The sequence below is a fragment of the Phyllobates terribilis genome, unplaced genomic scaffold (genome assembly GCF_046119375.1).
Source record: "Phyllobates terribilis strain yellow unplaced genomic scaffold, ASM4611937v1 Scaffold_1__5_contigs__length_1240528914, whole genome shotgun sequence".
NCBI lineage: Eukaryota > Metazoa > Chordata > Amphibia > Anura > Dendrobatidae > Phyllobates > Phyllobates terribilis.
The window spans coordinates 441,903,248-441,975,336 of record NW_027362761.1 but is presented as its reverse complement, the minus strand read 5'-3'; the positions used below and the strand labels follow the sequence as shown (position 1 = coordinate 441,975,336).

General features: G+C 44.8%; 1 pseudogene; it reads left to right on the top strand.

Annotated features, from left to right (window-relative positions):
• Window positions 1-32,264: 32,264 nt before the first annotated feature.
• On the top strand, window positions 32,265-37,767 carry LOC141267382 (uncharacterized; annotated as a pseudogene).
• The last annotated feature ends 34,322 nt before the right edge of the window (window positions 37,768-72,089 follow it).

The window sequence follows — 72,089 nt, the reverse complement described above, 5'->3', positions numbered from 1 at the left end:
AAGGATTAGCTTTGCTAGATTCAGCCAAATGCTGTGAAAAAAACTTGCACAGCACTGGCACAGACCTGCCTGGCAAAAACTGATAGGAACTGATGTAACTTAGTCCTGAAAAGGACTGCAATTACAATTAGTCTTTACTCCCACAACCTATCTATTTAAGAGCACAGACCAGCCTGATAAAAGTCATAGGAAATGCTGTAACCTAGTCCTTAAAAGGACTGCAATCACAACTATTCCCTACTCCCAAGCTATCTGTAGATTTGTGCGAAAATTGGCTTGAAATTAACAAGGTATAGCGCACACAGCAACAGCGGTGCCGTCTAACACGCAGCTGCAGCAGTGAGAAAATGGTGGCGACGGGGAAAATGGCTGGGTCTTATAGGGCAAGGACATGTGACATACACTGCCAATGACACATGCCCTTGCTTGTGTGAAAAAAAGCACTTCGCTCCGTGTGTGCGCTGCTGATAGGCTGACAGATTGCACCTCCCCACTGTACATGTGGGAAAGAGAAAAAAAAATGGAGATCTTCATTATTCCTGCAGAGATCCATCCCCTGCCCCTCCCCCCGCCCCGCTGTACACTCAAACTGCGTATTAACATTAATTTTCATCATTACTGAGAAAAAATCCAGTTATGATTTTGGTGCACGAACAGTTATCGAACATAACCTCGAACAGCCGAATTTTTCTCAAATCGTTCGTGTTCGCCGAACGGCTCGAACACCGCCCAAAACAGCTCGAATTTGAGATTGGAGAACAGTTCGAGTCAAACAACACTCATCTCTACTAGCTATCTTCCTGTGTTTTCCAGTCTGTTCCATGTGAACAGAGTCCTGTCCTGTCTGCCTGCACCTGTGGCTCTGCTCTGCTCTGCTCTGCTCCTCTTGCCCTCTGCACCTGCAGCTTAACTCTGCTCTGCTCTGCTTGTCCTGTGCGCCTGCGGTTCTGCTCTGCTCCGCTTGTCCTCTGTACCTGCGGCTCGCCTCCGCTCTGCTCCTCTTGCCCTCTGGACCTGCAGCTTAACTCTGCTCGCCTTGTCCTCCGCGCCTGCGGTTCCGCTCTGCTCTGCTCCGCTTGTCCTCCACGTCTACGGTTCTGCTCTGCCCTGCTCCGCTTGTCCTCCACGTTTGTTGTTCTGCTCTGCTCTGCTTGTCCTCCGCGTCTGCGGTTCTGCTCTGCTCTGCTCCGCTTGTCCTCCGCGTCTGCGGTTCTGCTCTGCATGTCCTCCGTGTCTGTGGTTCTGCTCTGCTCTGCTTGTCCTACGCACCTGCGGTTCTGCTCTGCTTCTCCACCGCACCTGCGGCTCTGTTCCTGTATCCCAGTCTCTACTGGTCCCTATTCAGCCTGCTTTCCTACCTGCCAGTATCGGTCTGTCTGCATACCAGCCATGCCTGCCAGTACCCACCTGTCTGCATACCAGCCATGCCTGCCAGTACCCACCTGTCTGCATACCATCCGTGCCTGCCAATACCCACCTGTCTGCATACCAGCCGTGCCTGCCTGTTCCTGCATTCCCCGGTGTGGGTCAACAGCTGTGACCGAGGTCTGACCTGGAGTAGCACCTGGGCCACCTCCCATGTCCCTCCTCGGACCATGGAGTCAATTAAGCCACCGTGTGTTCGTGGTCGGATCTGGCGAGGCCCCTAGTCATGCCCCTCCAGGCACTCCTCAGTTCGTGGCCCAGTGGGACCACTAACCACGCTCACGCCAGTCAGTCCGGGCGTGAGCTGAACAGTTTGCTCAGGCCATAGTCCCCGTTGAGTCCCACGGCCCTTTGCTCTCGGAGACATTTGAATCCTTGTCTGGCGAATACGTGCACCAAGGAAAAAAATCTTTCTCAAGCTGAGGTCCAGGCGATTTACGCACCAGCCCAAATGGAGCTATCAGCACTTGTTCCTGCGGATCCACCACGGTATTATGGGGATCCAAAACAAAGCCATGCGTTTGTGGTGCAATGCATGCTGCATTTCAAATTCTATGCTCACTATTTTCCCACAGATCAGGTTAAAGTAGCATTTCTGATGTCCTACCTAGCGGGTGATGCCTTGAATTGGATCACCCCCCTATGAGAAGCATGGGATCCTATCGTCTCTGACCTGCAGGCCTTCCTGGTGGCCTTTCTAATGGTCTTCGATGACCCTAACCCTGAAGCTTCTGCTAAAGCTTCCCTTCCCAATATCCTGGAGCAGTCCCGATGGGTGATGCATGTAGGTAGCCCACAAGTTCCTCAGCCTGCAGAGGCTGCTGGCCACGCAGAATCCACACAGGATGACAATGCTTCACAGAATACTTCTCTACCCAAGCTCAAGAGGCAGTCCAGACGGGCAAAGCGTACAGGTAAACCGTCATGTCAGGTTCTGTACTCCCAAATAGAGATGAGCGTTGTTCTACTCGAACTGTTCGCCAATCTCAAATTCGAGCTGTTTTGGGCGGTGTTCGAGCCGTTCGGCGAACACGAACGATTTGAGAAAAATTCGGCTGTTCGAGGTTATGTTCGATAACTGTTCATGCACCAAAATCATGACTGGATTTTTTCTCAGTAATGATGTAAATTAATGTTTATACGCAGTTTGAGTGTACAGCGGGGTGGGGGGAGGGGCAGGGGATGGATCTCTGCAGGAATAATGAAGATCTCCATTTTTTTTTTTCTTTCCCGCATTTACAGTGGGGAGGTGCAATCTATCAGCCTATCAGCAGCGCACACACGGAGCGAAGTGCTTTTTTCACACAAGCAAGGGCATGTGTCATTGGCAGTGTATGTCACATGTCCTTACCCTATAAGACCAAGCCATTTTCCCCGTCGCCACCATTTTCTTACTGCTGCAGCTGCGTGTTAGACGGCACCGCTGTTGCTGTGTGCGCTATACCTTGTTAATTTCAAGCCAATTTTCGCACAAATCTACAGATAGCTTGGGAGTAGGGAATAGTTGTGATTGCAGTCCTTTTAAGGACTAGGCTACAGCATTTCCTACGACTTTTATCAGGCAGGTCTGTGCTCTTAAATAGATAGATTGTGGGAGTAAAGACTAATTGTAATTGCAGTCCTTTTCAGGACTAGGTTACATCAGTTCCTATCAGTTTTTGCCAGGCAGGTCTGTGCCAGTGCTGTGCAAGTTTTCTTCACAGCATTTGGCTGAATCTAGCAAAGCTAATCCTTTTTGGCCTATTGCAGAGTGTGTTAGTCAGTGGAGTAGCCTATCTGTGTTGCAAGATATACCACCTGTGTATAGAATACCAATTTTTTTTACTGCACCTAGTGAAGTAAAATCTTTTGGGCATAGCATCATTCTATTAGTCCATCTATACTGACCTCCATCAGGTTGCAAATTGAATATAATTTTTTTCTGCATCTAGCTCTGAAAAAATATTTGGGCTTCTAGCAATGTGTGGGACTTGTTCTATTAGTCCATCTATACTGACCTCCATCAGGTTGCAAACTGAATATAATTTTTTTCTGCATCTAGCTCTGAAAAAATATTTGGCCTTCTAGCAGTGTGTGGGACTTTCTCTATTAGTCCATCTATACTGACCTCCATCAGGTTGCAAACTGAATATATTTTTTTTCTGCATCTACCTCTGAAAAAATATTGGGCTTCTAGCTGTGTGTGGGACTTGTTCTATTAATCCATCTATACAGACCTCCATCATGTTGCAAACTGAATATAATTTTTTTCTGCATCTACCTCTGAAAAAATATTTGGGCTTCTAGCAGTGTGTGGGACTTGTTCTATTAGTCCATTTATACTGACCTCCATCAGGTTGCAAACTGAATATATTTTTTTTCTGCATTTACCTCTGAAAAAATATTGGGCTTCTAGCTGTGTGTGGGACTTGTTCTATTGATCCATCTATACAGACCTCCATCAGGTTGCAAACTGAATATAATTTTTTTCTGCATCTACCTCTGAAAAAATATTTGGGCTTCTAGCTGTGTGTGGGACTTGTTCTACTAGTCCATCTATACTGACCTCCATCAGGTTGCAAATTAAAAATAATTTTTATCTGCATCCAGCTCTGAAAAAAATATTTGGCCTTCTAGCAGTGTGTGGGACTTTCTCTATTAGTACATCTATACTGACCGCCATCAGGTTGCAAATTAAAAATAATTTTTATCTGCATCCAGCTCTGAAAAAATATTTGGCCTTCTAGCAGTGTGTGGGACTTTCTCTATTAGTCCATCTATACTGACCTCCATCAGGTTGCAAATTAAAAATAATTTTTTGTCTGCATCTAGCTCTGAAAAAATATTTGGCCTTCTAGCAGTGTGTGGGACTTTCTCTATTAGTCCATCTATACTGACCTCCATCAGGTTGCAAACTGAATATATTTTTTTTCTGCATCTACCTCTGAAAAAATATTGGGCTTCTAGCTGTGTGTGGGACTTGTTCTATTAATCCATCTATACAGACCTCCATCAGGTTGCAAACTGAATATAATTTTTTTCTGCATCTACCTCTGAAAAAATATTTGGGCTTCTAGCTGTGTGTGGGACTTGTTCTATTAGTCCATCTATACTGACCTCCATCAGGTTGCAAACTGAAAATAATTTTTTGTCTGCATCTAGCTCTGAAAAAATATTTGGGCTTCTAGCTGTGTGTGGGACTTGTTCTATTAATCCATCTATACAGACCTCCATCAGGTTGCAAACTGAATATAATTTTTTTCTGCATCTACCTCTGAAAAAATATTTGGGCTTCTAGCTGTGTGTGGGACTTGTTCTATTAGTCCATCTATACTGACCTCCATCAGGTTGCAAACTGAAAATAATTTTTTGTCTGCATCTAGCTCTGAACAAATATTTGGGCTTCTAGCTGTGTGTGGGACTTGTTCTATTAGTCCATCTATACTGACCTCCATCAGGTTGCAAACTGAATATAATTTTTTTCTGCATCTAGCTCTGAAAAAATATTTGGCCTTCTAGCAGTGTGTGGGACTTTCTCTATTAGTCCATCTATACTGACCTCCATCAGGTTGCAAATTAAAAATAATTTTTTGTCTGCATCTAGCTCTGAAAAAATATTTGGCCTTCTAGCAGTGTGTGGGACTTTCTCTATAAGTCCATCTATACTGACCTCCATCAGGTTGCAAACTGAATATATTTTTTTTCTGCATCTACCTCTGAAAAAATATTTGGGCTTCTAGCTGTGTGTGGGACTTTCTCTATTAGTCCATCTATACTGACCTCCATCAGGTTGCAAATTGAATATAATTTTTTTCTGCATCTAACCCAGCCAATAGTTTTGGCCTAATACCACAGTTTGGCCACTCACCTCTGCTCGGTTCCCATCCATTGTTTTTTTGTGCAAACAACTCCAGAGTTGTGAATAAGTTAACCACCAAAATGAGTGGAAAAAGGCCTGCTGCTGGTGGAAAGGGGACTAGGCGTGTTGGGAAGGGGAAAAAAGGTTGTGTCCGTGGGGTAGGTGTTAAAGCAACAGTAACATCTGCAGAAGAAAGACCATCTTCCAGCCAAACTAAAATGTCTACTTCTTTTAGCGGACAATGTGATAAGATCCCCTTCTTACGGCCACGCCAATCGCTACAAATTCCAGATGAGGCACAAAAACAGCAGGTGCTTCAACGGATATCAAGTGCTCCTTTAAGTGGGCTCTCCTCCACATCAACTTCAACATCACAAATACTCCAGTCCTCAAAGGTGTCACCCCAATCGCACTTGCTTCCTCACAGCTCCCAAATCTCCAGCTGCCCGTCTGAGTATGAGGTAGAACAGATGGTTGAGTCTGCAGAGCTGTTTACTCATACTATAGCCTGGGAATCAGAAGTCGACTCCAGCGCTTCTGTGAATCCAGACGAGGAAATGATCTGCACTGATGCCCAGAATCTTTATGAATCGGATCCAGGACCAGACGCAGAAGGTTCTGACCATAATGTAGACCCTCATTCCCAAACTATAACTCCTGTTGGTGGAGACAATGAGGAAGACGATGATAAGACTCAAATACCTGATTGGAGCGACAACTTTAGTTTTTTGTCAGGGCAGGAACAGGTTGGCTCTGAGGACCACGGGTGTGATAACCCACAGGGTGATGATGATGAGGTTGGAGATCCCACTTACTGTCAACCCACAGTCAGCCAAGAGATGAGGTCAGCAGAGGAGGTGGAGGAAGATGCTAGTGACGACGAGGTCAGGTTGCGCCTTCCTGAACAGAGACGTAGTACTGTAAGCACGTCAACAACTGCATCCTCAAACACAACTCTGCCTCTCACCACAAGTCGTGGTGGCTCTTCAGGTCGCATGGGTGCTAAGCCTTGCATAGCCTGGGCATTTTTTCAGATCGATAAAGATGACCCAACTCGTGTTATCTGTAACATTTGTCAGCAAAAGCTAAGTAGAGGCCAAAAAATACATAGTTTGAGTACTTCATGCATGAACCGGCACATGGACATGAAGCATAAGTTGCAGTGGGAAGCTCAGTGTGCTACAATGCGGCCTAGCCGGCCGGGCCAACCACCGTCTGCCATATCTTGTGCATCCGCGGCCTCTTCATCCTCTGTGACTGGGGGGACAGCAGTCACACCTGTTTTGGGGCGCAGACCTGCCACCTCTTTACCCGCAACAGCCAGCGTGATTGGCAGGTCATCATTTTCTTTGGAGGTGGTAACACCAGCTGGTGTTGAGCGCTGTCCGACATCGATAGCACCACCTTTGGATCAAGGCAACCTAACATGTCCGCCTGCATCTTCCTCACAGACCGGCAGTTTGCCGGGGACACCCTTATCAACCCCGTCTAAGCACAATAGCCAGCCCTCGGTCCCTCAGATGTGGACAAGTAAAAGACCATTTCCTCCTAGCCATGAGAAAGCTAAGAGGTTGAATTTCACCATCTGCAAGCTCTTAGCTACAGAAATGCTGCCTTTCCGCCTGGTGGACACAGAGGATTTTCGAGACCTTATGTCCGTCGCAGTGCCCCAGTACCAGATGCCCAGTCGGCACTACTTCTCAAAGAAAGGTGTGCCTGCGCTCCACCAGCATGTCGCACACAACATCACCGCTTCTTTGAGAAACTCTGTGTGTGACAGGGTGCATTTCACCACAGACACTTGGACGAGTAGGCATGGACAGGGGCGTTACATGTCGCTGACTGGGCACTGGGTAACTATGGTGACAGCAGGACAAGGGGCTGCTGTCCAAGTCTTGCCGTCCCCACGAGTTGTGCGTCAATCCTCTTTATGTCAAAGTTCCTCCACTGCTTCTGCCTCCTCAACCTCCTCTCGGTCTTCCACCTGCACCCAAAGCCTGTCTGGTCATGCCACAAGCTTTCTAACTGCGCAGAAGGGATCCTGCACACCTCCTTACTATGCTGGCAGTAGGGCTCAACGTCATCAGGCGGTTTTTACTTTGAAATGTCTGGGAAATGTGAGTCACACAGCTGAGGAGTTGTGGTCAGCTCTGGAGAACCAATTTCATGAATGGTTGTCTCCACTGGACCTGAAACCAGGAAAGGCCGTGTGCGACAATGCTGCAAACCTGGGTGCGGCCCTTCGCTGGGGCAATGTCACACACGTGCCTTGTATGGCTCACGTGTTGAACCTGGTTGTCCAGCAATTTTTAGCCCACTCTCCCAGACTAGATGGCCTTCTGCAGAGGGCACGGTTGCTGTGTGCTCACTTCCGCCATTCGCATCCCGCAGCTCAGCGACTTACATCTCTACAGAAGTCGTTGGGCCTGCCACTTCACCTGCTAAAATGCGATGTGGCTACCCGGTGGAATTCAACTCTGCACATGTTGCAGCGACTGTGGCAGCACCGACAAGCCCTGGTGCAATACGTTCTGACATATAGCCTGGGCCAACGAGATCCGGAGGTGGGGCAAATCACGCTGGAGGAGTGGTCTCAGATCAGGGACCTGTATGCGGAAGGGCTAACATCTGCAAGGTCCAGACGGTCGGCAGCACCAAGGCGGCAGGCATGTGAGGGTGGGGGAGATGGTTTTACCAGGGCGCATGGTAGCAGCCAAACTAGTGAGGAAGGTGCAGGAGCCCAGGAAGAAGTGGAGGACGAACTGATGGAAGACTCATCAGATGAGGGAGATCTTGATCACATTTCTGTTGTGCGAGGTTGGGGGGAGAGGACAGAGGAAGGAAGCATGATTGTTACCTCGCCACCAACACAACAGGGACTTGGTGCTCCTGGATGCGCAACACACATGAGTGCCTTCTTGCTGCACTACCTGCAACATGACCCCCGAATTGTGAGAATTAGAAATAATCCTGACTACTGGGTTGTCACACTGTTAGATCCCCGGTACAAAAGTAAATTTGCAGAAATTATTCCTGCCATAGAAAGGGATGCACGCATGCAGGAGTATCAGCAGAGACTGTTGCAGAATCTTACATGTGCTTTTCCACAAAACACCAGTGGTGCACGTAGTGAATCTCACAGTTCCAACTTGCCAACCGTGGGACCGTCAAGTGTTCAGCACTCAAACCGTAACAGAAACACAGTATCTGCTGGTAACATCAATTTTGCGGAATCATTTCACCACTTTTTTAGCCCATCCTTTGCAAGGCCACAGGAGACAAGAAGTCTGACACATAGTCAACGCCTAGAGACGATGGTACAGGAGTATCTCCAAGTAAACATTGAAGCCATGACTGTGTCACTGGACCCTTGCTCTTTTTGTGCTTCCAATCTGGATAAATGGCCGGAGCTAGCCACTTACGCCTTGGAGATCTTGTCATGCCCCGCAGCCAGCGTTCTGTCTGAACGTGTGTTCAGCGCTGCTGGTGGTGTGCTGACAGATAAGCGCACGCGGCTCTCCACTGATAATGTAGACAGACTCACGTTCATAAAGATGAACAAATCATGGATCCGAAACGACTTTTTTACCCCTGTGTCATCCTGGGGAGAGTAAAAGCTTGATGATTGGTTAAAATCACCCTACCAACCGTTTTAAGCTTTCAAATTACTAATCCTGTTTATCTGTATCTTGACTGGAAAATAATTTGGGCTTTGTAGCAGTGTGCAGCACTGATCCTATTAGCCCATCTATACTAAGCTTCACCAGATTTAAAATTAATAATAATTTTTAGCTGCATCTAGCCCGGAAAATAATTTTGGGGCTCCGAGATGCGCAAGACACATAAGTGCCTTCTTGCTGCACTACCTGCAACATGACCCTCATATTGTCAGAATTCGAAGTAATCATGACTACTGGGTTGCCACACTCTTAGATCCCCCAAACTTTTCGATCAACCCTTTCATTTTAATAAAGACCAAAAAAATGGTCATTTTTGAAATTATAAGCATTAGCAGGTTATTACAAACTGAAATCAAACAGTTTTCAACTCAAAACTTTATTCTAGGTGATGTTACATTTTCACATAGGACCCCTTGTTCGAAAGGAGCTTCTGAACTCTCTCGTCCATTGAATTTGTCAGGTTTTGGATGGTTTCTGCTTCAATTGTTTTGCATGAGGACAGAATACCCTCCCAGAGCTGTTGCTTAGATGTGAACTGCCTCCCGCCATCATAGACACTCCTTTTGATGATGCTCCAGAGGTTCTGAATGGGGTAGAGGTCAGGGGAGCATGGGGGTCACACCATAAGTTTGTCCCCTTTTATGCCCATATCAGCCAGAGATGCAGATGTTTTATGTGCAGCATGAGATGGTGCATTATCATGCAAAAAAATAATCTTGCTGTGAAATACATGGTTCTTCTTCTTGAACCATGGCAGGAAGTGCTGTTTGAGAAAATCCACATACATTATGGAGTTCATCTTTAGCGCCTTCAGGGATCCTAAAGGGGCCGACAATCTCTCTCCCCATGATTCCAGCACAAAACATTACTCCACCTCCTCCTTGTTGGCGCTGTAGCCGTGTTTGCGTGGGGTGTCCATCAACCAGCCATCCTCCACTCCATCCATCTGGACCATCGAGCGCTGCATGGCACTCATCCGTGAACAAAACAGTTTTGAAATCAGTCTTCATGTAATGTTTGGCCCACTGGAGCCGTTTCTGCTTGTGTGAAGTGCATAGAGGAGGTCGACAGGATGGCATATGCACAGCTGCAAACCTCTGAAGGACCCTGCATCTTGTTGTTCGGGGGACGTTGGAGGCACCAGCAGCTTCAAAAACTTGTCTGCTGCTATGACAAGGCGTTTTTGCCGCTGCTCTTTTAACCTGACGTAATTGCCTGTAGGAAAGAGTCCTCAATTTGCCCTTATCAGCATGCACACGTGTGTACTGTGAATCAGCTACATACTTCTTGATTGCCAAGACACTTCATCCTGATCATCGCACAATGTTGATTGTAGTCATGCCTTGACCTAAACACTCCACAATTTGTTGCTTCTCAGCAGCCGACACATCCTTTTTCTTTCCCATTTTGGCAGAAAATGTAGGCTGCTTAATAATGTGAGACAGCCTTCTTAAGTAGTCTTGCCTTTCATTGGACACACCTGCCAAACTAATTAGCACAGGTGTCTGCAATTGCTTACAGTGATATAAAGAGCCCTGACACACATCACCATCAATGAGTTTAACTGACAAACAAACAAATTCTTCCCTTATCACTCCTAAACACTTTTTGCATAATAATTTGGAACACAGTGTACATGTGCTTTTCCACAAAACACCAGTGGTTCACGTAGTGAATCTTACAGTTCTAACTTGCCAACCGTGGTCTGTATGGAGTTGTTCAATAAAGGGCCCAAAATTAAGATAACATAGATGGGAGAGGTCTCTATGAATAGGAATTCCTAAGTATTTGATACCCTGTGAGGGCCAGGCAAGGGGAAATTTGGACTGGATGGAATCCTATATGGATTTGGGGAGGGAGACATCGAGGGCCTCAGACTTCGCTGCATTGATTTTAAAATTTGACCATGTAACAAAGTGATCTATTTCAGCCATAACAGCATGGATGGATATATGTGATTGAGTGATATATACTAGTACATCATCAGCAAATAGAGAGCACTTGTACTCGGTGCCTCCCACCTCAATCCACCTAATATTGGGGTTATGGCGAATTGATGAGAGCAGGTGCTCTCATCCAGACCACGTCTGCAGGTAACGGCTGCCCACGTCGTACTGTGCTCACCAGGTGAGGGGCTCAGACAACTCCCAGATAACTTTGGAGCGCTTCACAGGACCCCCTTTGTGTGTCCTTTGTCTGGCCTTTCTTACCAACCCTTCTGTCCGGCTGCCTCGGGCCTCCTCTTGGTAAACTTGGCGCCAGTTTCCCTGACCTTATGTGCTGCCCTCCTAGCGGGTGTAGCGAGGGGCTGCGCCACATAAAATTTCACAGCCTCCAGTTTCTAGCTGAGGGTCGTTTCCTGCCTCCACTAGTTTCGGGGACCGGTCTCCCCCTTTGGCCTGACCCCTCCATGCAGGTGGATTCGGGCGTGCGGTGGCGACTCGCCCGTCCGCACCCCTGGGATCCCTTCGCTCCTCGTTCCTGGAGCCTTCTCCGCTCCTCTTCCTTCCTTCTCCCTCTTCCAGGCCTGGGCCTCTGTTACTAAGCCCGCCTCCGGAGCAGAGCTCATGCAGAGCCCCTGCTCCCTGCCACTTCTGCTCAGACTTCTCTGCACTGAACTAAGATGGTGCCCACCTTTTATACTCCCTTCTCAATGCACCCAGGAACTGCTTCCTCCCTGCTCCTGCACTACAGGGTTCCCCTTCCTCAGTGTTCCCTCCCCCCACTCCAGCCAGTGACAGGGACTGTCGTGCCCATCTCAGGGGCATATTGGTCGCCCTGCCCCACGGCAATGTGGTGTAATGCATGCAGGTGTCGGGTCCTGATCCACACTCCATCCTTACCTGAGAGTGAGATATCACACCTCTGGGTGAGGTGCAATACCTCTGTAGCAACCGAGCCCTCAGGGTGCTACAGTTCCATTTATCTTCAGCCTAGGTGACGTATTGTGACACAGGGCCGTGATTTTGGCTATAAAAGGGTCCCCTAGACCCCTACCCCAAGCTTTTTAAGAGAATCATATATGGCGTGCCAGGAGACTCTATGGAATGCTTTCTCAGCATCCAACGAGAGTATCTAATTACAAATTTTTAACTGCATCTAGCCCAGGAAATACTTTGTGCCTAGCAGCAGTGTCTGCTAGTCAGCGGATTATCCCGGCTGTTAAGCAAGCTACACCACCTGTAGTTTGGACACTTAATTTTTTCAAAGGAAATGCTTCGGGACCACGGGATACTCAGTGAAGAGCATCAGGAGGCACCCCAAGGCATAGGGGCTGGGACTGGCAGTAGGATGCCTTGCGGTGGACAGCCGAGCTCGATCCTTATAAAAGCTTTTTAACTGCAGCAGCTTTAGTGGACGCTACTGGAGCTGGAATTACGCGGCTGCTGGCATGAGACTTGCCCTCCAATAGATCCTTGTAAATGGATTTAAAGTGTATTCATTCAAATTAGAGAGACAATTTAAATTAAAAAGCTTAGAGCTGCCTCCACCACAGGGGGGCTCGCTCAACCCACCAGCGGACAGGCACCAGTATTGGGAGAGGGGGGCTGGCCGTCAGGGTTCACCGCGGCTCTGGCACAAACCCGGCGACACGGAGGTGGCACGGGCAGGAGCGGACTGAACGTGTCGGCTTCTCACTTTTTGGATTTTAGAAGGGCATGACATGCCTATATCTGTGTCTCCCCCTCCTTTTACTCCTCCACCTCTTTTCTTTTCTCATGACTATATGTACTTGTCACTTTTCCATGTGTTAGTTGTGTCTTCTGAGCAGTTTGTCAGCTTTTGGACACCTTTGAAGATGTTTTCTATGTGTTTCTATGTGTTTTTGTTTGCCTGCCATTGGTTTTAACGGTGTTCGAAGGTGTTCGACGAACAGTTCGACGAACAGTTCGGCGAACACACGGGTGTTCGACGAACCGAACCGAACTCGAACACTACGGGGGTGGCTCAACACTACTCCCAAAGACCTCTTGTTCCCCAGCCTGTAGAGGCAGCTATCCGCACGGAATCCATGAAGGATGGCCATGTTCGTGGCAACGCAGAGGCCGGAACTCAGTCATAAAATCGAATTGCGGACCCGCTGCAGTTGTTTGGGACACCCTGACGGTCTTTGTCCAGCGAAGGTTGGAGAGTCCCAAGACATTAGGCCTGTAGGAGAGGCTTCCCTTGGCATTAGTGTTTCCTCTCCACAGATGACCATGACTGTCTCCGTGGCAAGTGAAGGCCTCAGATTAACCGGAAGTTTCGGGCTTAAAGCCTTGAAGAGTCGGTGTCTGATTACCGTCCGACAACTCCAGAATCCAGTTTGGGCATTGTCAACGGAAGTATGAGCCCTACTCAGAAACAGTCAAAATATGTTTGTACAAATTAAGCTCCAGGTTGGAGCATTACACATGAAGAAGTTCACATTCCAGGTGCCGACTGGTTTACCCACAGGTCGTCCAGAGCAGAGAGATCTTGTACCCGCTCTGGAGATCCTGCATGGTGTTTCCTGGGGGACTGCTGAGGTACAAGGGGTGTCCAATTCCCATACCTCATGAAAAAAAAGATGCGCACACAGTACTGAAGAGGTGCTGGCTAAAGGAGGTACAATCCAAGCAATCACTTATAGATAATAGCTGCACTCAAATTCTTGGTTGCAAAGAGTGATAATTTTATTATAATACAACACCACAGCATGGAAAAAAGGTGCTTAGTAGCGATACATGACGTTTCGACCTGGATAGGCCTTTTTCAAAAACATGGCTTAAAGAGAGAATTAAGATACATTAATAGGGTGTCATAGAAATTAAAGAAAAGTTTTATATTTATATATACAGTCATGGCCAAAAGTATTGAGAATGAGACAAATAGTAATTTTTCCAAAGTTTACTGCTTCATTTTTTGTAATGGCAATTTGCATATACTCCTGAATGTCAAAGAGTGATCAGCATAACAGCAATTACTGTACTTGCAAAGTCAATATTTGCCCAGAAAATGAACTTTAACCCCCAAAACACATTTCAACATCATTGCAGTCCTGCCTTAAAAGGAGCAGCTAACATTGTTTTAGTGATTGATCCAATAACACAGGTGTGGGTGTTGATGAGGACAGGGCTGGCGATCAATCAGTCATGATTAAGTAAGAATGACATCACTGGACACTTTAAAAGGAGGCTGGTTCTTGGTATCATTGTTTCTCTTCAGTTAACCATGGTTATCTCTAAAGAAACACGTGCAGCCATCATTACACTGCACAAAAATGGCCTAACAGGAAAGAGTATCGCAGCTACAAAGATTGCACCTCAGTCAACAATCTATCGCATCATCAAGAACTTCAAGGAGAGAGCTTCCATTGTTGTCAAAAAGGCTCCAGGGCGCCCAAGAAAGACCAGCAAGCGCCAGGACCGTATCTTAAAACTGTTTCAGCTGCGGGATCGGACTACCAGCAGTGCCGAGCTTGCTCTGGAATGGCAGCAGGCTGGTGTGAGTGCTTCTGCACGCACTGTGAGGCGGAGACTCTTTGAGCAAGGGCTGGATTCAAGGAGGGCAGCAAAGAAGCCACTTCTCTCCAGAAAAAACATCAGGGACCGACTGATATTCTGCAAAAGGTACAGGGAGTGGACTGCTGAGGACTGGGGCAAAGTCATTTTCTCTGATGAATCCCCTTTTCGATTGTTTGGGACATCTGGAAAACAGCTTATTCAGAGAAGAAGAGGTGAGCGCTACCACCAGTCTTGTCTCATGCCAACTGTAAAGCATCCTGAAACCATTCATGTGTGGGGTTGCTTCTCAGCCAAGGGAATCGGCTCACTCACAGTCTTGCCTAAAAACACAGCCATGAATAAAGAATGGTACCAGAATGTCCTCCAAGAGCAACTTCTCCCAACCGTCCAAGAGCAGTTTGGCGCCCAACAATGCCTTTTCCAGCATGATGGAGCACCTTTCCATAAAGCAAAGGTGATAACTAAATGGCTCATGGAACAAAACATAGAGATTTTGGGTCCATGGCCTGGAAACTCCCCAGATCTTAATCCCATTGAGAACTTGTGGTCAATCATCAAGAGACGGGTGGACAAACAAAAACCGACAAATTCTGGCAAAATGCAAGCATTGATTATGCAAGAATGGACTGCTATCAGTCAGGATTTGGTCCAAAAGTTGATTGAGAGCATGCCAGGGAGAATTACAGATGTCTTGAAGAAGAAGGGGCAACACTGCAAATATTGACTTACTGCATTAACTCATTCTAACTGTCAATATAACCTATTGGTACTGATAATATGATTGCAATTATATTTCTGTATGTGATATAAACATCAGACAAACACTAATAAAAACCAGAGGCCAGCAGATCATGTGAAAATATAATTTTGGTGTCATTCTCAATACTTTTGGCCATGACTGTATACAAATATACATAGTTACACCATTTGCAAGTAAATAATCATTTGAGAGTACACAGCCAGACGCATGTAGTAGTAGTAAAAAGGGTACCAGGGATAGGGAAAAGGGTAGGGGATCCCTATATGTCCCTAAATGAAATATATCACAATAGTAAAAATATGGGCACTCAATATCCAAACATACTAACCTATATACTGCATCCAAAGGGGATAAAGCTTAGTGGATAAATGGAAATACTGGCTTGGAAAAGGCCTGGAGAAATAAGAAATCAAAAATAAGAGATCACTGTTGAAGCACCAGTGGGATCTATAGGAGGCTCAATAATGCAGGGGATGAGAGGTATTGTGTTAGAGTACCAGTTGGAACTATAGGAGGATCACTAGTATAAGAGATGGGAAAGACTATACCTTGTTGGTGGTGTGGTAGTATAAACTTGCGTTCCTGCTGCTTCTCTGGTGTGTGGGAGGCATTGGTTGCAGTGGAGGCTTGGAACGCAGGGAAGACTGAGAGGACCTAAAATGTAGGGGTTAAAGGGCGAAGTGGGTCTAAAATGGAGTGGCTGTAGGGTGGACACCTTAATTGAGGCCATAGAGCTCAAAGAGAAGAAAGGGGCACTTGCGCAACTTAGCAGCAGTGAATAACTATTATAATAGGGCATAGGGAGAGAAGGATAATACCTTCTAACACAAAAGGAATCATATTCCAGATACAAAGTGGGGAGAGCAATCTATAGAATGGATAATGTTTAGTATACGAATAAAAAAAGAAAGATAAGAATTAAAATAAAAAAAGGAAAAAAAAAATTAAGGAACAAAAATTAGGGAAAAAATAATGGAAAAAATAGAGGAAAAAAATAGAGGAAAAATTAGGGTAAAATAAGGCAAAGAAAAGATAAAGAAAAAATCAAGAACAAGTACGCACAAAAGAGGGAAGAAATAAGGCAAAAACTATATAAAGAAAAATAAAAATAAAAAGGAAAAAAAGGAAAAAAAAAAAGGGAAAAAATAAGGTTAGACTATAGTAGCATTACTTACCCTGTACTCAATGGGTCTGAGGGAAAGATCAGGAAGCGGAGAAGAGGGAAAAAGAGGTAAAAAATTTTTAATACTAAGACATCATTAAGGATCACATTAATATCTAAAATTCAATTCCCTGTTGAGTCCTCGACATGTAAGTGTTATGATAGGCTACAAGCACTAAGGAAAGACAGGAGATCTGTCCCTACAATAGGACTAAGCTAGATCCCTACGATGTAACGGGGAACCTGATCCTGCGATCAGACCCGCTAAAGTCCTCAGCTAGTCTGAACGAAGACCTATAGATGTGAGGGAAGGATCCCTACAAGAACTAGGGACTGGGAGAAAGATGGACACCTCCTAGCAGAAATTGTAGCAGTAAAAAGACGAACACACAACATAGAACATAAAGGTCAAAAAGACCTAGCTAAACTGACTGAGAAAGGTTACAAAGCAACTGGCTAGCTTAAGAGTAGAAATTACAATGAAGTCCAGCATGGCCAGAAGGGCGGAGCAGGATTAAATAGGCAAAAAGGTCATGAGACCAGCAAAATAGAAAAAACCTAACAGGAGAGTTCTAACAGTACCCCTCTTCTAAGAGGATCCTCCGGATCCCCTAGGACCAGGCTTATCAGGAAACCTCTTGTGAAACGGTCTGACAAGTCTGGAAGAAACATCATCCGCCCTCACCCATGAGTTATCCTCGGGACCGAAACCCTTCCAAGCGACGAGATACTGCAAACTCCCCCTATACCTATTCCCCGTCCTCCACCAACGGAGGAACAGTGGCAGTGGCATCTCTATCTGATACATCAGCTTTTTTCAATAGAGAAACATGAAACACCGGATTAATCTTCCAGGAGGTAGGAACCTCCAACCTAACAGCAGATTTGTTAACTACTTGAAGCACCTTAAAGGGCCCTACAAACTTGGGACCCAATTTTTTAGAAAGAATCCTCAACCACAGATTCTTAGAGGACAACCAAACCATGTCACCAACCGTAAACAAAACTTCTTGACGTTTCCTGTCAAAGTACCTCTTAGATTTTTTGTTAGCCTCCTGAAGATTACCACGCACATCCGTCCAAACTCTCTCCAAATCACCGGAAAAACTCTCCTCCTCAGGCACAGCCGATACCAATTTGGAGAATGACCCAAAAGACGGATGTCTCCCAGAACAACAAAAAAAAGGCGAACACCCAGCAGAAGAGGATGTATGGTTGTTAAGAGCAAATTCAGCAAGCGGCAGAAACTCAGACCACCCCTCTTGATTGTCTGCCACAAAACAACGCAACAACTGCTCAACATCCTGATTCTTCCTTTCTGTCTGGCCATTAGACTCAGGATGATATCCAGATGAAAACGACAAATGAACTCCCAACCTGTCACAAAAGGCACGCCAAAAACGAGCCACGAACTGAGGTCCCCTATCAGAAACAATGTCAGTAGGAACACCATGGAGTCTGACAATTTCCTTGGCAAAGGCCTTAGCGAGTGTCTTAGCGCAGGGCAGATTGATGAAGGGAACCAAGTGATACATCTTGCTAAAACGGTCCACGACCACCCAGATGACCGTGAAACCCTCAGAGGAGGGAAGGTCAGTAATAAAGTCCATAGCCAGATGAGTCCAAGGTGCACTAGGACTAGGGCAATGCAACCCTGCAGCAGGAGTATGAGAAGACTTAGATCTAGCACACACAGTACATTGACGCACCCACTTAATGACTTCCTTCTGCCATCCAGGCCACCAAAACTGCGACCCACAAGTCTCTTGGTCTCAGAAATTCCTGGATGACCTGCCAACCGAGACTCATGACACTCAACAAACAAATCTCTCCTAAAGGTCCTAGGCACAAACAACCTCCCATGGGGAGTGTTAGATGGGGCATTCTCCTGTGCTTTAAGAATCTCATCTTCCAAAACGGAGTCCAATGCAGCAATCACAACACCTTCTTGTAAAATGCTCTCCTCCTCCTCAGCACCGACCATGGGAGAAAAGCTGCTAGACAACGCATCAGCTTTAACATTCTTGGTACCCGGGAAGTAAGTAGCGGAAAAATTAAACCGCGAAAAAAAAAGTGCCCACCTAGCCTGACGGGCATTCAAGCGCTTGGCAGCATCAAGATAGATCAGATTTTTATGATCAGTGAAAACCTGAATGGGAAATTCAGCACCTTCCAAGAGATGACGCCAATGTTCAAATGCGAGTTTAATAGCCAGCAATTCCCGATTACCAATATCGTAATTAAGTTCAGTCTCAGAAAATTTTTTTGAAAAAAAGGCACAGGGATGTACTCCATCCTTGTTTTCCTGAGACAACACCGCACCGACCCCACAGAAGAAGCACCAACCTCAACCAAAAACGGCTTAGTCACATCAGGCTGCATAAGGATGGGGGCAGAGCTGAACCTCTCCTTTAGAAACACAAACGCCTCAATGGCCTCAGTAGTCCACTGAACCGTATTAGCACCTTTCCTGGTGAGATCGGTCAGTGGTTTAACAATAATAGAAACATTTTTAATGAATTTTCTGTAATAATTGGCGAAACCCAAAAACCTCTGTATCGATTTCAAACCAATAGGCCTAGGCCATTCCTGCACAGCTTGAACTTTCACCGGGTCCATCTCAAAGCCCTCACTGGAGATAATGTAGCCCAAAAAACTAATTCTCTGTACAGCGAACTCACATTTCTCTAGCTTAGCAAAAAGCGAATTGTCAATTAATAACTGTAATATCTCACGTACGCTCCGCCAATGAGACTCCAGATCAGGCGGATAAATCAAAATGTCATCCAAATACACAACCACATTTTTGCCGATCAAAGGTCTAAGGATGTCATTAATAAGATTCTGAACAAATGCTGGTGCATTGGTAAGACCAAAAGGCATAACCAGATTCTCAAAATGACCCACAGGAGTGTTAAAAGCAGTCTTCCATTCATCACCCTCCTCTATGCGCAACAAATTGTATGCCCCCCGGAGATCAATTTTAGAGAACCACTTGGCCCCCACTAACTGGTTAAACAAATCAGGAATCAATGGCAGTGGGTAGGGATTACGTACAGTAATTTTATTAATCTCGCGAAAGTCCAGACAAGGACGTAAACCGCCGTCCTTTTTTTTAACAAAAAAAAAATTCAACAGCCACAGGTGACTTAGAGGGTCTGATATGACCGGCGGCCAAGCTCGTCTGTATTTATTCCTCCAAAGCCTTTCTCTCAGGAATAGTAAGATTAAATAAATGACTTTTAGGAAGTGTCGCTCCAGGGACAAATTCAATGGTACAATCATAGTCTCTATGGGGAGGCAAAATTTGCGACTCCTCCTCAGAAAAAACTTTCCAAAAATCCTGAATAGGTACAGGTAATTCCCCTTTATCCACAGCAGCAATGCGCCCGTTACAACGCTTGTCATAACACTTAGGGCTCCAGGACTTAATTTCATTAGTAGACCAATCCAGTACAGGATTGTGCAATTTTAACCAGGGTAACCCCAAAATTACTGGAGAAGGCAAATTATTTAATACTATCAAATCTAAATTTTCTTTGTGAATACCATTAATAGTGAGGGGAAATTCATAAACCTTGTGAGTAACACATTTCAAGGGAGAGCCATCGACAGAAACCACGGCAATAGGGGATGACAAAGGTTTGGGTTTTAAGTTTTTCCAAAAATCCCTTGTCAATCACATTGAGTGTAGAACCACAATCCACAAATACCCAAAATTCAATCAATTCCTCCTGGACTGAGGTGCTTCCAGAAAGAAATACCCCCTTAGAATTTAAACAGGCAATACGGGCGTAACTGACCTTTTTTTTTTTTCTTTGTTCAAACGAAGCTCACAGTTCTTAATAAAGTGGTCAGATTTTCCGCAATAAAAGCACAAACCTTCAGAAAACCTGCGGTCTTTTTCCTGAGAGCGGGGTGACATCACCCCAATCTCCATCGGCTCTCCAATGTCAGTACAGACCCTCTCAAAACTAGGAGCTGACATGGCAAAGGATTTACTGTCATTAACCCTTGCACGCTGTCTCCTGTCCACCCGTATAGCTAATTGCATTGCCTCCTGCAAGTTCCCAGGTGTAGGATAAGCAATAAGCAGATCCTTAACCCTTTCACCTAGCCCAGCAAGAAACAAACTTTTCAGAGCTGAATCGTTCCGCCCCACCTGAGCAGACCACCGACGGAAGTGAGTACAATAATTTTCCACATTACTTGATCCCTGTCTCAAAAGTCTCAATTCCGTTTCAGCTGATGAGACACGATCAGGATCATCATACAACAACCCCAAAGCAGAAAAAAAACTATCCACTGATCTAAAGCACGGATCACTAGGTTGGAGAGAAAAGGCCCATCCCTGAGGTTCTTTGCGCAAAAGTGACATTATGAACCCTATGCGCTGTGATTCATCCCCAGAGGATCTGGGTCTCAAACAAAAATACAATAAACAAGCATTTTTAAAGGAAAAAAAATCTTGTTGTTCACCAAAAAATAAATCAGGCAATCGTACCTTTGGCTCCACAAAATGCGCTCCAGAACAGATACTCACGTGTTGTTGGAGCTCGCCCACCTCCAGAGAGAGTCCCTGCAGGCGTTGAGCCAAATCCTGAACCGACACCATGATGGAAACTGGAGGTCTTTCCTTAGAGATATTTTTGGGCTGGACTTGCTGTTATGATAGGCTACAAGCACTAAGGAAAGACAGGAGATCTGTCAGCTAGTCTGAACGAAGACCTATAGATGTGAGGGAGGGATCCCTACAAGAACTAGGGACTGGGAGAAAGATGGACACCTCCTAGCAGAAATTGTAGCAGTAAAAAGACAAGCACACAACATAGAACATAAAGGTCAAAAAGACCTAGCTAAACTGACTGAGAAAGGTTACAAAGCACCTGGCTAGCTGAAGAGTAGAAATTACAATGAAGTCCAGCATGGCCAGAAGGGCGGAGCAGGATTAAATAGGCAAAAAGGTCATGTGACCAGCAAAATAGAAAAAAACTAACAGGAGAGTTCTAACAGTAAGTGTCTGGAGGGTGTGTATCCAATATGCCTCTCTTTCTCTAAGCAATTTAGAGTGATCACCACCTCGTCTTGGTCTGCGCACTTGCTCCACTACCTGAAATCTAATTTTTAGGCCCTCTGCAGACCGCCGGGGAGAACCGCCTGAAAAATGCTCAAGTTTCCCATAGACTTACATTGGGCTCGTTGCTCGGGTCGAACACCCAAGTATTCCAATTTGCTCGACCCGAGCAACGAGTACCCAAGCATTTTAATGCTCGCTCATCACTACTCTCTGGGGTAATAAAGTTAATTTCCTCCCAGCACCGTGGCTTAAGTGCGGGCACCGCTAGGTGTCAGAATGCTATAAACCTGTAGATTAACTCCATATGTGCAGGTTAATAGAATTGTTTTATATGACAGGTTCCCTTTAATGCAGCAGTCATACTGATCTTTATGCTACTCTGATACCTCTTCTGTATATCAGTCATTGAACTGGTTATGTATCCAACATAAAATGCAATTTAAACTTAAATGCAATTTAAAGTGCTGAACCATTCTACATCTGTTAACACAAAAAGGAAAGTCAGCTCACCTATTTGGGGTGTGGAGCAATCAGTGCCTCGCAAGGATCCAGACAGAGCAGCCAGGGAGGAATCTGGTAAAAAAAATTGATCCAGCGAAACAGGCATATACTGTAGAAAGGAGATAAAATGTAGCTTTTATTAGCCATATTAAAAATGACATACTATTTTTGATCAAAAACAGTGTTACTAAGAACCCTATCTTATTTAAATGCACTTGCTTTATATTTATTTACAGCAGGGTTTATTTGCATTTTGCTTCTTGTAGGTTTTTCTGATTCATGGCCATTGTGAAACATGCATTTATGTGCTGCATGTATACCATTTTAAACCAAGCTCAAATTTTGTGTTTTTTTTCTACAATTATAGGGTATGCAGTGAGTCCAACGGCTGACCAAATTTAGGAAAAACCCCACTAAGAATTTAAAGACACATAGAGCAGGGCCACAGTAAGGACAAATTCCCATTAGAAAGGAGAGAGTCTGCTATACAGTTATAGAATATGCAGTGAGTCCAACGGCTGACCAAATTTAGGAAAAACCCCACTAAGAATTTAAAGACACATAGAGCAGGGCCACAGTAAGGACAAATTCCCATTAGAAAGGAGAGAGTCTGCTATACAGTTATAGAATATGCAGTGAGTCCAACGGCTGACCAAATTTAGAAAAACCCCACTAACAATTTAAAGACACATAGAGCAGGGCCACAGAAACGACATATTCCCATTAGAAAGGAGAGGGTCTCCTATAGTGTTGGCCTATGCAGTGAATGCAAGGGCTGCCAAACATTGGGAGGTACTCCAATGCCCCTTGGAAGAGACATAGAAGAGGGCCTCATAAAAAAATGTTCCCATTAGAAAGGAGCGGGTATCCTATACTTGTAATGTAAGTGTATGGGCTGACACACATTTACCCCTGGGGTGTATACATGAACATACTGCATAAAAAAATTTTTTACGGGCATCATAAACACCCTTTAAAAAAATTATGTGGGTGTTTGCATCACGGATCACGGTCACCCTGGTGATATGGTGGTGGAGGATGAGGATGAGGAGAAGGATGAGGACAAGAGCAAATAGCCAAAATCAGGAAGCGTGTACCCATATGTGGGTGTGAAAAGGTGCATGGGAATATACCTCGTAAAAAAAGACACTGGATTTGAGTTTATGTTATGCTGCTATCATTCGGTGGTGTTGAGAAGTCTGGCCCAATCCAGCTCTTGTTCATTTTTATAAGAGTAAGCCTGTCAGCATTTTCAGTTGACAGGCGGATGTGCTTATCAGTTATAATTCCACCAGCGGCACTGAAAACCCGCTCTGAGAAAACGCTGGCGGCAGGGCAGGCCAGGACCTCCAAGGCATAGAGAGCCAGTTCATTCCACGTATCCACCTTGGATACCCAATAATTATAAGGCACAGAGGAATCACAGAGGATGTTGGTACGGTCGGCAAGGAACTCCCTCAGCATCTTTCCAAACTTTGCACTCCTTGTGAAAGTTCCCTGAGCCTCAGGGCTTGTACGATGGGAGGGGCTGAGAAAATTCTCCCAGAACTTTGACAGTGTTCCCCTGCCTCTGCTGGATTGAAGTTGTGTCTCTCTCGCCTGTAGTCCTTGGTTGTCCAACGAACTATGAACTCTGCCACCAGCGTTTTCAGATGGGAATTTTTTTAATAGTTCCGCAACAAGGGCCTTCTGGTACTGCCACATTTTTGTAGACCTGTCCACCTCAGTAATAAAAGATATAAAGTTATCCTTGTAGAGTGGGCCTACAAGTGTCACTAACCAGTAATGACTATCACCCAAAATTTTGAGAACGCAATGGTAATGGGAAAGGCAGCGTAACATAAACTCAGCCATGCGTGCCAGACTGCTAACAGGCAAAACTTCTGTGTCCTCACCAAGAGGACGAGTGACCATGCTCTCCTCCTTCTCCTCCTCCTCCTCTTCTCTGTGAAAGTTATGCAGGTAGTACAGTATATAGCGCAGGAAACTAGCTCCTGTACTTCCTCCTCCTCCTCTTCCTCATTGTCACCCAATCCACGTTGGGATGAGATGAGGCTGGGCTGTGTGTAATCAACCTGTATGGTTCTTTGCTCCATCTCATCGTGCTCCGCCTGCAATGCATCCTCTTTGATTTTGTGCATAGAGCGTTTCAGAAGACAGAGAAGCGGGATGGTGATGCTAATTATGGCATCATCGCCGCTCGCCATCTTGGTGAAGTCCTCAAAGTTTTGGAAGATGGTACATATGTCTGACATCCATGTCCACTCCTGAGATCTTATGTCTGGAGTCTGAACTGAATACCGACGGCCTTGTTGATGCTGGTACTCAACAACTGCCATCTTCTGCTCACAAATCCTTCCCAACATCTGCAGTGTAGAGTTCCAACGCGTGGGGACATCACACACCAGTCTGTGAGCCTGAAGCTGCAAACGCTGCTGAAGCACGGCAAGGGCGGCGGAAGCTGTAGCTGACTTTCTAAAATGGGCACACAGGTGGCGTACTTTGACAAGCAGATGTGGTAGCTCCGGGTAGGATTTGAGAAATTGCTGAACCATGAGTTTAAGCACATGGGCAAGGCATGATAAGTGTGTGAGCTCGCCTCGCCTCAGAGCCGCCACCAGGTTCCGGCCATTGTCACACATGACCATGCCTGGCTTTAGGTTCAGCGGTGTGAGCCACAGATCTGCCTGCTCTTTCAGAGCTGTCCACAAGTCTCCAGCTTTGTGCGGTTTGTCACCTAAGCATATTAGATTCAACAAAGCCTGTTGCCGCTTGGCCGAGGCAGTGCTGCAGTGCTTCCAGCTTGTGACTGATGTGGTCATTTCGGAGATGGAGGCTGAAGAGGAGGAGGAGGCTGATGAGGATGAGGTGCAGGAGCTGTAGACTGTGGGGTCAACCCTAATTGACCTAGGGCCTGCAATCCTTGGCGTCGGGAGGACGTGTTCTGTCCCAAGGTCCGACTGGTTCCTGGCATCCACGATGTTAACACAAGCAGGTGTAGTGCTATAGAAATATAAAACTTAACATTTATTATCACTGAATAAAATATATGCAATATACAAGGACCTAAAAAAACACAGATATACTGTCTGTGATATTAGATAGCCAAAATACTTCCATGTATTGTTGCGTCCAAAGATATAAATATATGTCATATAAGCATATTGTATCTCCGACGCCACCAAGAAAGTGTGGCAGAAAGAAAATGATGGAGCCTACAGGACACTATACAACTTATTGTGTCTCAGAATGTGAGAACGCAGAAACATTAACCCAATCAATGGTAACCATTTAAACTTTGCTATATATAGAAATGGAACATCCTCACCAATTTTGATATCCGTTCCTGCTCTCAGACTTCAAGGATAGCTCCATATAATGGGGGCAGACCAAGTCTCATTGGGTCACCAGCCCATCACAAAATACCGCTCCCGACGCGTTTCTTTGCCTTAGCTAGTCATCAGGGGAAAAAAAAGAAGACATGCGGTATGCACGCTGCCCACAATCGCGCAGCTCATTCACCAGACAGCGCCATTTGACACTCTGATAAGTCCTCTTTTAAATCCTGGTCGCGCTATACTCGCGATCGTGTCACTTCCGGTTCCGGTCAGCTGACATCCAGTATGTGGAACGCAGATGCCGGCCGTGACACGCAAGCGTCACATCCGGTGTGCGCATCGCAAACAGGGAAAACCGCACACCACGGAGCGACGATTAAAGGGGCATACAAGGTAACCAACTGACATCTTGTGTTGGATGGTGACATGAAGCCCTCCCATCCATAAGTACCCCAGGCCAGGGCAAATGTCCAAGTTAAACAATAACTGACACCCATCCAGGCACATACCGTATGTACCACGGTATATACTAACCGCGTATATTCTGCAGTGACGCGGAAGTGACACGATCGCGAGTATAGCGCGACCAGGATTTAAAAGAGGACTTATCAGAGTGTCAAATGGCGCTGTCTGGTGAATGAGCTGCGCGATTGTGGGCAGCGTGCATACCGCATGTCTTCTTTTTTTTTCCCCTGATGACTAGCTAAGGCAAAGAAACGCGTCGGGAGCGGTATTTTGTGATGGGCTGGTGACCCAATGAGACTTGGTCTGCCCCCATTATATGGAGCTATCCTTGAAGTCTGAGAGCAGGAACGGATATCAAAATTGGTGAGGATGTTCCATTTCTATATATAGCAAAGTTTAAATGGTTACCATTGATTGGGTTAATGTTTCTGCGTTCTCACATTCTGAGACACAATAAGTTGTATAGTGTCCTGTAGGCTCCATCATTTTCTTTCTGCCACACTTTCTTGGTGGCGTCGGAGATACAATATGCTTATATGACATATATTTATATCTTTGGACGCAACAATACATGGAAGTATTTTGGCTACCTAATATCACAGACAGTATATCTGTGTTTTTTCAGGTCCTTGTATATTGCATATATTTTATTCAGTGATAATAAATGTTAAGTTTTATATTTCTATAGCACTACACCTGCTTGTGTTTACATTTATCTATTTGTGTAGTTATTTCTAAAACCCCTGCTGCTGCATTCTTCCACTATGTTAACCCAGTGTGCCATCAGCGAGATGTACCGGCCCACAAGCACTTGTCCACGTGTACGTGGTTAGGTGGACTTTCCCGGTAACTGCGTTGTTGTGGGCACGGCTAATGTTTTGGGACACGTGCTTGTGTAATGCGGGGATGGCACACCGGGAGAAATAGTGGCGACTGGGGACCGAGTACCGAGGAATGGCCGCCGCCATCAGGTTGCGGAATGCTTTCGTCTCCACGAACCTAAAAGGCAACATTTCAAGCGCAAGCAGTCTCGAAATGTGGGAATTTATTAGTGTGGCCTGTGGGGTGTTGGCTGCGTATTTGCGATTACGTTCCAGGACTGGGGTATGGACAATTGAACGCTGCGCTGGGACAAGGACGTGGACCTGTTTCCTGATACTGCTACTTGAGAGTGTGCAATGACAAGTTCAGGGCAGGAGGCATCTTCGCATGCACCATGAACAGGGAATTGGCTTGCTTGCACAACAGCAGAAGAAGCAGTGGTGCCACCCGCAGATATTGTTCCTGGACCCTGGGGTTCGGCTCACAAATTCATGTGCTTTGCTGCCATGTGTCTGATCATGCTGATGGTGGTCAGGCTGGTCGTTTTGCCACCCCTGCTGATGCTGGCCTGGCAGGTGGTGCAAATGGCCTTTTTGGGGTTATCGGCAGAGTCTTTAAAAAACAAACAGACTCTGGATGACCTAACAGTTGTACTGGCAACTCCCTTCATGTTGGTGTAACGGAGAAAGGTTGCCTGCCTTCTTTCTGCGACCACCACACTGCTTCTTCCTGCCTGTTGGAGTGCTCTGCCTCCCTCCCCCTGTGTGCTGCTGTCCTCGCTCTGCATGTCCTCCTGACAGGTTGGGTCAGTAACTACACTGTGTGCAGAATTATTAGGCAAGCTGTATTTTAGAGGATTATTTTTATTATTGATCAACAACTATGTTCTCAATCAACCCAAAAGACTCATAAATATCCAAACTTAATATTTTTGGAAGTTGGAGTGGGGTTTTTTTTAGATTTGGCTATCTTAGGAGGATATCTGTTTGTGCAGGTAACTATTACTGTCCTGAATTATTAGGCAAATTAATTAAAAACAAATATAATCCCATCTCACTTATTTATTTTCACCAGGTAAACCAATATCAGTGCACAAAATTTAGAAATAAACATTTCTGACATGCAAAAACAAAAACCAAAATAATTAGTGATCAATATAGCCCCCTTTCTTTATGATGACACTCAACAGCCTTCCATCCATAGATTCTGTTAGTTGCTTGATCTGTTTTCGATCAACATTGTGTGCAGCAGCCACCACATCCTCCCAGACACTGTTCCGAGAGGTGTACTGTTTTCCCTCCCTGTAGATCTCACATTTTATGATGAACCACAGGTTCTCTATGGGGTTCTGATCAGGTGAACAAGGGGGCCATGTCATTATTTTTTCTTCTTTTAGACCTTTACTGGCCAGCCAAGCTGTGGAGTAGTTGGATGCATGTGATGGAGCATTGTCCTGCATGAAAATCATGTTTTTCTTGAACAATACCGACTTCTTCCTGTACCACTGCTTGAAGAAGTTGTCTTCCAGAAACTGGCAGCAGGTCTGGGAGTTGAACTTCACTCCATCCTGAACCCGAAAAGGTCCCACAAGTTCATCTTTGATGATACCAGCCCATACCAGTAACCCACCTCCACCTTGCTGGCGTCTGAGTCGGAGTGGAGCTCTCTGCCCTTTACTGATCCAGCCTCTGGCCCATCCATCTGGCCCATCAAGAGTCACTCTCATTTCATCAGTCCATAAAACCTTTGAAAAATCAGTCTTAAGATATTTCTTGGCCCATTCTTGACGCTTTATCTTATGTTTCTTGTTCAAAGGTGGTCGTTTTTCAGCCTTCCTTAACTTGGCCATGTCCCTGAGTATCGCACACCTTGTGCTTTTTGATACTCCAGTAATGTTGCAGCTCTGAAATATGGCAAAACTGGTGGCGAATGGCATCTTGGCAGCTTCACGCTTGATTTTCCTCAATTCATGGACAGTTATTTTGCGCCTTTTTTGGCCAACACGCTTCTTGCGACCCTGTTGGCTATTTGCCATGAAACGCTTGATTGTTCGGTGATCACGCTTCAAAAGTTTGGAAATTTCAAGACTGGTGCATCCCTCTGCAAGACATATCACAATTTTGGACTTTTCTGAGCCCGTTAAATCTCTCTTCTGACCCATTTTGCCAAAGGAAAGGAAGTTGCCTAATAATTAAGCACACCTTATATAGGGTGTTGATGTCATTAGTCATCACCCCTCCTCATTACAGAGTTGCACATCACCAGATTTACTTAATTGTTAGTTGGCTCTCAAGCCTATGCAGCTTGGAGTAGGACAACATGTATAAAAAGTATCATGTGATCAAAATACTCATTTGCGTAATAATTCGGCACACAGTCCTCCTGCTGAATTTCTGCCAATTGTGTCTCATCATCGTCCACCTCTTGTGACATTTTCCCACCGTCGCCTTCATGTGATCGTGGCTGCTCAAATATTTGGGCATCGCTACATGCGATCTCCTCTTGCCCCGCTTCAAGTAGACCAGGCGAGAGGCCCGAATCTATAAATGGAAAAGTGGACAGCTCTTCGGAGTGTCCAAGTGTGGGATCAGTTGTCTCTGGGCACTCAGTATGGTGGGAGGAAGGAGGTTCAGGGTGAGGAATATGCGGTCCAGACTCACAGCTACTGAGACTTGACTGTTTGGAAGACAAGGTGGTGGTGGTGGTGGCTAAGTGACTGGAAGCATTATCTGCTATCCAACTAATAACATTTTCACACAATGTTCAATAGTGGTGCTCTGCGGTCCCCTATTAATTGGGACAGGAAGGTCGAGCGAGAAGATGTTGGTGTTTGTTGTGGCAAATTTGGAGTGAACTTATATGTGATCGGTGTGACGGACAAACCACAGTTTTAAATACCTGGCCTGTATGTAACTATTTTGAACAGCAAACTGGTGTCAATTGCTTCACTGAAACACTGAAACAAATTTTTAATGGAGGTCAGAAATAGCAGTATTTTCTGAAAACATATATGTGATCCATGTAACAGACAAACCAGAGTTTTAAATACTAGACCTGTAGGCAACTATTTTGAACAGCAAGCTGGTGTCAATTGCTTCACTGACACACTGAAATTTTTTTTTAATGGAGGCCAGAAATAGCAGTATTTTCTGAAAACATATATGTGATCCGTGTGACGGAGAAAACACAGTTTTAAATACCTGGCCTGTAGGTAACTATTTTGAACAGCAAACTGGTGTCAATTGCTTCACTGACAAATGGCAGTATTTTCAGTGCAATTATATGTGATCCGTGTGACGGACAAACCACAGTTTTAAATAGCTGTATTTTTAGCACTGTAATATGGAAAGGACCGCACTGCATTCTGCAGTGCCAACAAGCAAATGGCGCAGAATAACGGTGTTCTCTGGATTGCATTTAAAGCAAATAATGAGGATTAAGATCCAGAAAAAAAATATTCCTGGCCCCTGAGACCTGGGCCTATTTCTAGAAATATCTAACAGCAGCAGCAGACAGAACTGGAATGGAGCCTCTTGTGCTATGTGCACTGAAGTCTGCTATATACCCTGCCAGCCTGCCTATATACACTGCCTGTCTGATATCTCTGTAAAGGGATTAGTCATCAGAAGGTCTGTTTGTTGAGATGGATATGTGTCTCTAATATAGTTTGGTACACCTACACTAAGTAGAAACAAGCAAATCTCTCCCTAGCTCAGCAGCAGCTCTCCCTAGACTGTCTGATTCCAAGTGACTGTGACGAACATGGAGGTGCCAGGTCTGGTATAGACCGGATGACGCTGTGCGGCCAGCCAATCACTATGATGCCACAACCAAAATGGCTACGGCATTACTGTGAGTGGCAGGCAATCTCTGCTTGTTCATTGGCTCTGTAAAGAGCACCAAACATGCAGGGAGGAGACCCAAGCTCCCGATGAGCAACTTCGGAAATACTCGGCGAGCGCCGAGCATCTCAAGCAGTGAGATAGTCGGGCAAGCACCGAGCAGTAGCGACCATGCTCGCTCATCACTACCAGAGGGCGTTCGACTTTTTGTCATAGGGGTGGTGCCGGCACGGTTTCATTCATCGCTCAGTGTATAAAGAGTGGCAGCTGTAACTGCTCCCCGGCACTGACTGACAGACAACCCTAATGCTGAGCCGGCTGTCAGGCAGCACCAATGTGCGGTTACAGCTACCGCTTTCTATGCACAGAGCAGTGACTGAAACCGTGCCTGCACCACCCCTACAACTGGAAGCAGAACACTGCTGAGGTGAATAAAGTTCGCTTCCTCCTAACAGTGGGGCTCTCAATACCAGCACCACACGATGTCAGAATGCTATTAACCTGCAGATTAACCACCTCCAGGTGATATGTTCTCTTTAAGGTCATATTGGAGAGAATAATGTTTGGAAAGTAGAAGACCAATTATTATGGGGTTAGGGTCATCATGAAAATAATGATTTAGAGTGAGTGCTCATGCACATGACCGTATTTTTTGTCCAAGTGCGATCTGACAAAACATCAGAATGCACTCAAACCAAAGTTATTCTATGGGGCCGTGCACATGTCTGATGCTTTCTTAGACCAAGCCGGTCAGAGAAAAAATCACTGCATGCCTGAGTTGCCATGCAAGTAAGTGAATCCATGAAAAGCATCGGATTGCACTCGGATGACATCTGAGTGTATTCCGATTTTCATGGCCTGACAGAATGGAAAAGATTGAGACATTTTTTTCAATTTCTCCACTTCCGAGAGAATAAGTAGTGTAGTTACCAGGGGGCAGAGGGTGCAGTCATCCCAGGCCCCGAGCTCAGAGGGGCCCACAACTGGCCCCCACCCAGAGCTATGCTACTCTGAACTTTATTGGAGTGCACAGGGCTCTGATATGCTTAAGCCAGCGCTGCACAGCGCTCCGTTTTCACTGTGCTCAGAGGTATTCACATTTCTTAGACATGAATACCTCTGAGCAACGCTGCATCACTGGGAGGAGGGAGCGCTCGTCATCTCCCCACCCTAACGTGCAGTAGAGTGATGAGGTCACACACTGGTGACCTCATCACTCTGCTGCTGTGATGAACACCTAGTGAGCTGCAGAGCGGCAAAGGACATGTGTCTCCATATTATGGGGCAGTGGGGAAAATTGTGAGAGGGAGTAGCGTGGGGGTGGGTGGACCATATGGATAAGTGTTGGGACAGTATGGAGAGGACGGAGCATGGGGGACAATTTGAGGAGTAGAGGGACCATTTCGAGAAGTGGGGGACATTATGGAGAGGTGGGGGTCATATGGAGAAATGGGTGTTTAATATGAAGAAGTGGGGGGGGGACAATATGGAGAGGAACAGGATGGAGAATTGAGAGTGCCTGAGGACTATATGGTGAAATGGGAGTGTGGAGGGATTGTATAGAGAAGTGGCGGCACAGTATGGAGAAGTGGAGGACAATATGGAGAAGTGGGGGGACCATATGGAGAAGTGGGAGACATTGTGGAGAGGTGGGAGTGTGGAAAGACCGTATGGAGAAATGGTAGCGTGGGTGGACTGTATGGAGAAGTGGGTGTACGATATGAAGAAGTGGGGGGACAGTATACAGAGGTAAAAGCGTAGGGGACAATATGGAGAAATGGGGGTACAGGATGGACAATTGGGAGTGTAACGAGATTGTATGGAGAATTGAGGGAACAGTATGTAGAGATGGGAGCGTGGGGTATAGTATGGACAGGTGAGAGCTTGGTAGACAATATGAAGAAGTGGGGGCAAGTATGTAGAGATGGGAGCGTGGGGTGACAGTATGGAGAGGAGAGAGCTTTGGGGACAATATGGAGAAGTGGATGCGCACTATGCATAAGTTGGATTCATGTACTGACAGAGAATCTGGTAATGAATTCATGCACTGACCATGGTCCTGAATGTGTACAAATGTACCAATCCATAACTGATCAGAGGTCGTCACCCGGTTGAGGCAGTCACCCTTCTGCCACTGGTTCTCTACTGTGGCTGTCACCCTGCTGCCTCCGCCATCACCCTTCTGCCGAAATGTGAAAGGTAAGCGCATTATAGAGCCAAAGGTTATAGAGAGTTTTGTATATAAGGGATGTTAATGTGAAGGCACAGTATCTTGTAGGCAGTATGCAGAGGAGGAAAAGTGTGGTTGCAGTGCTGTATCAATCTACTGACGGTGGTTTTGGCACTGCATTCATTTACCTATAGTGGTTCTGGTGCTGCATTCAAGTACTGACAGTGGGGCTGTGTATATCAGAGCTGTGGGCCCACCATCATGTGTATAGGGAAGCTGTGGGGCATTATATTGTGTATAGGGGAGCTATAGGCCCATCATACTGTATATAGGGGAGCTGTGGGGACATCATGCTATGTATAAGGGAGCTATGGGTCCACTATACTGTACATATAGGAGCAGTATATTGGGGGACCCAGTGGACATTATTAAATGTCAAGTGGGCACTTTAGAAGCATTATTGTTATAGGGGCATTCAGATTTAAATAGCCATAAAAGGGGCATAATGGGGACACTTTTCTAGGGCATTTGCACAGTGCAAAAATCTTTTCAAGGAAGCAATTTTACCATCTAGACGGCACAAATGAGGAATTATTACTTTGTAAGCTGTACAGTGGTGGCATTATTATGTGGGGCAGAAAGAGGAGCTCTGTTTTTGTACCACACAGCAGGTGCAGTAATAGGGACACATATGGCAGCAGCGGCTCAGTATTGGGCTATCAGCAGGATCAGGAGTTTGTGCAGGTTGGGAATAGATGAGGACGGTGCTGGAAATGTGAGAAGTCAGATGTGTTTTCATTGTAATCTCTGCAGACAAGTTGTAACTGGAAGAAGTTGTCATGTCGGTCTGGGCCAGATGGAAAAGACGGGAAAAGTTAGCAACTCCACCAGAAAGAACATCATCTGTAAATAACTACCGGTGTAACAAAAGTCATTACTCAGTAAATTAGAATATTTTATAACACAAGCTTCAAAAATGATTTTAAAATCCGAAATGTTGGCCTACTGAAATGTATGTTCAGTTAATGCACTCAGTACTTGGTCAGGGCTCCTTTTGCATCAATTTACTGTATAAATGCGGCGTGGCATGAGGCGACCAGCCTGTGGCGCTGCTGAGGTGTTATGGAAGCCCAGGTTGCTTTGATAGCAGCCTTCAGCTCGTCTGCATTTTGGGTCTAGTGTCTCTCAGCTTCCTCTTGACAATACCCCATAGATTCTCTATGGGGTTAAGGTCAGGCAAGTTTTCTGGCCAATCAAGCGCAGTGATACTGTTGTTTTTAAACCAGGTATTGGTACTTTTGGCAGTGTTGACAGGTGCCAAGTCCTGCTGTAGAATGAAATTTCCATCTCCAAAATGCTTGTCGGGAGGGGGATGCATGAAGTGCTCTAAAATTTCCTGGTAGATGGCTATGCTGACTTTAGTCTTGATAAAACACAGTGGACCTATACCAGCAGATGACATGGCTCCCCAAACCAACACTGATTGTTGAAACTTCACACTAGACCTCAAGCAGCTTGGATTGTGGCCTCTCCACTCTTTCTCCAGTTTCTGGGACCTTGATTTCCAAATGAAAATTGGAACCTTGTGGAGAGTGTCAATGACTGCCTTCTGGACATCTGTCAAGTCATCAGTCTTTCCCATGATTGTGGAGCCTACTGAAACAGACTAAAGGACCTTTTTAAATTCTACGGAAGCCTTTGCATGTGTTTTTTGTTATTTATTTTAATTTACTGAGATAATGACTTTTGTGTTTTCATTGGCTGTAAGCCATAATCATCAACATTAACAGAAATAAACACTTGAAATAGATCACTCTGTTTGTTATAACTCTATATAATATATGAGTTTCCCTTTTTGTATTGAAGAACTGAAATAAATTAACTTTTTGATGATATTCTAATTTAGTGAGCTGCACCTGTATATATACCTGTACTGTAATTACTTGTATGGTCTGCAGGTCTGGTATCTACCACTATATGTTTTTTTCAGTAACAGCACAGTCATCTGCTGAGGTTTCTCTATGTCCACGATCAGGGTTCACCGCAGTAGTTATACACACGGTTACCTGGTTAGGGGCCCACTCAGATGTCCCCCCCCCCCCCCTGAGCTGGACCCCTAGCTATGCCTCTGGAGAAAATCAAATCACACTATGATCATGCTCTGATGAAACTCTGATCATAGATTGATCAGAGTGTGATTAGCATAATCGGACCGATTCTCTCCGATGAGAGAAAATATGCTGGTGTGATCTCGGCCTAACAATTAGAAGTTTAGTTGTTTTCACACCGAAAAAAAGCTGGATTCTTGAGAAGTTATAGTTTGCAAGAGTGTGCAATTATATACAGTATATGTCATCATATCTGCCATCCAATCTACTCTTGCAAGTGCCAGTGGTGGCTTTACATTGTGCTTAGTTCCTCATGTGTCATCCTTTCCGCTCAACTCTGTTTAACTACAGTATAGCTGTGATGATGAATATTTTGACTAATAGTCATTCTCACTGTGATACTGCAAGGTAGGTAGAACTGATCTTTCAGTCTATATTTTCTTCTAAGAGAATAATATAGTGTTAGTGAAGGAAATATGTCACTTTCCATTTTGTCAGTGTTGACAACATATTGATTTGACTGTTCCTATGTGTATAGCAATGTCAACCTCTTGTTCTCACAAATGCATCAAATGCAAAGTGTACTGCGCCTCCAGGTAAACAGAGCCATGTGACAAACACATAAGTCCTTATCTATTTTGCAAGATAATTTAAGCCGACACCTTACAGTTGCTTCAAGATATAAATCGATTTAAGAAAATAACGAGTGTGATATTTATGTTTGAAACATAATGTTTTGCTGAGCTTTACTTGCTAAAGTTTGCTACATCCGTGCTATATTTTGGACATGTTAAAGGGAAGGTGTCATGTCCCCAAATGCTATTAACCTGCAGATATGGAGTTTTTCTGCAGGGCAATAGCATTCTACAGCTGTGCAGCTGGAGCACTGAAAGCACGGCTACCGGGATGGGAATCAATTTTATTCCTCCCTGTAGCTTTCGGCTTTCAGTGATAGAGGCGTGGCCGGCACAGCTTCAGTCGCCACTCTGTACACAGTGAGTTGTGGCTGTAACCACACCCCAGCACTGACTGACAGCCGTTTCAGCAGTGCATCAGTGCCGATCGCGGTTACAGCCATCGCTCACTATGTACTGAGAAGAAACTGCCTCTGTGACTGAATCCCGGGTGCTGCCAAGAGGAATAAAGTTAATTTCCTCGTGGCAGCTGGGCTTTCAGGGCGGCAGCCACACAGCTTTATAACGCTATTAATCTAAAGATTAACCCTACATCTGCAGGTTAATAGTGTTTTTTGACATGACTGCATCCCTTTTAAGGTTTAGATATGATTTACACAACTCGGCTTCATAAAAATGATTGAGTCATCATATTAATAACCAATTGAAGCATTAATTACTCTGCAGGAAAACCCTAATTCAGATATATAACTTCTGTAAGGCCGGAGTCACACTACACATCGCCAAAATCGTTCCGATTCTCAGTGCCGAGAGTCGCATGATTGTTGTCCTTATAGTAATCCGTGTGTAATGCAATAGCAATGCGATGCTGCGATATTTTCTCGCCTATGTATCCGTATGACATCCACATGACATCCGTATAACATCAGTATGGACTCACATTTTCCACAGATTTTTCCAATGTAACGCTAAATTTAAATTTAACACCCTCAAAGGTCTGAAACTTATAAAAACCTAATGAACAAGGCCATACACTGGGTCCACAAGGAGATTTGTCTTCAAATTTTTCACACATACCCCTGCTAGTGTTGTCCTGGTTTGCTTAGAACTGACAGGCTTACCTTTAATACAACTGAGCGGGTTCTTTTACATTGGATCTTGTCGCAACGATTTGTCTCAATGGTTTGGAGAGCCATACCCAGTTATTGTTGATCCGAGGAGGCGGAGACAAATGTGGGTCCATCCACTTTTCATGCGTCGGGTTACTAAAGGACATTCCCACGATCTATATGGGGCTCTACAGCTATCCTGACAAGTTTTATGACTACTGTCGGATGAACATCTCCACTTTTGATATTATTTTGGAGGCCGTGAGACCTGGGATCACAATCAAGGACACAAATATGCGCAAATGGATTTCCCCAGGGAGCGTCTTTTACTTACATTACGGTATGTATTTTTTCATATGTATGGATTGTTTTAATTCATGTTCCGTCCATACGTTGTTGGAAAACAGTGTGATACTTGAATCCATATTTATTTCAAAATATTGTTGTTTTTTGGTCATTATCACTTCCTGATGTCATTCCCAACTGTCGTATTCTTTAGCATGTTTTTCAGATGTTTACTAGTGCCCAAGTGGTTTTGTTGTTTTTGTGCTTTAATTTGCTTTATGTAAATAGAGATTGGTAGATATGTGAATGACATCATGTTGTGTATGTGTTTTTATTTCATGCCACACAACTTTACATTATTCTCATGGGTCCGACATATTGTTGTTTATTGTGATTTTTTACTACACTGGTAATGTTATGTGTGTAGATGTTATTTATATGTTTGTAAGTAATGTTTATTTTTTTGCCAATGGTTAATTTACATTTTTTTATTTTTTTCCCTTAAAAATAATTTTAGGTTTCTATCCACCTGTATATCGTATGCGGCACTTCATCTTGAATTTCTTCTTGGAAAATTTACCATCTCAGGCATTGTACGTCAAACTTGTACAGAAATCTGGTTATGTCTTCAGAATTCTATTATGCCTGAGCCAAGACAAGAAGACTGCTTGCAGATAGCCCGAGGCTTTGAGGAAACATGTCAGTTCCCTAACTGCATTGGATACCTGGATGGCAAGCACATCCACGTTCGAAAGCCGCCAAACTCAGGGTCCCAATATTTCAATTGTAAGCAATTTTTTTCTGTTGTGCTGCTGGCCTTGGTTGACAGCACATACAGGTTTATAATTATTGATATTGGGGCCTATGGAAGAACTGGAGACTCCAGGGTGTTCAATTCTTCCATCATGGGTCAGCGGCTGCGAAGTAATGATTTGTCTATCCCACCCCCACGGGATATCCCCGGATCACGTTTGTAAGCAGTTCCTTATGTCATGGTTGGTGATGAGGCATTTCAACTGACACGCCATTTATTGAGGCCATATCCACAGAGAGCCCTTGACTAGTGTTGAGAAAATGTGTTTGCCATTTCAAATTCATGTTTGTGTTCGGGGTTCCGGCTTGTTCGCGCCAAAAAATCGTCTCTGCCCACGAACATCCCTGATTTGCCACGCTGTCACGCAGATAACAGAGCAGATAACAGAGCAGATAACACAGCTCAGAGACAGAATTGTGGCAAGGCACAGATCTGGCCAAGGTTATAAAAGAATTTCTGCATTACTCAAGGTTCCTAAGAGCTCAGTGGCCTCCATAATCCTTAAATGAAAGAAGTTTGGGACCACCAGAAGTCTTCCTAGACCTGGCTGTCCAGCCAAACTGAGCAATTGTGAGAGAAGAGCCTTGTTGAGAGAGGTAAAGAAGAACCCCAAGATCACTGTGGCTGAGCTCCAGAGATGCAGTAGCGAGATGGGAGAAAGTTCCACAAAGTCAACTATCACTGCAGCCCTCCACCAGTCGGACATTTATGGCAGAGTGGCCCGACAGAAGCCTCTCCTCAGTGCAAAACATTTGAAAGCCCGCATAGAGTTTGCTCAAAAACACATGAAGAACTCCCAGACTATGAGAAATAAGATTCTCTGGTCTAATGAGACAAAGATAGAACTTTTTGGTGATAATTCTAAGCGGTATGTGTGGAGAAAACCAAGCACTGCTCATCACCTGCCCAATACAATCCCAACAGGGAAACATGGTGGTGGCAGCATCATGCTATGGGGTGTTTTTCAGCTTCAGGGACAGGATGACTGGTTGCAATTGAAGGAAACATGAATGGGGCCAAGTACAGAGATATCCTGGATGAAAACCTCTTCCAGAGTGCTCTGGACCTCAGACTTGGCCGAAGGTTCACCTTCCAACAAAACAATGACCCTAAGCACACAGCTAAAATCACAAAGGAGTGGCTTAAGAACAACTCTGTGACCATTCTTGACTGGCCCAGCCAGAGCCCTGACCTAAACCCAATTGAGCATCTCTGGAGAGACCTGAAAATGGCTGTCCACCAACGTTCACAGTCCAACCTGACGGAACTGGAGAGGATCTGCAAGGAAGATTGGCAGAGAATCCCCAAATCCAGGTGTGAAAAACTTGTTGCATCATTCCCAATAAGACTCATGGCTGTACTAGCTCAAAAGGGTGCTTCTACTCAATACTGAGCAAAGGGTCTGAATACTTATGACCATGTGATATTTCAGTTTTTCTTTTTTAATAAAATTGCAAAAATTACTACACTTCTGTTTTTTTTCAGTCAAGATGGGGTGCAGAGTGTACTTTAATGGGAAAAAATGAACTTTTTAGAACTTACCAAATGGCTGCAAAGAAACAAAGAGTGAAAAATGTAAAGGGGTCTGAATACTGTAAATATAAAGGATAATATTCCACAATAAAATATTGCTTACAAATTTTGGTATGAAGGTGGTGATGATGGCGGTGGTATAGCATGACTTGTTTGATGAGATTGGCTGGGTGGAATGTTTTGACCCTGGGAGGCGGATGAGGCAAGATTATGGGTCACATGAGGATTTATTTGTGGGCCTTGTTGAGGGACATGGTATTGCCCACTTGGGTAATGGTAGCCTAAATCAGGCATATTTTGGTTTACCATTTGGCTGAACCCCCCAGAATCGCCATGTCCACCATACCCATGCTAAGACCACTCTCCTACAGTGGGTATGTTCAAGTGGCCATATTGGGAAGGTGCTGTTGAAGGTTGTGCAGAATGTTGTGGTGGTTGTGTTTGGCGAGGTTGGAAAGCTCTTTGCTGGGGTTGAGGTTATGGAATCCGTGGTGGAGGTGGTTCTGGGAAGACTATAGGCTCTTCATCCACACTTCCAGGCATAAGTAAGTGGTTGTCGGTGGACATTTGCCATCTTTCGAGGAAGTTGAAAACTAGTCTTGGATTGTTAGGGGCTGTGCATGAATCAATGATACTTTGCAATGCACATCTGGCACGCTGCCTCACCTCTCGGGGAATTGTGCTCAAATAGCGTGCCAGGCTCCGTGCATATGCCTCCTCACCATCATCATTTATGTGCTAGGTATTGCAAAACCCCAAGGTCTACTTGTCGCTTGTTAATGGTGATGGGGAGCTCCCTCAGCCGGCCACAGCGTGGGATGGCTGTAGCCTGTGGTGAGGTATCCAGGGGGACCATAGGACTACTGCTTTGTCCATGTTCATCTTCGTCTGGGTTGGCCACATGTTCAGGCGAAAGTGCTGGTGGTGGTGGTTCTGACGCTGACGGGGCAGAAGAAGGTCCGGCCTCCTCATCTACTTCTCCAACACGGTCCAAGATCGCCTCAGAATCTGATTCTGTCTCCCTGTCTCTAAGGTTGGATTCAGTTCTGTTGATTTATTTAAAAAAAATATTTTTTTGTTTTACATATTTAACCCTACAATGCGTATCGGGGGCCTTTTAGGCCCCGGTGCTTACTTTTTTGCTATTATCTGCAAAATTACTTTAGCTAGAATTTTGAAACTCTAGGTATTCCTCAAGTATGTCGTTGTTGGTAATATCCAGTTGTTCATATAATTTTTTTGATAGGCATTTTAGAGTAACAATGCTTTTTTGGGGAAAACCACATCTCTACGGAACAGGATGCCTTTTAGGCCCCTGCTATTTTTATCATGTACTCAGCAGTGTTTGTGTCTCAAGTTACTTTATTTGTAGTCAGGGTTGCTGGTGGAGGGGCCAGGGAGTGGATCATGCCATGTGAGGATGTAATGTGATTTTGGGAGGGAGTGATAAGGCCTAGAAGGAAGACATATCGCTTCTGCAAAAAATAAGTCCTGGAAAAATATTTCAAAAGAGGAATTTTATGCATATATTGGACTTTTACTGCTGGCAGAGAGTCAAAAATCGTAAGATGTTCCAATCAGAGAATTATTTCTGGACCCACTTTCTGATCCACAATATAAAGCGACAATGGCAGTGGACAGATATGAGGAAATTAGAAGAAGCATTTGATTTGATGATAAGCGAACTCGTGCAGCGAGGTTCCAAACAGACAAATTAGCTCCTATTAGTTATATCTGGAACATATTTATCAAAAATTGCACTAAACTTTACAATCCTAGTACTAATGTTACAGTAGATGAGCAACTTGTACCCTTCAGAAGACATTGCAAGTTCATACAATTGTGAGATTGTGAAAACACTTGCTGTACCAATATACAATTCAGGTAGAAACATTACCATGGACAATTATTTTACCAATGTTGCACTGGGCAATTTTCTGCTTGAAAAAGCTGTTACACTTGTTGGTACTATGAAGCCAAACCGACGAGAAATTCCTCAAGCAATGAATCACAATCCACAGCGAGCATTTTATGAGAGTGTCTTTGGTTTCAACAACAAAGCGACACTGGTATCTTACAAAGCGAAGAAGGAGAAATCCGTTATATTACTCAGTACCAATCATTATGATTGCAGTATTGACAGCAATGACAGGAAATCATCCTGCATTACGATAAAACTAATGGAGGTGTAGACAAAATGGATGAAATGGTGGGAGAATATTCATGCAAGAGGCAAACAAGACGTTGGCCTGTAGTAATTTTTTCAAATATGCTTGATGTAGCAGCCCTAAATTCATTCATTATTTATACAGAAACTCATCCAGAATTCCATGCAAGGAGGAAGGACAGGAGACGCCTATTCTTGAGGGACCTATGCTATGAACTTGTAATGCCTCACATGATGGAGCGAAGCAACATGAAATGCTTGCCAAAGCAAACTAAAGAAGCAATGAAACGATGTGGCGTACAGTTTTAGGATATTCCAGGGCCAGGAGAAAGAAAACAAAAGCGTTGTTTCATTTGTCCAAGAAACTTAGAGAGGAAAACTGAGTGATACTGTACGACTTGTTGGGAAAATATCTGTAAAGAACATTCTTCAGAAAAGATAACATGTGAAAATTGTTTGGAAGACCAATAAAATTGAAAAGAAAAAGTTAGGTAAGAAATGTAGCTGCAGCTAGTTCACTCTAGATTTATATAACTTTGTGTGTTTTTCATATCTTTGTTTGAAATTTGAAAAAAAAATGGTTTTTGGTGTTTTCTACAAAAAAATAGAATTAAAATGTGTATTATTCATATCTTATTTTGTACTTTTAGGCCCCCATTACATAAAAGTGTAGATTTGTGATGTCACGCATGCTAGGGTTAAAGAACCTAGACAAACATGCAATTAGTGTCGGAGTTCCATAATGAGAGCTAGGAAATTCAAGCGGTCAAATTAAATCTACTTCTGCTTTCTGGAGACTGCTGCACCACTCCTGGCATGATGCTGCCACTCACGGAATTGATCACGGCAGCTACGCCACCTTCTTGTCACATCTGCCACTGCCAAAACCAAAAAAAAAGGTGAACATCTTGCTTGGGTGTTGAACGATAGATTACCTTGTCAATATACGTACAGTTTGGCAAGTGGATTAGCAAACATGTAGTGAACAAAACAACATGTCCATAAATGCATTATGTACATCTACAAATGCAGTATGTAAATGTTTTGCTCACAGGCAAGAATAACAAGAAAGGCAGCACTCACCCAGTCTTCTTAAAACGTTCCTTTATTTGTATGTGCGGAGCATATCAGCATGCAGCATCGGACTGAGACCCCGAGGGGTGTGCAGGGGAGAGGCAAAAAAGGACGACGGCCGTTTCACGGCCTTCCGGCACTTCAACCGGGTCCAAAGTAAGTGACACACCTGTTCACTTCCTTTTAAACCAATACAAACACATGTGTGAATAAATTAAAACATAATCATATGCATAAAAACATTTTCTATTATTAAACTGAAAAAGCATTATAAGATGAGGCAAACAAATAAATAGCGGTATCATAGGAAAACTGACAGATCGACCTTCTCATTCAACCCTAATGGGCCCTGGGCTTAAGATTTTAACCACTTCGCGCCAGAGCCTGTTTTTGCCTTCGTGACCGGGCCAATTTTTTCAATTCTGACCACTGTCATTTTATGAGGTAATTACTCTGGAACGCTTCAACAGATTCCCCTGATTCTGAGACTGTTTTTTTGTGACATATTGTACTTCATGACAGTGGTAAAATTTCTTCGACATCACTTGCGTTTATTTGTGAAAAAATCGGAAATTTGGCGAAAATTTTGAAAATTTTGCAATTTTCAAACTTTGAATTTTCATGCCCTTAAATCAGAGAGATATGTCACAAAAAATAGTTAATAAATAACATTTCCCACATGTCTATTTCACATCAGCACAATTTTGGAACCAACATTTTTTTTTGTTAGGAAGCTATAAGGGTTAAAAGTTGACCAGCGATTTCTCATTTTTACAACAAAATTTACAAAAACATTTTTTTAGGGACCACATCTTATTTGAAGTGACTTTGAGGGGCCTTTATGACAGAAAATACCCAAAAGTGATACCATTCTAAAAATTGCACCCCTCAAGGTGCTCAAAACCACATTCAAGAAGTTTATTAACCCTTAAGATGCTTCACAGGAATTTTTGGAATGTGGAAGAAAACAATGAACATTTAACTTTTTTTCACAAAACTGCTACTTTAACCTCAAATTTTTAATTTTCACAAGGTCAGCCAGAAAAAATGGACCCCAAAATGTGTTGTGTAATTTCTCCTGAGCACGCTGATACCCCATATGTGGTGCAAAGCCACTGTTTGGGCGCACGGCATGGCTTGGAAAGTAAGGAGCGCCATTTGACTTTTGGAATGGAAATTTGACTGGAATCGATAGCAGACGCCATGTTGCATTTGGAGAGCCCCTGAGGTGCCTAAACAGAGGAAAACCCTAACAAGTGACCCCATTTTGGAAACTAAACCCCTCAAGGAACTTATCTAGATGTATGGTGAGCACCTTGAACCCCCAGGGGCTTCACAGAATTTTATAATGTTGAAGTGTGAAAATAAAAAAACAAATTTTTAACACAAAACTGCTACTTTAGCCTCAAATTTTTAATTTTCACAAGGGCAGCCAGAAAAAATGGACCCCAAAATGTGTTGTACAATTTCTCCTGAGCACGCTGATACCCCATATGTGGTGCAAAACCACTGTTTGGGCGCACGGCATGGCTCGGAAGGTAAGGAGCGCCATTTGACTTTTGGAATGGAAATTTGACTGGAATCGATAGCGGACGCCATGTTGCATTTAGAGAGCCCCTGAGGTGCCTAAACAGAGGAAACCCCCAACAAGTGACCCCATTTTGGAAACTAGACCCCTCAAGGAACTTATCTAGATGTGTGGTGAGCACCTTTAACCCCCAGGGGCTTCACAGAATTTTATAATGTTGAAGTGTGAAAATAAAAAAACACATTTTTAACACAAAACTGCTACTTTAGCCCCAAATTTTTAATTTTCACAAGGGCAGCCAGAAAAAATGGACCCCAAAATGTGTTGAGCAATTTCTCCTGAGCACGCTGATACCCCATATGTGGTGCAAAAACACTGTTTGGGCGCACGGCATGGCTCGGAAGGTAAGGAGCGCCATTTGACTTTTGGAATGGAAATTTGGCTGGAATCGATAGCGGACGCCATTTTGCATTTGGAGAGCCCCTGAGGAGCCTAAACAGAGGAAACCCCCAACAAGTGACCCCATTTTGGAAACTAGACCCCTCAAGGAACTTATCTAGATGTGTGGTGAGCACCTTGAACCCCCAGGGGCTTCACAGAATTTTATAATGTTGAAGTGTGAAAATAAAAAAACACATTTTTAACACAAAACTGCTACTTTAGCCTCAAATTTTTAATTTTCACAAGGGCAGCCAGAAAAAATGGACCCCAAAATGTGTTGAGCAATTTCTTCTGAGCACGCTGATACCCCATATGTGGTGCAAAACCACTGTTTGGGCGCACGGCATGGCTCGGAAGGTAAGGAGCGCCATTTGACTTTTGGAATGGAAATTTGGCTGGAATCGATAGCGGACGCCATGTTGCATTTGGAGAGCCCCTGAGGTGCCTAAACAGAGGAAACCCCCAACAAGTGACCCCATTTTGGAAATTAGACCCCTCAAGGAACTTATCTAGATGTGTGTTGAGCACCTTGAACCCCCAGGGGCTTCACAGAATTTTATAATGTTGAAGTGTGAAAATAAAAAAACACATTTTTAACACAAAACTGCTACTTTAGCCTCAAATTTTTAATTTTCACAAGGGCAGCCAGAAAAAATGGACCACAAAATGTGTTGAGCAATTTCTCCTGAGCACGCTGATACCCCATATGTGGTGCAAAGCCACTGTTTGGGCGTACGGCATGGCTCGGAAGGTAAGGAGCGCCATTTGACTTTTGGAATGGAAATTTGACTGGAATGGATAGTGGACGCCATGTTGCATTTGGAGAGCCCCTGAGGTGCCTAAACAGAGGAAACCCCCAACAAGCGACCGAATTTTACAATCTACTCCTCTGTATAAATTAATCTAGTGGTGGGAAAATAAGTAGATAGGTAAATGGTCACTAAACAAATAGATGAATTCCCAGAGAGGTGTCATTTCCAAAATGGGGTCACTTCAGGGGGGATTCTGCTGTTCTGGCACTTTTCAGAGGCGCTAAGTACCAGAACTAAAGAATCCCCCCTGAAGTGACCCCATTTTGTAAATGACACCCCTCTGGGAATTCATCTATGGGTTTAGTGACCATTTTAACTCAATGGATGATTTCCAGAAGCAAGCAAGCAATGGAAGGTTTAGATTCTGGAGAACCCCCCCTGGAAATTAAGTGAGCTCTACTCGAATGTGTCATTCACTAAATGAACCAAATGTTTGAATGACAAATTGGGATACATTTTTACAGTTTAAAAACGTGGCTCTGTGTGGAAGATTTTAAAGCAGTCAGGGACGCATAAGGCTGGCAATGATGGGCATTGTGGGCAATAGTAGCGGGTATCACGCCTCATTCCTCTCTTAGTACATACACGACATCTTTTCTTGGGGTTCCTTCTTGTTTCCGTTGCTGGAATAAGTGCAATAAAATGTCGCTCAGTGAGTCTTTTCACATCCTCAGATTCTAATGGATGAGCGGGGCTAACGCTTTGAAAGACAAGATTTTCAATTACCTTTTCTTGATAATCAAGAAAAGGATCTGAATTTCCTGCTTTTTTGTACAACACAAAAGAATTGTATGTGGCCACCTGAAACAAATAAATAACCAACTTTTTATACCAGGTATAGGACTTTCTTGATACCTGGTATGGCTGTAGAACCTGGTCTGCAAGGTCCACACCCCCCATGTGTTTGTTGTAGTCAATGACTGACACAGGTTTTTGCTTCGGAGTGGTGGATCCTAGTTCTACAGTGGCCCTTGTGGCATCTGTGTGGATCGAGCTGAGGACAAAAATATCCCTCTTATCCCTATATTTCAGGGCAAGTAGCTCTCCATTGCGTACAACCCCTGACTGCCCCTTTTGAAACTTTTGGTTGACCAATGGTTGTGGAAACCCCTGACGGTTTTTCCGGATGGTCCCACAAGCCCCGATGTTGTGTTCAACCAGACTTTTAAATAGGGGTATGCTGGTGTAATAATTGTCCACATATAGATTGTAGCCTTTTTGAAAAAATGGACTTATCAGCTCCCAAACAATTTTTCCAGATGTCCCCAAATAAGTAGGGCATCCTGGTGGGTTTAGTTTGCTATCTTTCCCCTCATATATGCGAAAAGCGGATGTGTATCCGGTTGAACTTTCGCACATTTTATAGATCTTTATTCCAAACCTTGCCCTTTTAGATGGGATAAATTGCTTGAGGTGCAGTCTTCCTTTGAATTTTACAAGGGACTCATCTATAGAAATATTTTCTGTTGGGGTGTAGAGGCTTAAGAATTTTTCTGACAAATTTTCAATGATGTGTCTAATTTTATATAACCTGTCATGTTCTGGGGCATTTCTGGGCAGGCATTGACTATTGTCGTTAAAATGCCAAAACCGCATGAGCATTTCATAACGGGTCCTAGGCAGAACGACTGAAAACATAGGGGTGGCTTGAACAGGGTGGTTGGACCAGTAGGATCGAATGCTCGGTTTTTTAACAAGCCCCATGGCAAATGTAAGTCCTAAAATTTTTTTTATTTCCGGGACATTAGTTGGTGTCCATAAATTTGCCCTAGCATAGTAACATCGGGATTCTGGCTTATGAATTGGGACGCATATAAATTTGTTTGCACGACAATATGCTCTAGCAAGCTGTCTGTAAAAAACAAATTAAAAAAATTAATTGGTCCAAAATCTTCCACCTCCACATTTGTACCAGGAATGGCATTGAAATCAGGGCTGAATGGAGCAGCCGAATCCGAAGCCTCCCATCTGGGAAATGCTAGATCATGTGGCAAAGCCCCTTGTACACTGGCTTGCGCCAATTCACTAGTAGCAGGGACAGCGCTTGTACTGGGCAGTGTTCCCTGATTTGGAGACGTTTCTCCAGTAGCGCTATTTGCCCCTATTGCTGTACTGGTTCTTGTGCTTGAGGATGGAACAGAATCACTGCTCATTTCTGAGCTCTCAGTGTCGCCGCTACTAAAGCCCTCAAAATCCATATCTCCATCTGAGATTGCACTGTCATCAGTGTCAGAACATAGCAGGGCATACACCTCCTCTGCGGTATAAGTCTGACGGGACATTTTATTTTTATATTTTTTGACTGGACTGAACGGACCGGACTGAAAGGACGGGACCGGACTGGACTGACCGGACTGGACTGACCAGACTGACCGGACTGACTGATCTGACAGGAGTGACTGACTGACCGGACTGACTGATCTGACAGGACTGACTGACTGACAGGACTGACTAATCTGACAGGACTGACTGACTGACAGGACTGACTGACTGACAGGACTGACTGATCTGACAGGACTGACTGACTGACAGGACCGACTGATCTGACAGGACTGACTGACTGACAGGACTGACTGATCTGACAGGACTGACTGACTGACAGGACTGACTGATCTGACAGGACTGACTGACTGACAGGACCGACTGATCTGACAGGACTGACTGACTGACAGGACTGACTGATCTGACAGGACTGACTGACTGACAGGACTGACTGATCTGACAGACTGACTAACCCTAACCTTACTTTCTTTTTTGATTTTTATTTTTCACTTTCACAGTGGCAAGGCTGACAGCTCTTGTCACAGTGTTTCTCCTCTGCTCTCTCTCTGAGATCGGAGGAGAAACAATGTATTTATCAGGCAGATCGCCCGGGAAAGTTTGTTGCTAAAACAAACTTCCCTGGTGATCTCTCTGATTGGCTGGTGTGACGCTGACATCATCGAGACCTGAGCCAATCAGGTCTCGATGATGTCAGAGGTCACAGCACCGGGATCCCCGCCGCTGGTAAGGTATGTGGGGGGTCCCAATCGCCAACCACCGGCTTTCACTATCTTTTAAATGCCGCGATCGCTATGGATCGCGACATCTAGAAGATAGGAACAGGTTAACATCATGGGGACCTGATCCAATCAGGTCCCCATGATGCCACATGTCAGAGCTATCGCTCTGAACCGGTACCGCAGTGCTAGCAGGACCTTGGGGGTCCTGAGCGCTGCGGGACCACCCACCGTTTTTAAACGTCGGCGCTGCACAGAGCCCAGGTAGCGCCGACGTTTATGTACAGTGGGCTGTCGGGAACCGGTTAATATCCATCTGGCCTCATGTTGCAATAGTATTTTTTTGTGGTCTCCTCCTTCCCTTGGCAATCTAACATGTTCTAACCCTGCAAAACGTAGCACAGTCGGGTCGGCATTATGGCATTCAGAGATATGCTGGATTAATCTAAGGGAACCTTTCTTTGATACTACAGAATTATAGTGTTCCTGAACCGAATGAATAAAGGTCTAATAGTTTCACCAATATAATAAAACTGGCAGGGACATGTAATCATGTTCCCAACATAATTCGTTCTACAAGAGATAAAATCCTTGACTATGTGTATTAAAGGTCCTATATTAAAGGACTTATCAATTCTGTGAAATTTTCAAAAGGAGCAATGCCCACTCTTAAAATTCCCCTTTGGGGTACTACTTTCTAACCAGTTAGAAGAGTCCTCTTGGAATCTGTTGTGCACCAGGATATCTCCCAGATTGCAGCTTCGTCTATAGGAAACAATTGTTTTTTTACTGGCTTTCACAGTCAAATCTTTGTCACTCTCCAGAAGGTGCCAATTGTTGTTAATAGCTTTTTTAATTATATCTGACATCGGACTAAATTTGAAAGTTAGAATGAATTTTTGATCTTCTTTTTTGAGCAACCTTTTTTGTCCTTTTAATAGTTCTTTTTGAGTTTTTTATCAACTTTAACACGGGCTGAGTTTATTTCTTGAATGGGATAACCTCTATCAAGAAATCTTTTTGACAGGTCATCTGATTGTTCTTCAAATTTTTTATTAGAATTATTAATTTTTCGAAGTCTTAAAAATTGACTGTAAGGCAGTCGACGTTTTGCATGATACGGATGATAACTATTGAAATGTAGTAACATATTAGTGGCAGTATCTTTTCGAAATGATTCTGTTACAATAGTACCTTCCTGAATGGACACATGCACATCCAGAAAATTTAACACATGACCTCCAAAAGTGGAGGTGAACCTCATATTTTCTAAATTCTCTGAGTAAGAAGAGTCACAAGCTCTTCAAATTGCACTCTTGTCCCAACCCATACCAGGAAAATGTCATCGACATATCTATGGTAAGCCTTAATATATCTCAGATAAGGGTTAACCCCATTCAGGATAAATATTTCTTCCAAGACGGCTAAAAATAAATTAGCAAAGGTACATGCGACGGGCGTACCCATCGCAGTGCCCGTTGTTTGTGTATACCATTCATTCCCAAATTTGAAAGCATTGTGGGTAAGTATAAAAGAGAGACTGTTTTTTACAAAATCAATATAGCTCATTTCATTGCTAGCCATTTCCAGGATTTTACCAATTGCCTATACACCCACATGCTGAGGGATGCGCGTGTACAGGTTTTCAACATCAAGGGATGCTAACGACCAGTCATCTTGCCATTCGATCTCCTGCAAGATGTTTAAAAAATCTCCTGTGTCTTTTACATATGAAGGTATCTCTTTTAATAATGGTTTCAATAACCAGTCTACATATTTTAATAGAGGTTCTGTGAGGGAGCCTATCCCCGAAATTATTGGACGTCCCGGGGGCTTATGTAAATTTTTATGGACTTTAGGCAAATAATACCAATGTGGTTTGCGTGGAAAATCTGGTAATAATTTATCAGCCGCTTTTTTGATAAAGTACCATTTTCAATAGTGAACGTAACTGCTCTTTATGTTTATGCGTAGGGTCCCCTGACAATTTTTTATAAGTGTTTCCATCTGATAGCTGTCTCAGAACTTCACTTAAGTAATCTGATTTTTTTAGTAGAACTATATTTCCCCCTTTATCCGCTTTACGGAATATCACATCATTCCAATTTCTTAATTCTTTTATGGCCTCTTTTTCTCTTATTGTTAAATTATCTAGCGTTTTTTTATAAATCAATGCTTGTACATCTGTGATAACTTTCTCTTGGAACAGGTCAATAACATTGCCTGGATTCACTGGTGGGACAAAAGTGGATTTGATTCCACGTGTAAATGGTGTGTGTTGTACAGATGCATGGCTTTTGTTATTTATAAGAGGGGGATCATTCAAACTAAGTAGCAACTCTACTTCCTCTCGTGGTATGTGATCTTGAGCTAGCGTACTAAATTGCGTACGAAATGATCAATAGTGGTGGGAATTTCGCCTATAGCGGGGGTTATTGTGTTCTGATCTTTATTTACAAACAATTTATAAAGATGCATTTTTCGCGTGGCTTTATACAGGTCAATTTTAAAGTCCGTTAAATCGAACTGTTCGGGGATACAGAAGTTCAAACCCTTTTTTAGTATGCTCAGATGATTAGAAGATAATGTCCGGTCTGTTAAAATTTATTTGTATGTGCGGAGCATATCAGCATGCAGCATCTGACTGAGACCCCGAGGGGTGTGCAGGGGAGAGGAAAAAAAGGATGATGGCCGTTTCGCTGCCTTCCGGCACTTCAACGGGTCCAAAGTAAGTGACACACCTGTTCACTTCCTTTTAAACCAATACAAACACATGTATGAATAAATTAAAACATAATCATATGCATAAAAACATTTTCTATCATTAAGCTGAAAAAGCATTATAAGATGAGGCAAACAAATAAATAGCGGTATCATAGGAAAACTGACAGATCAACCTTCTCATTCAACCCTAATGGACCCTGGGCTTCAGATTTTAATATCCATCTGGCCTCATGTTGCAATAGTATTTTTTTGCGGTCTCCTCCTTCCCTTGGCAATCTAACATGTTCTAACCCTGCAAAACGTAGCACAGTCGGGTCGGCAATATGGCATTCAGAGATATGCTGGATTAATCTGGAGGAACCTTTCTTTGATATTATAGAACTAGATGGTTGCCCGATTCTAACGCATCGGGTATTCTAGAATATGCCCCATGCAGGATGTGACTCCCACCCCCCCTTATAATGCGCCATGCAGGATGTCACATCCCCAGTCCGTTATAATGCCCCATGTTGGATGTGACATCCCCCCCTCCCTTATAATACCCCATGCAGGATGTCACATCCCCCCCATAGTGCCCCATGCAGGATGTGACATCCCCCCCTCCCTTATAATGCCCAATGCAGGATGTCACATCCCCTATCCCTTATAATACCCCATGCAGGATGTCACATCCCCCCCATAGTGCCCCATGCAGGATGTGACATCCCCCCTCCCTTATAATGCCCCATGCAGGATGTCACATCCCCCCTATATAATACCCCATGCAGGATGTCACATCCCCCCATAGTGCCCCATGGAGGATGTCACATCCCCCTTCCCTTATAATGGCCCCTCCACGATGTCACACTTCCCCACCCCACCATTTAATGCCCTATGGCCCCATACAATGAAAAAAAATTAAAAAAATCCAATACTCACCTCACTTGTCAGCTGCTCCTCTGGACTCCAGGGTAGCCCGTATGTTCCCGCTGTGCGCTGTGACCGGTCAGGAGAGAGCGTGGTGTAAAGACGTCACCGCGCTCTCTGACCTGACACGTCACACAGCAGCAGCGGAAGACACAGGAGCTGCTGCACAGGCACAGGGAGGGGTAAGTATGGCGCCGGGTGCCAGGGTCCTGAGCGAGCAGGGGGGGGAGGGGGGGAGAGGAGGAGAGGGGAGGGGTAAGTATGGCGCCGGGTGCCGGAGTCCTGAGCGGGGGGAGGGACAGGAGGAGAGGGGAGGAGAAAAGGGGAGGAGAGAGTAGAGGAGGGGAGGAGAGGGGAGGGGCGTCACTTTTGCCGTCCGGAGATAAGCGGCCGTAGCCGCTGATCTCCCGACAGTAGCGGCATGGGGGTCAGCGGCGCCTCCGGTCGGGGGACGTATGCTGTGAGCAGCCGGCTTCATCTCCCGGCTGCATCGCCGCTCACCTCCGTGTGGCAGATCAGCTGCTAACGGCCGCCATCTTTTTGTGAAATGCCACGTCGCTGATTGGCTGCGGCCGGACCAATCAGCGACGTGGGATTTCCTGGACAGACAGACAGAAAGACAGACAGACAGACAGACAGACGGGATAAGACAATTATATAGATAGATTATAGTGTTCCCTGAACCGAATGAATAAAGGTCTAATAGCTTTACCAATATAATAAAACTGGCAGGGACATGTAATCATGTACACTACATAATTCGTTCTACAAGAGATAAAATCCTTGACTATGTGTGTTAAAGGTCCTATTCTAAAGGACTTATCAATTCTGTGAAATTTGCAAAATGAGCAATGCCCATACTTAAAATTCCCCTTTGGGGTACTACTTTCGAACCAGTTAGAAGAGTCCTCTTGGAATCTGTTGTGCACCAGGATATCTCCCAGATTGCAGCTTCGTCTATAGGAAACAATTGTTTTTTTACTAGCTTTCACAGTCAAATCTTTGTCACTCTCCCCTACACACCCCTCGGGGTCTCAGTCCGATGCTGCATGCTGATATGCTCCGCACATACAAATAAAGGAACGTTTTAAGAAGACTGGGTGGATGCTGCCTTTCTTCTTATTCTTGCCTGTGATTGATATATTTCTTGGATGTGCACCACCGTTTCAGTCTTGAAGCACGCAGTCTGAAGTAAGCCCTGGTGATTGATTGTTTGAAAAAACAGCGTGGTGCCGGAATGTTTCTCTTGCACTGATGTAAATGTTTTGCACTTACTAACTTCCTGCTACACCTCTTGTGGACTTTCGTCAAAATTGGGGTACATCTGGCAGCATGTACGTCTCCAAGATGCATCCTTTTTATTGCGGTCGGCATAGTTGGCATCGCGAGGGTCCCATATTTCTGGCCTCTCCTGCACGAGGACAATAAGCATTTCAACATTGATGTGTCTGGCCATGTTACTGGTATCCGTGGAGGTGTGTTCAGAGTTTTTTATAGGTTGCCAGGTCAATCGGCATGACAAGGTTCCTGTTCTTAGCTGATGCAATTTCCTGGCTTCAGGGAGTTGTGTGCGTATTTGTCGCACGCTATACGGATGCTCCGTGTGTCGTCCGATTTTTCCTCGCACCCATAGGCTTGTATTGGTGAGTCTCGCGCGATATATGCATACAATCGCAGCATGCTGCGATTTTGCACGCACGTAAAATACGATGAGAAATTAAACAGTGATCTGAGTTGGCCCATAGAATAATACTGGGCCGAGTTCTATGCGATGTTTTATCGCATAGCACTCAGCCGTGTTATACGGTAGTGTGACTCCGGCCTAAAGCTGGAATACACTGATACATTGGATATCCACAAAAACTATGGAAAGCAGTGGAAGAAATTACTGAGCAATTTAGAGACTGAAAACCATATGGAGAGGACAGTCCTTTAGGCCTCCTTCTCATGTCCATTTTCCCAGTATGTGTGACATATATTTTTTTCATGAACTCTACTCATGCCCATTATAACCTATGATGCTTTGCACATGTCCATGTTTTTATACTTACCGAGTGTTGATGCAAAACACAAGGAGGCATGTCTGTTTTTTTTCTAGCAGCAAAGATGACAAGGGTCAATATAAGTCTGTGTCTGTGAAAAACATGTGCAGCATGTGGCACCCCAGGGGTCTGGTTCCCACAGTAATAGCAATATTACGTCTGTGAGCAGGTGGGAGGTTTCCTGGTCAGACATCCTATGCATGTTTTCCCGCCGTTGGACGCCATCTTGAAGACGCCGCGCGGGAAGAAGAGGGGCGTGGACTCCGAAAAGCCGCGAGAACTGAAGCCCCGCCTCACGTCCGGACGTTGCATAAGGTCCTGGAAGGAGCCCAGCAGACGCCGACGTCATAGGAGCGCGACGGAAGGTCCTCAACCCTGACGATCCACTGCGGAACCGCGGCCTACGGAAGAGGATCATCGCAAGGTAGGCCACGGTCCACTAGGGGGGAGGAGGATGTCGGATACGGAGGAGAGCTACACTGCCACAGCCACCGCCAGCGCCGCCGCTGCTGCGGTCATGCCTTTCACCATGCCCTATATCCCGGGGGCAGCTTGGCTACCCCAGTACTCAGGGGAGTCACATACCCTGAATGACTTTAGAGAAAAGCTGGATAGCCTCTTCCAGGTGTACCCCCTCACAGAAGAGCAAAAAGTGAGCATCCTGGTGGCCCAACTAACCGGGGCAGCCCAAAGGGAGGTAAAGTCCTGGCCACCTGGGAGGAGGACTGTCGCAGGGATATTAACCCGGCTGAAGGACACCTTTGATACCCGCACCTCAGCCGAGATTAAGCTTAGATTCTACGGGTGCAAACAGCGAGCACATGAGAATATAAGAAATTATGCACTAAACCTACAAGAGGCCCTGAGAGCCATTAAGCAGACCGACCCTGACGGCGTGGGAAACGAGGACAGGCTGTTGACCGAACAATTTATAGAGGGACTATATTGCAATGCCCACCGAACCCAGTTGCGGGCAATGGCCTTACAGGATCCTCATCTGGACTTTGCACAGTTCAAGAACAGAGCCATCCGCGTGCTCCGAGAATCGGCACCGGGTGGCGTGGTGACCCACAGGCGCCCTACTACCGCTTACCACCAGGAGGCGGCGCCCTTGTCGGCAGGGCCTGTGGGAGCTGACGCACAGGCTTTGAACAATGACCCGGCTCCAGACCTGCACCATCAGGTCCAAGAGCTAGCTAAAAGCGTTGCTGCGCTAACCCGAACTGTGCAGTCTTTACAGGTTTCTGCTCCAGGGAAGATCCAGCTGGCATCCGGACCGGAGGACATCCCGTGGCGTCGACCAAGGAGGACCCCACCGGCCAGAGGAAGACCCAGCGACCGATACAACGAGGACGGACAACCCATCTGCCGCCGCTGCAATCAACCCGGACATATGGCAAGGTACTGTCCTTTAAACTGGCACAACCTGGGGTAGAGGGCCAACCCCCAGGAATAAGATCACCAGGCCCATCGAACTGGCGTGACAAATACGTGGGAGGACGTCCAGTCTTGCCTGTGGTACTGGATGGCATTCCTATGAGTGCCCTACTTGACACCGGGTCACAGGTCACCACCATCCCGTACGTGCTCTTCAAGCAGTACTGGAATGACTCGGATATAACCCGCTACCCTGACGACGACTTGAGTATCATTGCCAGCAATGGTCAGCCCGTGCCACAGATCGGATTTAAAGAGATGACCATTAAAATCGGTAGAGTTGAACTGGCAGCACAGGGACTGATCATTGTAGACATTGACAAGCGCGAGAGTCACCCAAAGATAACTCTAGGAACTAATGTGATTGAAAATTGTCTTGCAGAGGTGATTTTCATTTTACAGCAGGTTGCCAAGAACGCCAGCTCCGGCCAGCAGCGAGTGCTCCAAAAAGAGATCCGGGCACTGATGCGGCGGCAACAGGTGGAACTCTCCGGTGGTGAGATAGGAAGCGTGAGAATGTGTGACCCTTTCCCTATTGCCATGCCCCCGAAAAGTGAAATGATGATTTGGTGCCGGGCAGCTATTGGTCTAAGAGGTAGAGACTACCAAGCAATGGTAGAACCCGTCTACTCAGACAGTAGGCCCACCATTTTGACAGCACGGGGGGTGGTTGATGTACGCCATGGGAGGGTGCCCGTTCGCATAATAAATATCGGGAAGAGGGAAGTGTACCTGCCCCGGTATGCTACGCTAGCCAAATTGTATACCATCAATCAGAATTCTGTACAGGCCGTGGAACCCTTACCTCCATCTCAACCAGAGGAAGGTAACGGCTCTAAGAAACCAATGGAGGACTGGTGTCAGCAACTACATCTGGGTACTGACTCCACTCCCTCACACCAGAAACAAGGAGTCTATCGGGTGGTTCAAGAGTACGAGAGAGTGTTTAGTAAACACCCGTTAGACTTCGGGCGAGTAAAAGGGGTAGAACACCACATCCCCACGGGAGACCATCCTCCCATAAAGGAGAGAAACCGACCCGTACCCCCTGCACACTACCAACACGCCAAGGGGATGCTTAGAGACATGAAGGAGGCTGGAGTAATCAGGGATAGCTGTAGCCCCTGGGCAGCTCCATTAGTCTTGGTTAAAAAAAAAGACAACACTATGAGAATGTGTGTAGATTACCGGAAAATCAGCCGTATCACACACAAAGATGCGTACCCCTTACCAAGGATAGAGGAGTCTTTGGCTGCTTTAAAATCTGCTAACTTCTTCTCCACTTTGGATCTCACTAGCGGGTACTGGCAGGTTCCTGTAGCAGAGGCGGACCGGGAGAAGACCGCATTCACCACCCCGATGGGACTTAGCGAGTTTACCTGCATGCCGTTCGGACTCTGCAACGCACCAGGAACCTTCCAACGGTTGATGGAATGCTGTCTGGGACACCGAAACTTCGAGACGGTCCTGTTATACCTGGACGATGTCATCGTCTACTCCAAGACCTACGAGGACCACCTGAAACACCTGGCAGAAGTGTTCGAAGCCCTGGCAAACTACGGCCTAAAGGTGAAACCCTCCAAGTGTCACCTCCTGAAACCAAAGGTGCAGTACCTGGGACACGTGGTGAGTGCTGACGGAGTGGCTCCCGACCCTGATAAGATCACCGCAATTAAGGAATGGCCAAGCCCCTCCAGCGTAAAGGAAGTGCGGCAGTTCCTCGGGTTGGTAGGCTACTACCGAAGATTCATTCCCGGTTTCACCAAAAAGGCAGCTCCTATGCAGGACCTCCTGATAGGCCAGTCCAGGAAGGCCAAGAACCAGAAGCCACCCTTCAGATGGGAGAAGCTGGAAGAAGAGTCCTTCCGCCAGCTGAAGATGGCCCTCACGGGGGATGAAATCCTGGCGTACCCGGATTACAGCCAGCCCTTTATCCTCTACACCGACGCAAGTAACATCGGGCTAGGAGCCGTACTGTCCCAGATCCAGCAGGGGAAAGAACGGGTAATTGCTTACGCCAGCCGAAAACTGCGACCCACCGAAAGAAACCCTGAGAATTACAGCTCATTCAAGCTAGAGTTCCTGGCAGTGGTGTGGGCAGTCACCGAACGCTTTAGGCACTACCTCACCTCTTCCCGGTTCACCGTGTACACGGATAACAACCCGTTGACACATCTGGACACTGCAAGACTCAGTGCCCTGGAGCAGAGATGGATGGCCCGCCTGTCCAACTATGAGTTCACGATCAAATACCGGGCAGGACGCTCCAATACCAACGCGGATGCCTTGTCCAGAATGCCAAACCTACCGGACGTAGGGGAAGATCCAGAGGAACTGGAAGAAGTTGAACTCCCCGCGTTCCACCGTCATGGGACTATCCAGTATTCCCACCGTGTAAGGGGTAAGCAATCTGCTACGTTCAACCCCTTACCTCATTACAACTGGGCGGAAACGCAAGACAGTGACCCCGCCGTCCGACTGGTGAAGGAGATGCTGACTCAGCCAGATGCCCACCTTGACCCAGACGCTCCGGAGGAGGCCAAGCAACTGTGGGTTGAGAAGAGTCGACTGTTCCTTTACAAGGGGAAGTTGTGCCGCAGAATGGTTAACTCCCGGACGCATGAACTGATCTGGCAAGTAGTGGTGCCAAGAAGAGACGCGCCTATGGTACTGGAGGCATACCACGACGGAGCTGGGCACTTCGGATGGAAGAAGCTGGAGTTCCTGCTGCGCGGGCGGTTCCACTGGGTAGGCATGAGAGGAACCATCGAGAGGTGGTGCAGAGACTGTGGCCCATGCAACCTAAGAAGCAAGGACCATGCTAGCCAGAAGACTCCCCTGCAGTCCATCGTCACCAAGCAGCCGTTGGAACTGGTAGCCTTGGATCATGTAAAACTGACCCCCAGCAGAAGTGGCTACGTCTATGCGTTAACCATCGTGGATCACTACTCCCGGTTCTTGGTTGTCGTCCCCGTCAAGGACTTAATGGCTCAAACAGCAGCTAGAGCCTTCCAGCAGCACTTCTGCCGTCCACACGGATACCCAGAGAAGGTGCTGACAGACCAGGTACCTGCCTTTGAAGCGGAAGTCTTCCAGGAGTTCTGCACTCTGTATGGCTGCCGGAAGATAAGAACAACACCCTATCATCCGCAAACCAATGGACTCTGTGAGAAAATGAACCAGGTGGTGATAGACCTTTTAAAAACAGTGCCCCTGGAAGAACGCAGTCTGTGGCCTGAGAAACTGCCTGATCTGGTGGACCTATACAACCACATCCCGGTAGGTTCTACCAACTGTACCCCGGCTTACCTAATGAGAGCAAGACCTGGTAAGCTGCCTGTTGACCTGGATATGGGAGTCCTGACACCCGAGGACACTTCACCAGAAGCAGACTGGGACACAGAGAGGCAGCAGCAGTACCGGAAAGTACAGGAGAGCGTGGAGCGAAGTCTCTGTCAAGCTAGAGAAAGACAGGAGAAGACTTACAACCAGTATGCTCCCGCTGTTCCCCTGGTACCTGGAGAGCAGGTCTTGAAGAGGAAGAGACGGCTCCACAAGTTGGACGACCAGTGGGAGAAGGACCCGTACACCGTACTGCCCTCAAGCCATGAGAACCCGAAAGTCTGCACAATCAGTAAGGATGGAGGAGAAACCACAGCCATTGTATCCCGAGATCACCTGAAGAAGTGTCCCGAACAGCTACGGAACCCTGAAGAAGAACAGGAAGACCCTCGACCCGCAGAGGAATGGGAAGATATGGTCAGTACTGTGCTCGGAGACTTCCCTCGGTCTTGGACTCAAGTCAATGGCGCTGTAGTGGTACCCGTCCTCACATTCCTCCAACCAGCATCTCAAGTACCTACGGAGAAACAGGTAGAGCTGGAAGAGCAGCCGGTCCAGGAGGCAGAAGACCCCACACAAGCAGACCAGGAGGATCAACCCTCTGCTTATAGTGAGCCTGCCGTATCCCTAGTGAGCCAAAGAGCCCGTAGACAGCTGCCCAGTTTACCTTTGACAGCCCCTACACCCTGTAGCTCAGGACCAGTCAGTCAGCTCCGTAGGTCCACTAGAGCCACTAGAGGCCAGTTGACCGTACGTTGGAGGATCTAAGTGTTTAGACTGCTTTATTTGTATTTACCTGTTTATTGTTGCCTGTAAATAATTGTGTATTTTTAGTTATTTTATAGGTGTCGTTTAGGGATTATCCGGAATCCTTTGTACATATGTTTGGAGCGTAACCCAGGAAAGGACTAAGACTGTTAAAGACTCGGGGTAGGACAGACCCCTACCTGGTTACGGCTCCCTGTTCCTTGGTGAAATGGACACCTTTGTTTTCTTCAAAGACTGCACCCGGTTGCGGACATGCCGTGACCATCCTAATGTGTTTTTCTTTATTGTACTGTTTCTGTTTTTAGTTGATATGTTTTACAAAAATATGTTTAGTCCCGGAGTACTAAATTTCACTAGGGGGGAATGTGGCACCCCAGGGGTCTGGTTCCCACAGTAATAGCAATATTACGTCTGTGAGCAGGTGGGAGGTTTCCTGGTCAGACATCCTATGCATGCCACACCTCCTGCCCAGTCCTGGGAGGGGAAGAACTTCCCCTATATAAAGCTGGGGCTGAGGCAGGGTTAGTGAGTAGAGGAGAGTGAGAGAACACAGACAGAGACACAGTCTGGTCTGTAGTGGAGCAGCTTTAGGAACAAGAAAGATCAGGAGCTCTGTGGGAGCTGTGCTAAAAGAGATCAGGGGCTGGAAGCTGTAGAGCTCGCCCTGATTGAAGAAGTTCTTACCGGACCCGGGGTCCGAGGCTGTGGGGACTAATCCTTACCCAGCAGCAGAAACCGCCCGGCAGGGGATTTCAGGTCCTCTGGCCAAGAAACCCGAAGGCACGGTCACACGCAAGGGACCAGCACTGCGACGTGGAGCGGAAGTTACCAAAAGGCCCCGAGTCACCGGCCATACGGGTGAGCACCACACGGTACACTCAGGGACGTGGGCTACTTTTACCTGCCTCTAGCAAGGTAGCCAGAAGAGTACGATTAGTTGGGGAGGCCTACAACTCCGCCTGGCCAGGGGAGATCCCATCAGCTCACGGACTGACCAGGCCCCGATCGCTAGTCAGTACTCCGGGAGGGTCTACCTTGTCACCAGTAAAGACCCAAAACTACACCGCACCGTCTCTGAGTGGTTCCTGCTACCCCCCTTCAAACACGTCGGCTGCCCTGAGGCCATACCCCTCCCGTTGGGGGTTATACCATCCCCGCTGCACAACCGTATCACCGGCCTCAGCGGTCTGCCCTGCAGCGGCGGTCTCATGACCGCATTCAACGGGTGGCGTAGTCGAACATTCTAAACATCTACTGCTAAATACTGCCGCTCAGTTTGACTCCCTGGGCACGGACCGGGTCACCGCCACGAGGACTACTACCCCCAACAGATCCGGCTCCGGGTATTCCCCGCGTGTGCAACGCTGCACCACAGCACAGGCCCAGGGGCGCGTCACAGCACACAGAAGGCATCCATGTGCCATCCGTGCGTTGTCCGTGTTTAACATTGTAAAGTATAGGAGATTTGATTTCTTTCTTTATACATACTGGAAAAACACAAAATAAAAGTATTTTGGATCTATTTAGCGAATGTGAGGGGAAAGTCCAAATTATTCACTTTAATGGAAAAGCTAAACACACTAGAGATGAGCGACTAAATTCGAGTGAAATTGAACTTTACTCAAATATTACAAAAATCCGTTTTCACAAATATGCAGATTTTTTTTTCCACACGGATTCAGCAAAATGACGGCTAGCCACCAGTTTACTTAACTGTAAAGGGTCATCAAAACATTGAAAAATAAAAAAATACTTGTACTTACCTTACCGCCCAATTCTCCAGCCCATGTCAAGTCAGGACACAGTGACCTTACGCGCACTTGCACAAAACAGGGGTTTTCAGCAGCAGTGATAAGATGGGCCAAGGACCAAATGGGGTACCAGAGAACTAACCAGTAAGGTGAGTATATGTATTTCTACTATTTTCTGCAGTCTACGTTTATTATACTCAGGGGTCTGAAGAGAAAGAAAATAACTTAACTTCAAATCAAATTTTCCTGGAAAATCCTCACGCTCTGGAGAATTAAAATTTAGCCTGATCCGCTCATCTATAGTAAACAGCTTATGAGTAGCCTCTGCCTGTCTGTTGGCTACTACATTGTTTTTGTTTAAAGGGTACCACTACCTACCTATATTTTTATTTAACTTTTCAGAAAAAGTTGTCATGTGTGTACATGAAGAATAAAACTCTTCTGGCCATTATGTTCTGCATTGACTCTGAATTGGTGAGGGAGTTAGATACTATGAGGTCTCCTATACACAGCACACACAGACAGAGAGGGAATCCTGCAACAGGTACAAATAGAGGCAACGGATGCATAGAGGAGATTTTACAGCAGTAGTGATCTGTATAGCTGTGATTCCTACAGTGGGATAAGATCAATGAAGCTGCAGCAGGATCTTGGCCTTTCTGGCCCTGCTTATTTTCTCACTCTGCTCCTCTGTCCTCTTTCTCCCTCCTCTCTCCATAGACTTCAATAGGCTTGATAGCCTGACACCTCACTTTCCTGGTAGTTCATTTTGCTTTGATCAAGATGGATTTTACCTGTTTTCAAAGTGGATGATAAGTTCAGGAGGCAGGGGTGAGAGGCATAAGTGGCTCAAAGGTGGAGAATGAAGCATATTTCTCTCAGATATATTACAATTTTTCTTATATTTGCTTGCACTGTAGATTTATGCAAAGTTTGTAGACCGTATAGTACCCATTTAATTTAGGAAGATATGTCACTAGGTCAAAAGTGGCACATTTTTGCCCTTATTTTATTCCCGCTGCTCCTCTGAATATTCTGTTTTCTTTTCTTATTTTCTTTTAAATATGGCTGTATAGATATCAGCCTTGTTATTTATAGTAATTTTTTCGATTCTTTACCATGGGGGTGTGGCTGACGGGATCCTTTGGGGCTTCATTACCCTGTGAGCCACGCCCCTTTGTAAAGACTACAAAAATTACCACTATATAAAAAGGCCCTTTGGAACTGTATAGTAGATTTAAACAAAAAAAAACAACATCAGTATACTCAGGAGGGGCAGTAGGAATAAAAAACTGGACACTACTGAATCAGCGACTGGTCTTCTTTACACTGGAGAACATTTGGCACATGCTGAACTTTGGTCAACATGTTGCAAAAATGACTTTTGAAACTGAGAAAGGTGCTATTTAGTATCCAACTGAAACATAAGATGGTAAATGGGTAATATGTACAGTATAATTTAGTGACCAGTCACTGGTCACCGAAGCCAATGGGAAGCACAATGGCTCAGTTGTCATTCTGTGCTGGAGTCCTGAGTCCTATCTGTGTTTATATGGATTTCCTCAGGGTACTGTAGTTTGCTCCCACACCCCAAAAGACTTACTTAATATGTTAGCTATATATGCAAGTACATAAAATAGTTATCAATATGCATTGCACATGACTATTGTGATCAGCGACTTGCAGTCATCATTTCAGCAAAGTAAACACAGACTAGCAGGGAACTACAGGACAAGTAGTTTGGAAGCAGTGGGGAATTTATAAGGTAGGTATGGGGAATTTGTTTTTTTAGTATAGTACATCAAATGCAGCCTGCGTTCCTTTTTCCTTTTTTTAAATGCCATAATAATTTCTCCTAATCATTCTTTTTGCCGGTTTGTTTTGTTCCCTTTTGGTTTTTGGTAGCACAGTGGTCAGCAATGTACCAAACTGACCAATTGCAACATGTGCTTGATGTTTGCATTTTGTCTGTTTTCCCATTGTTTGAGTGGATTTCCACCAGTTTACGCCACTGCCCAAAAACATAGTAATAGATTCACTTCCAACGACAATTTCGTTTGTATAGTAGATATTATTAAAGGGGTAGTCCAGACAATGAAAATAAGTTGTAACAGGTGTTTAAAATGGTAAAAAGGGATTTTCACTACAATGATACAGATGACCTATTCCAACACTTGGCCAGAGGTGGACGGTGTACTAAGAGGAACACCACCACTCCATCACACTAATTAGTGACAGCTCCAAGTTTCCATTCAAATGACTGATCTTGCACAGATTCCCAATACTTACACTGTCCCTGCTGGTCTCTACTTTCTGGTCCTACCTCAACACAAAAGAAATGGTTGGAATTTCAGGCTCAGCCAATCACTGACCTCAGCAGTGACCCGCCTCAAACAGCGATTGGCTAAGTGGTAATTTCTGGTTATTTAGAGATGGGACCAGTAAGCAGACACGTGCAGAGACTGGCTACACCTCATAACGTGAGCTGGTGGAATTGATGTGCATAAGTACTACTTCTTTATTTTTTTTAACCACTGGACAATGATAGAAAAGGCCATCCTTGGTACATTGCTGTGGAATACATTGGTGCTACATATGCTGTAGAAAATAAAAGAAAAATGATTGATCTGAAACTATACACCAGTAACTAATTCTTGTGCATTGTGATTGTTTTATTGTTTTATTATGTTTTTATTCTTCACTTTACAATTTTACAATATAAAAAAAATCAATATAAAAATCCCCTTTTATGTTCTTTCATTTTGCTTTGCTCCAAACTCTTAAGATGATTCTTCAGAAGGTAGAGAGATCATTATCATTATTACCTGACATTTATTGCAGCAAGGCCCCGTGTTTATTCTACATAAAAATAGTAATTGTCATAAATGTAAGGTTGTTCCTAGAACCTTCCAGCTTGTGCTTTTTACGAGCAAATAGAGGCAAAACCGCTTTTGCAACATATAAAACAATTTACATTATCTTAATGCCAGGAAATGCAAGCATTCTGAATGCATAGAGAAGACTGAAGCACTTTTCATTAGAATGCTAATTTAAGCCTACCTTATGCACATTTTAAAACCTATTAAGGTGCTATGAAAGGCTTTTAATGTCAGTAGCATTACCAGACACTAGAACACACTCACAACTTTCATTATGCCTGACATGTTTGGGTTTTTTCTAAATCCAAACCAAAAAGAAATTGATTGTAGTACTAGTAGTAATCACTGTGTGCAAATAGACTAAATGTACATTTTCTATGGGGAATTTATCTACTATCTATATGATTGCCGGTCTAGTGATCACAGCTAGAGAACGACTGCAGAGACCAATTTGGGAAAATGGGGCTGTTACAAAATGTTTCTGCCTGTAAAAAGTTTTATTTTTTAGTATGACCTTGATCCTACTTGGAGTGAGAAATTGCTATATTATAATTAGTGATGATGACCGAAGCCAAACTGAAAAGTTTGGTGTTTGTACCGCACACCCAGTGTTAAATGCTGAATTCCGAACACGAACTCCTCCTGGAAGCCTGAAGTCACCTGAAGGAACTAGAAAAACAAAAACGTTTAAAAAAAACCCGTAATAAATCCTATCATCCCACATTCCCTCCATTAACAATAAAGATATTACAAAATCAAGCAATATACACATATTGGTGTTGCCACATCTTAAAAAGTCTGATGTATAAAAGTATAACATTTTTCAACCTGCACACCAAGCATCAAATTGCCATTTATTATTATGCAAACAGGTATGAGGATGCAACGACACAGAGGACACGGACTTAGTGGTTATAACAGAACAGTTTATTATTTATTAACTATTTACATGATTGATAAGGTAAGTCAAAATACAAGGGAATAACAATTTCACAATAACAATAGTTCAGACTATATGGCGCAATGACTGCACTCTGGCTGAAATAACAGTATTAACATAAGACAAATGCAATACATGTGAGTTATATTATTATTGTTTATTATTATACCACCATTTATTCCAAGGCGCTTTACATGTGAAAAGGGGTATACATAGTAAAAAACAATTACAATAATCTTGAGCAAAAATGAGTCACTGACTGGAACAGGAAGATAGAGTACCCTGCCCATGAGGTCTCATAATCTACAAGGGATGGGTGAGGATACAGTAGGTCAGGGTAGGTCGTGCAGTGGTATGGTGGAACGAGGGTTACTGCAGGTTGTAGGCTTGTCGGAAAAGGTAGGTCTTCAGGTTCCTTTTGAAAGTTTCCACAGTAGGCGAGGGTCTGATATGTTGAGGTAGAGAGTTCCAGGGTAGGGGACATGCACAGGAGAAATCTTGTATGTGATTATGGGAAGAGGAGATAAGAGGAGAGTAAAGAAGGAGATTTTGTGAGGATCGGAGGTTGCATGTAGGTAAGTACGGGAAGATTAGGTCTCAGATGTATGGAGGAGACAGATTGTGAATGGCTTGTATGCCAAGATTAGGGTTTTGAACTGGAGTCTCTGGGCAATAGGGAGCCAATGAAGGGATTGACAGAGAGGAGAGGCCAGGGAATAGCGTGGGCATAGGTGGATTAGTTGGGCAACAGAGCTTAGGATATATTGGAGAGGTGCAAGAATGTTAGAGGGGAGGCCACAAAGCAGAAGGTTGCAGTAGTCAAGGCAGGAGATGATGAGGGCATGCACTGGTGTTTTTGCAGATTCTTGGTTAAGGATTGTGCGGATCCGGGAGATATTTTTGAGTTGGAGTTGGCAGGAAGTGGAAAGGGCTTGGATATGTGGTTTGAAGGAGAAATTAGAATCCAGGGTTACCCCGAGGTAGCTAGCTTGCGGGACTGGAGAGAGTTGGCAACCATTGGCTTTGATGGATAGGTAAGACGGGGGGGTTGAGTGAGATGGTGGAAAGTTTAAGAAAGTTTTAGAAATCTAGCAGAGAAGATGGATGAAATCATGGATAGACATTGTGGGATTCTGGTTAGTAAGAAAGTGATATCAGGTCCAGAGAGTTAGATCTGTGTGTTATCAACATAGAGGTGATACTGAAAGCCATGAGATTCTATGAGCTGTACCAGGCCAAAGGTTTAGATAGAGAAGAACAGGGGTCCTAGAACTGAGCCTTGGGGGACACAGACAGATAGTGGGCGAGATGAGGAGATGGTGTGTGAGTGGGAGATGCTGAATGTCCGGTCTGTTAGGTAAGAAGAGATCCAAGATAGGGCCAAGTCTGTGATGCCAAGAGATGAGAAAATCTGTAGTAAGAGGGAATGGTCCTCTGTGTGGAAGGTAGATGACAGGTCCAAGAGAAGGAGGACAGAGTAGCGTTGCCTGGATTTGGCGGTTAGTAAGTCAGAGGTGACTTTAGTCAAGGCAGTTTCAGTGGAATGGTGTGGTTGGAAGCCAGATTTTAAGCTGTCAAAGAGGGAGCAGGAGGAGAGGTGGGAGGACAGTTCAAGATGGACGTGTTGTTCCAGTAGTTTTGAGACATAGGGGAGAAGTGATATGGGACGATAGCTAGACAGAGGATGGGTCAAGGGAGGGCTCTTTGAGGATAGATGTGATCGAGGCATGTTAGTATCATGAGGGGAAGACACCAGTTGTTAGTGACAGGTTGAAGAGGTGGGTTAGGGTTGGGATGAAGACTGTGGTAAGGTTTGGGATGAGGTAGGATGGTATTGGGTCAAGTTCACAGGTGGTCAGATGTGACATGGAGAGTAAAGAGGAAAGTTGATATTCCATATTGGCGGAGAAGCTAGTTTTGGAGGAGGAGGGTTGAGTAGTTATGAGGAGGGGCTGTAGGGACTTTAGGCAAAAGTTTTGCCTGATGGTGTCAATCGTCTGCTTGAAGAATGAGGCTAAGTCTTCAGCTGAGATGAGTGGAGAAGGAGGAGGTGCTGGGGAATGGAGGAGAGAATTGAAAGTGTTGAATAGCTGTTTAGGGTTGTGAGACAGGGAGGATATGAGAGATGAGAAGTATGTTTGTTTTATTGCAGTGAGTGTGAACTTGAAAGTAGTGAGGGACTGTTTGAATGCAATGAAGTGCTCATTGGAGTGGGACCTTTTCCATCTCCGCTCAGCAACCCTGGAAGTCCGTTTCAGTTCTTTAGTCAGGCTGGTGTTGCTTGTTGATTGGGTATGCAGATATATGAGTTAATGCACATTAATATGTGGTCATAAGAATACAGTGACCTATCCACCAACAGTGTCCACGTTGAATCCACATAAGCTGACATCAACTCGCTCCAACTTCTAGTGGCAGTCGACACACCAGGTCCTAGCAGCAGTGTACCAACTACGTTCTTTCCCTAGGTCGCAAGCCTCAGCCCAGTCTCTCCGCGGACAGTTTATATTCACCACTGACCTTCTCTTGTCATCTACAATCTTAGAACAGATAAACTCACGCTCCTCTCTCCTCACATGATCAGGCCTCCGCTCACACGATCAAGCTTCCGCTCACACAATCGTGACTTTGCTCACATGATCAGGCCTTTGCTTACATGATTTGGCCTCTGCTCTGATGATCAGGCCTCCAGTCACACAAGGATTACACGATCATGCATATTACATCTCCCATCTTCACTTTGTTAAAAAGGGCGTCCTATCTTCTATAAATACTTTGCATCCCTCGATTAGACCACAGAAGTTCTCATCCTGTGTCCTCCAACATGTCCTCTTGAGACTTGGCTATAAGCCAGTGCAGTTATCTTCTCTACAGGTCAGGTAGTGGCTTGGTACAAGTACAGGCGAAGAATGACTCCCTCTCCTTATCCCTGTGGCTTTTGTATTTTTCTCTTGTGTTACAGCCAGGTCACATGTCTCTTGTACACCTGGCATCTTGTTTCCCCCCGTGCAACCTGTAAGGGTTAATCACAGTTTACTTAATTGTTGGATATTTGTGATGTAACATATGATCTGGCCAGTAGAAGGCAGTGGAGATGCTGGAGTTTCAGCAGGTTTGGAAGTTGGTTACAGTTGCTAGGGGTGTTGAAGGTGAAAGTGAAGCTGTACATTGTTGGAAAAAGGTCTGAATAGAGCGGTGCAACTTTGGATCTGTTTTTTGGTGACTTTGGGACTCGTTGTTCAGCTTGACATGAGCCGACTCGGTGAGGACAATCAAGTACACAGCATCTTGGGCTAGACCATATTAGGCCTTATTTCTAAGGTCTTAGAGAGGCCCTGTGTGAAAACCCGGGGTCTTTCGTGAGCGTAACACTACTCAGACAACACAGGGAGAGGGTAAGACTGCGTGGTAATACTTTATTGAACCACAAAGCAGACAGTAAACACATAGAACAGTCCCAGCAAATACCCAAGATGGTACAACATTACACAGTCTCACCCATCCTTCTCCGCCCACCTGGGACAGAACAGCTGCAACTTTGGAGACTTCCAGGGCCGACTACCTCAACCAGTGGCCCTCGCTTCTGGCGGGCCCCCACAGAGAGAAGGTAACGGCAAGCTTAGGAAGCTAGCAGTCCATTGAGATACAAGGCCAGGAGACCCAAGGGTTAAACCCTGGCCTCTCCAAGAGTTTCCATGGTGCCAGATAACCGGTGGGTCCCAATCTGGCTTCTCCGAATGTCTCCGTGGGTTGCAGGTGACCGGTGGGTCCCTATTGACAACCCCAAACAACATATCCATGGGGCCAGGTGACTTTTTTGTCCCACCTGGTCTCCCCAAAAGTATCCATGGCCTCTCTGATGGTCAATGGAGCAGATCCGTATCTTTCCAGTAAGGGCTGTACCCTTAGGCTAGAATCATCTAGAATTCAAATCTGTGCTTCTTTGGGTAATGTCATGCAATCCATCTACTGTCCTGAAGGATGTCTCTCATTCTCCTTGTAAAAGTAATTCTCCAATCTCTGCTTCAAATCTGACTGCTACAAAAACACATGTCCCTTCTGCTTCTCTGGGCTCAGCCCCCCCCCCCCCCCCCCCACTCCAATGGCAGAATCGCTCTCACCCTCCCCCAAAGCTAACTGTGCATTAGTGGATTTATCTCTCTCAGATGACCTCATCACCTGGGTCTACATATGAGACTCCCTGTGGTGAAGGCACCGCCGGATCTACTTTCAACACTTGCACAATGGGTCTAGACGATTTTTTTAAACAATGGTTAGAGGCTCCTGAGATACTAAGGAGATTAGTGGAACACTAAGTGCTGGACACTTTACAAGTTAAATTAGTGTACATAAACTGAAGAGCAAGCAGAACATTAGTAAAACACAGCCAGCAATCTCTAATAAAACACAATAATGTATTTCTCTTGGATTAACAAATCTAATCGTCTGGCTAGTTAAGATTTTATGCTTTATGGTCACACCCTGCGTTGGAGATATTGGCATTCTCTAAGAGATTTAAGTCAGTGTTTCTGATTATTTGAGACACAGCCCAGCAAGGACCCTTCTACTTCAGCCTCAGGACGTACCGGTACCATCTTACAACTGAATATATATGTGCATATATAAATAACTTTATAGAGGTCTGGAAAAATAGATCAAAAGCAGCACCAAAGAAAAAACAGGTGCAAAGCCCCCCAGGTACACACCAGTCATGTATACATCCAAAAAGAGAGTGGAGGCAGCACACAAACGGATAGTGAAAAAATCTTCTCTTTATTAGCCCATGTGGCTATACAACGTTTCGGTCCAAAGATGTGGACCTTTTTCAAGCAATGTGAAAGTGCAATGTGCCAAGTATTTAAACCGGCTTAATCTCACAAATTGATTTAGCAGTAATTATAATAATAAATACATCTTAGACATGATAAAGATACAATCAATACATCATTGATCATGATACATATAATATGTGCAATACATAAAGTGCAAAAAGTGCTAAAGTGACAAAAAAGTTTCAATCATCATTATAAAAGCTATTTCTATCAATACTTGATTATAAACACCAGCTGTATAGATTTAGAAAGCCACATGACTCACCCCTTAATGTAAACACGAGAAACGCCGAAATCTCAGCATCCCTATTATCTCTATTGTGCATGTCCGGAAGGAACATCAAAGTTCTGGAGTGCAAATGCGTTCCAAAGACCGGAAATACAGGCGCCATACTAGAAAGACTGACCGCGCATGCGCGATTAAGCGCAGATGCGTCCCACACTGCGGTCACAGTCAAGCATACTGCCCAGGCATCCATATTTAGTAAGATCACCCAAATCCATCTATATCTGTGCACTGCACATATGAATACATTTCATACAGTACCGCAGGGGACACAGCACTATAGTGCGCATTATATCAAAATCTAGCATCTAATGAAGAAAAGAGTAACGGACATTTCACCCGAGAGGCATAGGAACGCCCCCATTAGCTGGGGATGGCAACCCAGTGACCTTACTGGGGTGGGAGACAAATGCTCAAAAGTGCATAGTCTCAACCCTCCCATAACACAGGTTAACTAATAGTCCATATACTTCCATAGATAATTATATCAACCCCTCAGTACATTATAGATAGATACTTGGTCCTATGGAGCCCAACTCATATTGTTTGTCATACTATTCCTATACAAACATTGCGCTATTTCAAATGAAATATAAAATTATTAAATTATCAATTTTGATAGGGATGAATCATGTCCTCAAACATCAGACAGTGGTGATATATCTACAAAAAAGAAAAAAGAAAAATTAATAACAAATATAATAAATTACCACACTATGTTAGACTAGGAAATAATCACCAGGATTAAATAGGCAAGCAAATATCCTTAAAGAGTTACATTCAACTTATAATCAACATTTAATCTGTACGGTTTTAAAGTTCCAAGTCTCCTAATCCATTCCAATTCTCTAATTTTCAACAAACGAACCCTATCGCCACCTCGTCTCAAGGGTGGTATGTGATCAATAATTCTACATTTCAAATTTTTTTCTGAGTGTTGCATCTCAGTAAAATGTTTGGGAAGAGGTAAGTCAAGTCTTTTTTTATGAATCGTATACCTATGCTGATTGAGTCTAGCTCTAAACTCTAATGTAGTCTCCCCAACATAGAACAAATTACAGGGGCACTGCAATAGATAAATAACAAAATTTGACGAGCATGTTAGAAAATGATTTATATGGTATATCTCCCCATCATTGGAAAGCTGAAACCGATTACCCTTCTGTAAAAATAAACAATTAATACAGTTGGAGCAAGGATAACAACCTGTCCTCCGTTGTCCTGTCAAAGTACTTTGGACCATCTCCCTTCTGGGGCCAATATCTGCCCGGATCAACCTATCCTTAATGTTTCTAGTACGTTTATAGGATATCAGAGGAGGCATTTGAAATTCCTTGATTTCGGGTAAACATTTATTCAACATTGGCCAATGGCATTTAACAATATTGGCCACCATCTTGCTTTCCTCACAGAAAGACGTTACCATCGGTATTTTAGTCAGATTTACATGTTTTTTGGATGGTTTATTCAACAGGAAGTTACGGTCCACTCCTTTTACTTTATCCTTCCACTTAGCTAGCAATTTACATGGATAATTCCTCAGCCTGAATGTATCAATCATTGAATCCAAAGAAGCCTCCAACATATTATCCTCACTCACAATCCTCCTAACCTGCAGCATCTGACTATAAGGAAGTGATTCAACCATTTTGCGTGGATGATGACTATCATATTTCAATAGGTTGTTTCTATCCGTAGGCTTAATAAATAATTCTGTACTCAATCTATTATTATTATATTTAATTAATACATCAAGAAATTGTATCTCTCTAGCCGAATGCACCAGAGTAAATCCAATGCCCTCAATCAAATCATTGAGAAAAATATGAAAATCCAACAGTTCACCCAAAGAACCGGACCATAGGAGGAGGACATCATCTATGTATCTCCACCACCCACATACATGACGGTAGTGGTGTGACACATAGACAAGGTCCTCCTCCATGACTCTCATAACCAAATTTGCATAAGCGGGCGCCATACTGGCGCCCATCACTGTTCCTCTGCACTGAATGTAATATTTGTCACCAAACAAGAAATAATTATTCCTTAATACAAACTCAAGTAAATTCACAATAAAATCTATTTGTCTAGACGTAAAATGAGTCCTA